The 72089-nt window shown below is 32.9% G+C and overlaps 2 protein-coding genes across 2 annotated transcripts; both read left to right on the top strand.

Annotated features, from left to right (window-relative positions):
* Positions 1-22562: 22562 nt before the first annotated feature.
* Positions 22563-25263, top strand: LOC133171889 (uncharacterized). The gene is made up of 6 exons (XM_061306679.1): positions 22563-22959; positions 23616-23666; positions 23993-24067; positions 24219-24260; positions 24443-24511; positions 24637-25263. Exons 1-6 carry the CDS (start codon positions 22563-22565, stop codon positions 24852-24854), a joined length of 852 nt encoding a protein of 283 aa, XP_061162663.1. The 3' UTR covers positions 24855-25263.
* Positions 25264-43235: 17972 nt separating this feature from the next.
* Positions 43236-58105, top strand: LOC133204700 (uncharacterized). The gene is made up of 7 exons (XM_061340443.1): positions 43236-43403; positions 51866-52108; positions 52585-52683; positions 52937-53078; positions 54436-54511; positions 55499-55646; positions 56901-58105. The coding sequence occupies exons 1-7, from the start codon at positions 43236-43238 to the stop codon at positions 57702-57704; spliced, it is 1680 nt and encodes a 559-aa protein (XP_061196427.1). The 3' UTR covers positions 57705-58105.
* The last annotated feature ends 13984 nt before the right edge of the window (positions 58106-72089 follow it).

Below are 72089 nucleotides of genomic sequence, written 5' to 3'. Positions count from 1 at the left end.
GTATTCTCTTTTATGACAATTTGTGGATGATATATTGATTATGGTGATAAATTTGGTTATACACATATTGCGTTAATCTATAGGTAAGTTTATTTCTCTCGTCCTGTTGATGGCGTCAACCATTTTCAGGATTTGTATCTCTCTTAATCTAAGTTGATACATGTGCCACGGAATGAGAAACATGATCTGAAAACTTTAAACTTTTCTGTATGGGACGGATTAAGTTTATAGGAACTGGAAGAGACACATAGAATTTGGTAGTACAGTCTTCCCTAATAGCTACAGGTAGAAAACAGATGTTCTTCCTAGTCCATTATTAAAAATGCCTGTAGAAATCAAAATTTAACTCATCAATGATATATATATATTGATTTGTTTCCGATTCTGAATTATATTTGCTGAAAGTAAGTGATGATATATGTAAATCTTCATACATGTTTTTTCTTCTTCATTTTTTAAAGAATAATAGAGCGTAAATGGAGTCGACTTTTGCAATTTAGTAATATATTTATGTTCTCATTTCTGAATAGTATTGAAACTTGCTTGCCTTATTTTTTTTAGTCCATATGTAGTTTTGAATTTTACTTGAAAAAGAAATATGCACGTAACTTACACTGTCATGTCTTTCAAAATAAATGCAAATAAGTATGTAAGCATGTATTCAATAAGTTAACATACCCTTTTGTAAACTTGCATGTCAACTTAGAATAAGATATTGTTAGAGCACACGTCTTAGGACCTGCCTAAGTACTACTTATGTGTCTTCTGTCGTAAAACGATTTCAATACAGTGAAAAATTTATTTATTATTGAAAAAATTATCAATGAAACAACTGAAGAACAACCAACTCTCGTTCTCTCTCTCTCAAACTGGGCGCACATCTGTGCTTTTGGTGATCAACGCTTATTCATAAACACATTTAATAGATTTCTAGTCACCGTTCTCTAACTCAATGACCATTTTCCCGTCTTTATTATCCTTTTTTCTTAAGTGAACGTAGAAATATACTATTATTGCTTACCTATAGTAAGAGTCGCCCGCGTGGCGCAGTAGTAGAGTGTCTGCTCTAGAGTCGCGGAGTAAGGAGTTATCCTTAAGTCGCAGGTTCGATTCCCACTGTGGGACGGGGAGACCGGTCCTTCGGATGAGATCGTATAAACCGAGGTCCCGTGTCGCAGTAGATCCCTTACTGCTAAATGGCCCGCAGTGCCGAGTATAGGTCAAAATTTGCAGCTATCCACCGGCAAGTGGTGGCGTCTCCATATGAGTGAAAAATTCTTGGGAGGGACGTTAACATAAAAAAACAAACAAACAAAACCTATAGTAAGTAGAGTTTTTAACCTATATTAAGTTTCAGTCATCTAGCATTTTGCGGTTATATTGAAAGTGTTATTTGGATCAATTTTCAATAAATCTGCTTTTCATCTGTTTTTCAAACTAGCTAAATGTTACTCAGTATATGCCACTATTACTTGTAAACTTATCCTCTTCGTGTCCCCCTCTCGGGAGGATGCACTAGGCCGTTTATATACCGCTATTACATATAGATATTTATTTTGTGTAATGTATAATATGAATGGATCACTGCTGTTTTGCCAATATTAAAAAATTGATCATTCTAAAGATGTGTAATTGCACTTAAGAAATAATTTAGTCACCTTTACCAGCCGCCTAAGTTTTGGTTAGAATGTATTTCTACTTACGGTCTTAAGTCTAAGAATGAACTAATAAGTCCTTCTTAGGCATTGTATTAGACTTAAGTACTCTTTATGTTATGACCCCCCTAATAGGTAAAGCCGTTTACAAAAATGAAAATGGAAACACCTGTACCCCTGCAGATGGTGAGTTTGCGGTAAAATGCTTCTTTTACTGGTTGTCATGCTGCTCTGGGTTCTAATAGAGAAGGTTAGCAATCATATGTACAATTTTCCATTATTATGTTACACTTTTTTCTATGGAATAAATAAAACATTTATATCTTAATCAATATCAAGATGAACAGATTATCAAAGATCAAGGACTTGCTATCTTTTGAATTATTACTTTAGCAAGTATTTTGTTATATTTGCGGTTTGTTGATATCTTATTTTGCGTATTGCAAAGACCATAAAAGGAAAAGAAAGAGTTTCCTACAAAATCATACACGGCAAGTTTTCGTTTAATGACGGAATTCAAGAATTGTAGTGACTCTTTGCCTTAATTTTTACCAACTTCTTGTTCAACAGTGAACCTTTGTAATTTTTAAAATCCAGCAGCAGGGATGAATTTGACAAAACCCTGATTTCTTAGGAAACCTAGTTTAAGAATATTTTTATAATCAATATTTATAATTGTATGGGGATTCGAATCCCACAGTGTGACGTGGAGACCGATCCTTGACACCGTGAAAACCGAGGTTCTGTATAGCAGTTAATACAGAACAACAAAGATCCTTTAATGCTCAAAGATCAGTGTTGAGTACGTCTAAAATTGCAGTCCTTTTTCCGGAAAACGGAGGCGTCCAAACATGAGTACATGTACAAGCTTCTCTAAAGAATGTAAAGCAAACAATCATGGCGTAGATGTAAATAAGGATCTGACTTTGAGATTATATGCAGATGCAACCTTTAACATATGCAATTACTTTGAAGTTTAATTTATTTAGCTATATTTTTCATTAATTAAATTTTATTATATGGAAAAACATCAAATTCTTTACAGTTTCCACTTAGCTTCAACACTAGAATTTTTTCCCATCCCTTTTTGAGCCCTTATAATACTTACTAGAGTGTTCCTAGTAATGCATGTGTCGCCTGTTTGTAGCTTCATTAAAGATGTATATAAATCAGAGTGGTCAGTTATTTATTTACTACTCGCATGATAGTTCATGCGCTTGCCTTGAAAGAAAATAAAGCATCCACGGATAATATAAGACTGCGATAGGATCTGACTATCAAAGAAAATATGGTTCCAAACCTTCAATTGACACAATCAAATTAAAATTATTAGAAATAATTATTTGTCATTAAATACAATCCCCAAAAGACATTTCAGTCTGTTTTTACTGCAATTGTCTGTCTTCACGATTCATTGTGGAATGCCGGTTGATGTATTTTCATAGTATCTTAAAATAAGTTTGTATGGTGGAATACCATACAGTTTCAAAATACAGTATCATGAGCTCAAAAGCATGTATAAATGCTAATAATCCTCCAAAAACTCAAAAGACATAAATCAAACTGTCTGGGGTATTATCTGCAAAGTAGGTCAAAGCTAAAGGTCAAATAAATTGTAATGCTGATATTTTTATAATGTTTAAAAACAAACAGTGCCCATGCTAAATATCATAAAATTGCCTCTTAAATGTAAAAAAAAACAAAATGCTGTATATCGGCACTATGAACAATTTTGTAAGGTAGGTCAAAGGTCAAGAGGTCAGTAACCATGGTAGTTTACAAAAGCTATAGTGGCAAGCAATATATATGCAAAATTAAGTAACAAATCCATACCTCTATACGATTCTCGAGATATAGGGTGTGATAGACGGACGGACAGACAGACAGACCCCGGGTAAAGTGATTGTAAGTGATGTTCTGCTCTGCAGGCGACACAAAAAGCTGATTAATGCCTTAAAATGCCTTCCACAGCTATAATTATAAGGAACTGCAGTAAAGCTTACACCAAATTTAAACCAGCATTGATCTTAACTGACATCCTGAAAACAAGAAGGACTCTGAATTTCTTTATTTTTGATGTGTTTTTTTTTTTGGTTCAAATTTTAGGAAAATGTTTATGTATACGCAAATTCTATCTAGTACATTTGACAAACAGATACATTGTGAAGTGTTTGAGGCAGAGGGTCTGTTGACAAATGTTGTCTCAAGTTTTTGCATTAATCTTAAGTTACATGTATTCAAATCTCACAGAGTTATCTACAAAAACTACATACTGCATATTTATTCTATATACTGTCTCGAAGTTTGGTACGAGTTGTCATTATCAGTAGTTTTGTTTGTAATTCATATGGTAAAAAGATCAGTCGTTTCCCATTTGCACAGTTATGTGGTACAAGAGAGACAACGCTAATTTGTTTCTATATTTTTTTCTGAAACTGTCGTCTTCGTGAATTATAAAGAATTCAGGCGACAGAATTTTCAATTAAGGATATTGTGAAATTATAATTATAGTTTTATGAATTGTTTGCAAAAATCTCTGACTAAATTAAGTCTGTAACAAATATCTTAAACAGTTAATTGTGAAAATGATTTGAATGCAAAAAAAAAAAGAAACCTAATGTGCTACAATCCGCTGTAGCTAGGTACTGAGGTGGACAAAGCCAAACCTGTGGTTGACGTCATCTGTCATTTGTGAATTGTCAGAGTTGATCTCAATCCCTGCAGAGTACTGCCAATGGATAGATCAAGCATGCTCGAGTCAACGTGTCAGCATCATTCGTACGTATGCCTACTTTGTCTAATGTTAAACATCACATCTTTCACCTTGCTTTTTCATACCAGTCTGTAAACCAGCTCCCCTAAAAAGTCAAGTTTTCTGATTCCATTTGAACTATTTTAGCAAACGTCGGTGAGTAAATTTCTGACATATTTTCTATTTATCGATAAAAATAGTATGCAATATGACTACTTATTTTTGTTTTCATTCCATACAGAGACTCCAAAGAAGAAAGACATAAACATACTTGAATTATTTTCATTTGGGTTTAAGGCAGCTATTTGTAACTTTTGATTAACATTCCTAAACTTATACAGGACTTGTGTATCAGGCAAAGAAAATAGATGTACGTTTCAATACCTCTAGGATGTTATTTCTATTTTAAAAATACAATAAGGGATACATGCACGAACTCTATGAGTGAATTGAAATTCACGATAAACGAAAAGCTTGATAAATGATCTTTTCAATAAACGCAAAATCAAAGGAAAATTAACTGGTAATTTATTTAATAGAAACATAATGATTATTGGCGTTGTATGTATACTTAAAAAGTTAGCCTCAGGTAATGTCACGAAATAGCAATTTTATTGCAACTGTTTTGTAAATTACATTTTTATTGGCTAATGCAATGATGTTAAGGCAGTTAAACCAGCATTAACGAGAGTAAAAGCTTTTGATTATGACGTCGTAAAAAACGACGAAAAAACACAACGCTTCTTGACGTATTTCATTTACCAAATCTCAACAGAATTAAATCGATCACCCAATCTGTCAACCTCTATCTTGTAACTGTTACTGAACGATACTGGTAACGTCTGAACTAGACTGACAATTCCGAACTCCAAATTTACAACTGAACTAAATGCTAACGTGCTTCCATATTTATATATAACAGATGTTTTCTCAGGACCCAGATGTAAGCAACTAGAAAACTAGGTCAATATTCCAATATTTACATATTATATAGAGCAACATATCAACAAGAAAGTATTTTATTATACAATATTAATTAACACAGAAACATTTGTTATTATACAAGATATGCCATATTTACAATATACTCGTTTATTTCCACATCGTCTTCTCAAAAATCACCGGCCAATTCATCAGACTGATCAAACTTCACATTAATGAAAGATGAAAACATAGATCTAAGCATATTAGATAACCAAGGGTAAAATTTGTCCTTATTGTGATTGTCTATTATGTTATTGATATGAGAATAGCTGAGTTTAAATGCAAATGCTAGTATTAATGTCGAACAAAATCAGGTCTGTATATAGAATTAATGCTTTATAACACATGCGCTTAATGGAATGGTTCATGGGTTTACGTTCTTACCATGTATGCACATCTAAATCCCGTTTTCTAGGGGTTTTTTGTATTTTCGTTTTTTATTTAATAATTTTGTTTTGTTTTTTTTTTTTTCGTTTTTTTATTTTTTAATTTCTTTTTTATTTAGTTTAAGGTCGCCCGCGTGGCGCAGTGGTTAGAGCGTCTGCTCTAGAGTCGCGAAGTAAGGAGTTGATCCTTACGTCGCGGGTTCGAATCCCACTGTGGGACGTGGAGACCGATCCTTCGGATGAGACCGTATAAACCGAGGTCCCGTGTCGCAGAAGATGCTGGCACGAAAAAGATCCCTTACTGCTCAATGGCCGTAACTGCCGAGTATAGGACAAAATTTGCAACTCTCCATCGGCAAGTGGTGGCGTCTCTATATGAGTGAAAATTTGCTAAAGTTTTTTTATTTTGTAATCTCGTTTTTAATTTAGTATTCGTTTGCAGTATTGGGGTTCCGTACTTTGTTTTTTAAGAGTTTTAAAGATATATGTCTCCACTCCAAAGGTGAGACATACTGTTTTTGTCAGTTTTCTTCTTCGTCTTCAACCGTCACGGTAGCTCAATCGGTAGAGCTGGCATCTCGGCCCTTCTGCAAATTTTTAATAAGATCTGGAAGCGAGGTCATTTTCCACCTTCCTGGACCCAAGCTACAGTTATTCCTATCCCTAAACCGGGAAAGGACCACACAGATCCTAACAATTACCGTCCAATTGCTTTATCAAGCTGCTTATGTAAAACCATGGAAAGGATGATTAATGAATGCTTAATATGGTTTCTTGAAACTAATAACATTTTAACTAATATACAATGTGGTTTTAGAAAAAACCGAAGTACTTTTGACCAGTTAGTAAGACTGGAAACTTATATTCGAGATGCCTTTATTAAAAGAGAGCATGTTGTATCTGTATTTTTTGATTTAGGAAAAGCATATGATACTACATGGAGACATGGCATTTTGAAAGATCTTTATAATATGGATCTTAAAGGACACTTACCCAGTTTTATCAAGAATTTTTTGAATGATAGACATTTTAAAGTACGCTTGGGGTCTACATATTCGGAAAGTTCTGATCAGGAAATGGGTGTACCACAAGGTAGTATTTTATCAGTCACTTTATTCAGTATAAAAATTAACAGCTTAGCAGAAGTACTTAAAAATTATATGCATGAAAGTTTATACGTCGATGATTTTGTTCTTTGTTATAAATCCAAAAATATGAACTATATTGAGCGAAAATTACAGTTTTGTCTAAACAAATTTCAAAATTGGGCTGATGAAAATGGATTTAAGTTTTCGAAAAGTAAAACCGCTTGCGTGCATTTTTGCACCAAACGGAAAGCCCATGACGAACCACATTTGCGGCTAGATGGAAATCCTATAAAAGTAGTTAAAGAGATAAAGTTTTTAGGCATTATCTTTGATAGTAAACTCTCTTTTGTATCACATATTAAAATGATCAAAGAGAAATGTACAAAGGCTTTAGATGTTCTCAAAGTTATTTCAAGTACAAGATGGGGGGGGGGGGGCAGATAAAAATACTCTTTTAAAACTTTATCGCTCTTTAGTCAGATCTAAGTTAGACTATGGATGTACTGTGTATGGCTCTGCAAGAACTTCATACTTAAAAGCTCTTGATGCAATCCGTCATCAAGGCTTTCGTATGTGTTTAGGAGCTTTTCGAACTTCTCCTATAGATAGTTTATAAGTCGAAGCAAACGAGCCACCTCTTGACTTGAGAAGAATTAAACTTACCTTACAATATATTCTGAAACTAAAAGCTAATATTGATAATCCTGCGTATGATTGTGTTTTTCGTCCGCAATACGAAGGCTTGTACCATAAAAGTAAAAAATGTATAAAACCCATTGGTCTAAGATCTAGAAAACATATCGGGGATTCTGACCTACCTTTGGACATAATTCAACCCACAAATTTCTCTAAAAAAATACCACCATGGAAATTAATTACACCGAAAGTAGATACAACCTTAACAGAATTTAAGAAATCAGAAACAAATTCTCTTATTTTTTAAACAGAAATTAGCCGAAATGAAGCATTTTAAGAATTCTACAGTTGAGATGTATACAGATGGTTCAAAGGACAAAAATGGCGTAGCAGCGGCTGCAGTGATTAAGAATAATGTTTTTTCTTCTCGGCTTCCAAACGAAGCGACAATTTTTACAGCAGAGGCAAAGGCCACACAACTTGCATTTGAATATATTAAATCTTCTAAATAAATGACATTTACAATATTTTCGGACTCGCTCTCTTGCTTAAAATCTATACAAAATATGAACATTGATCAACCATACATTTTGGATATATTAATTCAGTATTATCATTTTACTGAACAAGGTAAAACAGTTTACTTTTGTTGGATTCCAAGTCATATTGGCATATCCGGAAACACTAAGGCTGATAGTGCTGCAAAAAGGGCACTTCACCATGATATAACTTTATTCAAAACACCTTACACTGATTCGAAATATCTTGTTAAACTTTATGTAAATTCTCTTTGGCAAATTTACTGAGATTTTTATGATGAAAGTAAACTTTATGCTATAGAAAACAAAGTTAACAGATCATTTGACTTCGACCTGAAACGTCAAGACGAAGTGATCATTTCAAGAATACGTAGAGGTCATTCAAAAATAACGCATGCATACTCATTGAATCGAGAGTTTCAGCCAGAATGTATATCCTGTGACTGTCCGCTAACTGTGAATCATATTCTTTTAGAATGTACTGATTTTTCGCCTATTCGAAATAGACTTTTTAAAAATGCACGAACGATGTATGAACTTTTTACAAATGTTAATGCTTGAATAATTTTAGAATACTTACATGAAACTGATTTGTACAGTAAAATTTAGAAGTTAACAATTTTAGCATTTTTGTTGAGAAATACTTGGAGAAATATATATTTTAATTGTTTAGATATTTTAGATTTTTAAGTCCGTCGGATGGGACGTAAAATGGTGCCCCATGTCCAGGATTACAACCCCTTTGGCACGCAAAAAATCGTTTCTCTGGTTTTCGAAAAAGAGTAGGCTCATTGGGGGCCGCCAGAGAAACCCAAACCTTTCAAAAACCGATTAAAGCCGAAATATGGCTGAAAGATTGCCGATTCGGCGTTAAACAATATTTAATCAATCAATCAATCAATCGGCCGCGACTGACCTAAGTCGATAAAAAAAATAGCGCTCGGCATTTTGAAATGAAAGTTGCAGGTCATTCGGATGAGACATTAAAAACAGAGGCCCCGTGTCACGTCAGGCGTTGGCACGATAAAGATCCCTCACTGCTCAATGGCCCTGAGTGCTGAATAAAGGTTTAAATTTGAAGCCCTTCACCGGTATATGAATGAAAAATTCTCGAATGGGACGTAACTTAAGAACCCTTTAACATTAAGACTTCAACATTGGAACATAAGGAGGTGGCATGGAGGAAGGGTGCACGCCATCAACTTTTTGACCTTGACCTATACATAAGGTCAACCTTTTATATCAAAATATGGTCCAGGCCACAACCTGAAAACCATTTAACAATAGGGTTTCATACTTGTAACGTAAAAAGAGGACATTGAGGTAAGATGCATTGAACAAAAAGTTTAACCTTGACCCCTTTCTTCATTCAAGGTCAAATTGAGAAAAACACGAGTAGACGATAACTTTAGAGCCAGTTGACATTATGACTTCAAACATTGAGAGGCGGTATAGAGGGGGTTGCATGCCAACAAAATTCGACGTTGACCCATTTATAAAGTCAAGATCAATCGTTTACAACGAATTATAGTCCAGGCCATAACCTGAGAACCCTTTGACATTAGGATTTCAAACTTGTAAAAAGAAGACGTTGAGGCAAGATGCACAATACCAAAAATTTGACCTTGATCCCTTTTTTCATTCAAGGTCAAATTGAGAAAAACACGAATAAACAATAACTTGAAAACTCTTTGACATCAAACTTTGAATTTGGAGAGGTAAAATAGAGGAGGAGTACATGCCAACAAAATTTCTTACCTTGACCCATTTATAAAGTCAAGGTCAATCTTTTACATCAAATTAGAGTCCAGGTCATAACCTGAGAACCCTTTAACATTAGTATTTCAAATTTGGAACAAGGAAAGAAGTCATTGACACAAAACACATTGCACTAATTTTTTTTTGGACCTTGACCCTTTCTTCATTCGAGGTCAAATTAAGAAAAAAGGCAACCAAACTAACCCATGAAATTTTTATCATACAGACTTTAAACTTGGAGCATAGATATGTGGTAGTGGTGCATGCCACCAATATTTTGACCATGACCCGTTTATAAAGACAAGGTCAGTCTTCTACATGAAAACATAGGTCTTAACTCGAGAAACCTTTGACATAAGGATTTCAAACCTGGAACTAGGAAAGATAACAGTCAGACTAAATTACAGACCCCCGAAACATACTACCACCCCCCAAAAATCGTGTGACTTTCATGCGCTTTTCGTTTCATGCAAGGCGTGCAGCGTTTCGTGTAAACCGTGCAGCTTTTCGTGTAAGCTTCAAAGCGTTTCGTGCAAACCGTGTAGCGAGCGTGCGAGAAGCGTGTGAGAAAGGTGCGACTTCCTTGTAAGAACCGTGTGAGAAAGATGCGATTTTCGTGCAAGAATCGTGTGAGAAAAGTGTAGGATTCATTTGGAATCATTTTATTTTAGATATGGCTATTGATGGATCAAGATATCATACTGTGTTGTTTGTAATTAATATAAATAGGATATATCTTGGCTGTGGTATTTCAAAAAAAAAAAATACGGAAACGAAAAATAAAATTACGTGTAATGTATTATTTGTTTGATTTTCTTTCTTTTTTTTAAATAAAGATGGACAGAAAATGTGCTCAAAGTAATGAATTATATGTAGATCAATTTTAAGATATTTGGTTCAATACATTTTTTTTTAAAGAGAGCAATACTGAACATTTTTTCCTACGAAAATTCATCAGGAATACGGTCTTGTACTTTTCATACATTTATTTGAATCTCTTCACCATTTTACATTAGTATCTAGAGATTATAAAAACATACAGACGGTTAATACAAAATAATAGATAGATATGGCATGCATGAAAAATAAAATACAAAAATTAGTACCTTGCTATAAATGTGAAGTATGGGAAGACTGGGCCGGGGAGCACATTTTATTTATTTTCTTTATAAACGTATAAATTTTCTTATATTACAAGGTTGTGATACAAATAATTTTGAAGCAATGATCCATTTATTAATAGTCTTTTTATGCACAAATTGGTTGATTGATAATTTTCAAATAAATGAATTATAAATTCGTTGGAATCGGCAAACACGAGATTAAATATTTCCGGGGGAGGAGGGGGGGGTCAACTGAAAACACAGAGTTTTTGTTGTTTACAAGTGTTTAATAGATAATTTCTTTTAAAGAAAACTGTTGCTTTGTTTACGGTGTGCGCCCGATGCATCCCTTAAAAATATATTGGAATCGTTTTTTCACTGTCAAAATTCCTCTTACGACTATGATCAAGGTCATTTACAACAGCGATCACGGGCTCCGTGTGCCGGGAATTGAAAACATGGCTAAAATGACACCCGAGAATAACGATCGATTTTTAATTCGCGAAATTTAATGGTTTTATAAGTATTTAATGGGTACAAATAAATACCCGTGGGTTTTATTTCTTATCTTTATCCGATTCTCTGTAAACAGAGAATTGATTTGCCAGTCTATTCGTGGATAAGAAAAATATATGTAGAAATAAATCCTCAATAATTATATATAAGTTGTATTATTAATCACGCATTTCTAAAGCATAATGTTTAGCTTTTAGGATATTTATGCATGTATATTTAACGTATTGTTAAGTGCTGCGACTATTGATTACATTTTTTTTTTTTTTTTTTTTTGTCTAGCCGGGGTTTGAAATGAAGGATTTTACAAAGGTGTACTTCCTTCAACGGGTGGAATCATCTATACAGCAAGAAAGAAAAGTAGTAATGGCTTTGTTGCACATTGTATTCAGGGACTAGGAGCCAATAGGTCGTCATTTACCATAGTTATGCTCAGTAACTATACTTGGAGAGCAAAGATGTGACTTATGCTGAAAGGTAGGCCGACTGAGAACAGTTCTTAGGTCGTGTGAAGGAAGCAACAATTAGTATAACTATGAATAAAAAATACAAATAAAACCATGCCAATATTTTTATGACAATGTGTTTCAATCAATTCAGTCAATTACATGATAAAAACAATCAACCAATTTCTTGATCAATTTTAGCTGTTAAGGGAAACAACTCTAAAATAATAATCGTCGCCGGTATGTCCATGTCTTGTTTCTATATATACATTCTCAGCCAAAATAACTAGAATTCATAGAAAATGAAGATACAATAATGTATATAATTCAAAAACTGTATGAAATAAGTAGGTTTTTGAAAAATATTATGGTGAAAAATTATGTAGGTCCCTTTTATCAACATTTTACATAGGAAATGCATTGAGAATTGCAAAAACACTGTTTTGACTAAATCTAAAAAAGAAGGTTGGATTGGTAGGTTAAACGATCCAGAATATGGCCTGTTTAGTACATTTAAACCTACTCAAATGTTTTTGAAAAAATCAATACGATAACCAGGAACCTTGCCAATGTCCTTAATATATGAAATTTACAGTTATATATTCTATCAGCTTTTCTTTTCTAGATGTGTACCGCCTTGGTAAAATGTTCAGCTTCTAAAAATATAACAAACTCTTGTATCATCTTTTCCAAATTTTTCTTCTACCACTCCTTAGAAGCAAATTGTGCTGTAAGGCACAATATATTTGAAGTAGGGGACAAAAGTAAGGCTATTGTATGTTTATTGTAGAACAACACAGTATACATGTAAAATTTTAAGTTCATGGAAGCAATAAAAACAATATTCCCAGTGTCTAAAAATTGCAATTCATTTATAGTCAGTGCCAATTTAACTTAACCAAATTATAATTAATAATAAATGGATTCACAAAATGTCCCATAAAAACTCAGAATTTTATGAAATGGTGTAATGATGGAATAAGCAGATTAATAGTTTTACAATTCATGTCCCACATTCACTGCTTTTTCACTTGTTTGATAAATTTATGTCCACAAAGTCAAATAAATAGAATGGTGTTTGCAGGGAAAAGTGAAGCTTTTTTCTTGACCACAAGCAAAGTTTCTTTCAACAAGTTCACTTTCTTGAAAAACTGTTTTTGTAAGTTTTCACCATTACATTATACTGTCCATGCCCTCTACTTTTAGGAATCGAAAAAAAAAATCTCTTTTAAAAAGAGATCATTTTCCCAACAGAATTTTCTTTGAATCATCATTCTTGGACATTACTGTATATTTCCCCAGTCCTTTGGATGAGACCATATAAACCGAGTTCCAGTGTCGTAGAAGGTGCTGGCACGAAAAAGATCTCTCACTGCTTAAAGGCCTAAGTGCCGAGTACAGGTCTAAGTTTGCAGCCCTTCACCGGCAAGATTTTGATAATTTACATACATTTCGAGCAACGATATATGAATTTATTACATTTTCAACAGTGAAATTCTGTAATTTATTTATTGGATAAAAGTGATATTCTGACACAGTGTGAAAGGATATCAAAATGGTATTCTCACAGTATGAGATAATATCAGAAGTGTGGCAAAACTCTCCATTTTCTTCCCTTCACGAAGAGAGTTTTAAAAAAAAATCCCTGGCCTGTTATAAGATGTCATAAGATGTGAGAAAGTGAACTATCCTGACAGAGACTAAAAAGTTTTCTCTAAATATGTTGTTAAGGGGAAGAAGGACCTTTAGCTGAAAAAATACTTGTCATTCAATTTTTTTTTAATTTTGTATATTTCGAATTAAGTATGCCCCACATATCTTAAAGCAGTTATATCATTAGCTTTCTTACCTTATTTTAGAGATACTGATTGACAAATATTATGCCCTACAGTATCTAAGTGGAGTTTTAATTCTCCATGTTTCCGGGCTCATTACTCCGTCCATAATTGGAGTTTTAAAGCATATATAAAAATATGTAAGTGAACATGTATCTTTTAAAATATTTCAGAGTATGAATTGGGTTTAAAATTCGAAAAGGCAAGTTTCATCTATCACATTGCATCTGGATAGGGAAAATTACGAACTTTTTAAGACAACTTAAACATCAAAAAACGTAATTTACAAAAAATCCTATCATTCAATATTTTTAAATTTACGTTGAAATGCAAGTCCTTTAAATTATTGATTAACTGTAAAAATTTCGAATGGTGAAGCTGACCTCAATATCGCTCAGGACATCGTTAAAGACGACATAAGCAGGACAAAAACTTGTCATGTTTACATTTCTCGAGTACGGGAAAAACCAACTATGAGGTCACACGTAAGCGAAATAAGATATACCTACACAAGATTTCCGTCATCAGCCATGCAAAAATAATTTTCGTGTTCCCCGTTTCTCAAAATACTTCATCATATACTGATTAAAACCTGTTTTTACATAATAATACCGCCCTTGTATTCACCGAGTATGATCTTGCTGTACTAGCAAATCGTGTATGACGTCACCGACTTTTTGGACGCGCAGTTTAAAGAAACAGAGGAGAGGATCAATCTTTTTTCATAATTTGTTAATGTTTACAAGAATGTTAAACTTTTTATTTTTTTAATATCAGATGGTAATTAAAGAAAAGAAATTGTCAAAAATTTATACAAGAACTGATGCTTTACACGTTTTGCACTTATATAAATGGAGACTATGACGTAGTTTAACAAAGTCATGTGACCATGTGTCCTTCATCCCCTTAAAAAGCAATGTTTTCAACGTTTTTCAATCTCTCAATCGCTTATCTATGACGTCTCAACCGCTTAACTATGACGTCACAGCCTATGACACTGTGTAACAAAAGACTGGGGCAAAGGGAAAATCATAGAAAATGTAATAAACAGAAAATTCAATTATTTGAAGATGGAATTTTTTTCACTCGTGAGACAGGATTTTTTGATACTTTCAATCGTGCTTCGCACTTTTCCCAAGCACATTTCGGGTACACAAGAACACGATGAATTGATTTCTATAACAAAATGTTTATAATTTTAATCGTGTTAAAGGGCTGGCCGCTGCGCCGAAGCAATTTATGTGTAACACTGCAAAAAATTATAAATGACCGTCACGTGATCTACGGAGTCATGTAATATCATAGTAAATATGTTAATATATAGCCGAGAGAACCCTCTATATAAATGGCTGTATAATGACTAAAATACATAGCTGACAAATTAAAATCAAAACAGACCTCGCACTGCAATGTTTTAAACGCATTTTAAAGCTTCGGGAAGCCTTTACAGAGCTGCGAAAATAATTGTAGAAGAATTTGAGTTGTTATGCCGGAAGGCTATTAAAAACTTGGCTTTTCGTTTTCCTTTATTCTTCAGCCGCCTAGAAGTTTAAAACCCCTATTTATTTCCTCAATATCTTTGCAAAGCTTTTTCAAAGTGACTATGCCGTTTAGCCAAATGGGCCACCCACGCACTCCTGTCCAATTCAATTTCTTTTGCTCTGTATTATATAAGTACACGAACATGCTACTGGAAAACAGAAAAGAAGGTTAAAAAGGCCTCCAAATTTTCTTTCAATGCACATGCAGTTCCTACATTGTACTTATATAGCTTTGCATTCAAATTATTTTTAAACCCTTCATTTAAAAAGAGAAATGGGTAAAGTTAAATAATGTTCACATAATCATTTTTTAAAAACCGAATTGAATTACCCGGTTTATTTAGGTTGATTTATATAACTGGTATTAAATGGCGTGCACCGCTGTTTTTAAAACATTCAACCAGTTGCTGTCATGAAAAAGGACTACAATATGTGGACCATGCACGGGCTTGAGTTTTTAACAGAAATCTAATATAATATAAAAATCTTTCTTGTCATGAGAATTTGTTTTGTAAAGTAGATTTCTTTCAGTCCTGAAACATAAAAATTTTCATGATTTAATGTAATGTTTTAAAGTCTAAAATTTGCTAAAGTTATAGTAATAAAAAATAGAAGCACTTCCTAGATACATGTATCATATATATTAGGCATTTTTCAGTCACTTACTGTATTCTAGAACATTTTGATGGAACCTAAGAATTAAAGGGATCACTTAGATGTTTCACAATTACCCCGTATGTTATGTGATCAAAAGCTCAGAATTAAGGCCAGTTTAAGGCATCGCCGGAAACCCACGGTCGGTCTCGCTTCTCTTTGCTTCTCTTAAGAGAAGCGAGACAGACCATGAGTTTTGGACGATGTGTTTAAGGCAGTGTTCATTTCATTAATATGAAAAACATTAAAAACTGGGGGCTATAGTAATCTCAGCGAGATTGGTTGAGACTAAAAAGTATGTACTGACGTCTCCGAGATTACTAATAAGCCTGTCATAGTTGATTTTCTTAGCTCTACTGGTCAGAAACCAGAAGGGCTTATGCGACAGAAAGGTGTCCGTCGTCCGTCCATCTGTCTGTCCGTCTGTAAACAATTTTTTAAAAACGCTTCTCCTCCTACAGGTTTAGTCTGATTTCAATATAACTTGGCACACAAGTAACTACACTAAGATACATAACTCTGTGTATCGGTTTTTGATGGCAATGAACGGTGTTGCCATGGTTACTAAAAATAGAAATTTCCTTGAAATACTTTCAAAACGCTACTCTTCCTACAGTTTTGATCCGATTTCATTATAATTTGGCACACAAGTTAGACAAGACTATGATACATAATTCTGTATATCGATTTTTGATTTTCGATGAATGGTGTTGCCATGGTTACTAAAAATAGAAATTTCTGTGAAACTCTTTTAAAACCCTACTCCTCCTACACTTTTGGTCTGATTTCAGTATAACTTGCACACAAGTAGACTATACTGAGATACAAAATTCTCTGTGTCAGTTTTTGATTTCAATGAACGGTGTTGCCATTGTTACTAAAAATAGAAATTTCCTTGAAATACTTTCAAATCGCTACACCTCCTACAGTTTTGATCTGATTTCAGTATAACTTGGCACACAAGTAGACAACACTATGATACAAAATTGTCTCTATTGTTTTTTAAATTTTGTTGAATGATGTCATGGTTACTAAAATTGAAATTTCTGTAAAATTCTTTTAAACTGCTACTCCTCCTACAGATTTAGTCTGATTGCAATAAATCTCAATAATACAAAAAATCTCAATAAAACAAAAGAGACTACACCAAGGATCATTATTCTATGTATTGCTGTTGCAAAGTTTCAAGTCCAAGTGCTACTTGTAAGTACAAACCAGTAGAGCTACAGTTTCATCAGAGACTTCTGGTATGACGTACAAAATTTCCCCCAGGAATTCTTCCTTTTTGAAGAAATAGTTTTGTAATTTTTAAGTAATAATTATTTCAAGTTATGGAGCCATCATTTCTTTATTTTGTAAAAGGTGCTTGTTTTAGAGGCACTCCCCATTTTGACCTGTAAATATAAATATTTTTACCATACTAGATACACAATTATGACAGAAATAATTATCAATCGAGATACGTACACATATAATAGGAGATCCAGAACATGGATACATGCACAGTATCAAAAAAAGATAAATACAATATCCAGAAATTCTTAGATTTAAAGGTAGAGATTACCAATTTTTCGAGTCGAGTGAATTGACCAAGGAGCAAGTTATCATAGGGATGACTCGTCTGGCACTAGCTGACTTTCCCCAAATAAATTCTGGTTTAATTTTGCTAATTATTTTTTTGCGTGGACCTCAGTGTCCAAGCTATACTTAGCATTAAGATAGAACATGTGCATATGGTTGTTCTAATCCGTAGCTAAATTTTTCTTGAATTTTGTTTCATCATTATCCGCTTCTTTCGTTTTTGTTTGCCGAACTCTATATTCAGAAACGCATCAGCGTCAATTTACAATTGCCAGATTACCACTTAATAATGTAGAATTAAACAATCGTAAGACTTTATTTATCAGACCACCAGTTAAAGAATGTCAGTTTAAACTAGAACTTCACTTCCGGCTTACAAATTAAATTGAAATGACAAAAAGGAGCTTAAGCACAGTGCAGACAATTGTTTCGAAATGTGGAGCCTATCGTCAATCTTTCCTTCGTGGGCCAATGAAGGGTTTCATTTTCACAGCTTCTTCTTCAAGAATTCTTTGGAAAACAGTTGTGATACGAAATTTCCTATTGCAACCAATTGAGAAAAGTTTAAATCATCACGGTAAGTGAGTTTTGAGATAACAATTGACAATACCAAAAACAATTAAACACATTGGGTAATAGGAACAAACACATATAGCAAAAACCATCGAAATGTATATTAAGTGTTAAGAAGTCATCCATTTTGATGTAATCAAATTTAAAAATAATTAAGATGTCAAATATTCTAAATTCTGTAAAGTTTTTGAGAATCTACATTTAATTTACACCCATTTTGAATATGTTGTGGCACAATACGTCTGACGCTTCTCCTTTGCAGCAGTGAGAAGTAAAGATAGAGGGTTTGTAGACCATTTATTGGACCATGCAATGGAGTCTAGTTTGTAAGATTTTTTAAAATCCAATGTTAGGTATGGTTAATCAAATTCACTTGCATTGGTGGATATGACAATATGTTTTTGAATAACACCGATGCCCATTATGACACGTCATGGCCAACGATGATTTTTTAAAATGTGTACCAAACTATAAGGTTAGAGTCAAAGGTCAAAAATATTGGTATCCAAGGAAAGGATTTGCCACAAGGAATTCACATGTGAAATATGATAGCACCAAACATTCCAAAGTTATGGCCAAGGTTAAAGTTTTTCATAAGTAGGCCATATTCCAAGATCAAGGTTCAGAGGTCAAATTTGTTAGTACTCAAAGTAAGGTCTTTTCTCAAGAAATATAGATGTGAAATATGAGATCTCTAGCACCGATCTTTCAAAAATTATAGGCAAGGTAAAAGTTTTTTTTCCCGAACAAATAGAGAAACGGACCAAAAACTATGAATCTTCAGTTACAAGTACCGTTCATGGTCCTGTAGCTCAGTCGGTAGAGCGCTCGCTCTGTGATTGGGAGGTCTTGAGTTCAAATCTCGGCCGCGACTGACCTAAGTCGATAAAAAATGGGTAGCAACTGTTCCTTCGCCATGCACTCGGCACTTTGAAGTAAAAGTTGCGGGTCCTTCCAATGAAACTTTAAAAACCGAGGCCCCATGTCAAGACAGGCGTGGGCACAATAAAGATCCCTCACTGCTCAATGGCCCTGAGTGCCTAGTAAAGGTCAAATTTTGAAGCCCTTCACCGGTATATGGTGACGTCTCTATATAAGTGAAAAATTCTCGAAAGGGACGTAAAACAACATACAATCAATCAATTACAAATACGGGGGCGTCATAAAAGTATTTGAAACGGAAATATGGTTTTGAATGTCATCATATGGAGAAATGGTGTGCAATTTATTCATGAGATTGCTTCCACGTGATTTATTTCTCATTAATATTCAGATACTGCATATACCCGAAATTCCATTTCTTGAATTTTTTATGTTAAAACCTGCAAGCCTGTTTCGTTTTTTTTCTTCAAGCCTCCGTCATAATTATACGAGTAGAATTTTGTGTGATTAACAGTTGACCACTCAGGATACCGTTTTTTCTATTATTAAGTAGGTCACACTGATGCAAGAAATTCCCTTTTTCAATTAAAAACTCCTTATGAAATGGTAAATCATATGTAATTTATAAAATAGGCTCTCTCCTGCATTTCTTAATCGGCGGAAGAACTCTGTCAACTTGCAATTTACATTTCATCTTCAAAAATGATAAAAACACCAATTCTGTACTCTTTCCTTCATTAAAACAATATACTCTCGCTTCGAATTTTCAAATCGAAAAGGCGGTCGAAACTTTCATTATAGGATCAACAATCTTGTTATTTCCGGTAGAAGATATTAAGAAGAATCAAACCATCGGCGGAAGAACTTTATCCGAAATAGTTAGGATATAAAAATTTGCGATATTTTGTACTTTCTCTATATAAACCTTTATGAAATCGGCCGCCATTATAGTTCCAATATGGACGATATGCAAATGGGCAGAATGAACACCATTTCTCCATATGTCATTTGAAAGAGAACTTTAATTACCAATGTAATATTAAATACAAGTTCTAATTTGAAATCCAGTGCGTTACCTTCTCTAAATGTAACAGAAATACTTTCCATGTTATTTTTGTCCTAATTGATTAAGCAATTGCCACTACAGATGATAAAAACTACTGTTATCTCACATTTTTCCGAAAAGGACAAAATAAACATCAGGACTAGGTTGCTCAAAACCTTGGTTAGCGCTAACCGCTGGCAAAATCTCTTATCCAGCGGTTAACTTTTAACCATTGGTTAAATTCTGTTGCTTAAAATTTATCCGCTGGTTAACTTTGCTATCCACTGATTAAATATTGGCAAAAGTTAGCCATTCCACAGAGGTGGGTTAAGTCTCTTATTCAGTGGATAATCATGGCTACCTAGTTATTGTTTTTTTGTAAATTTTGGAGGATAACAAAAGAAACAAAGGCTAATATGCATTGTAATCATGAATTTAATGTTGAGCAGTACTAACAAAGACACAGTCATTTTAAAGTCAGTAGAAATGGCTTTGCAGCAATTATGGAAGAGGGGATAACAACACTATCAAAGATATGATAGGATTTCATGTCTACGCCGTCAGCAAGAATATCTTGAATGGGTTCTTTCAAGGTTAAAATTGTTGGTGTTGCAAAGGATTTCATCAAGTGGCAATCTCCTGTAGAAAAAAAAAATGATGATTGATTGATTGATTGTATATTGTTTTACGTCCCATTTGAGAATTTTTCACTCATATAGAGACGTCACCATATACCGGTGAAGGGCTTCAAATTTTGACCTTTACTCGGCACTCAGGGCCATTGAGCAGTGAGGGATCTTTATTGTGCCAACGCCTGCCGTGACACGGGGTCTCGGTTTTTACGGTCTCATCCGAAGGACCCGCAACTTTCACTTCAAAGTGCCGAGCGCATGGCGAAGGAACAGTTGCTACCCATTTTTTATCGACTTAGGTCAGTCGCGGCCGAGATTCGAACTCACGACCTCCCGATCACGGAGCAAGCGCTCTACCGACTGGGCTACCGTGATCGGTTAAAAAAAATGATGATAAATATATGTACATGTATGTAAAAATGAATAAAATTGTTTGTCATATGTAAATAGGCTTAATAACGGATATAAGTAAATTGATATATATTAGTTTGGTAAACAAACATAAATTATTATTTATAAAATACGTTAAATTAGGAACCCCCCCCCCTTCTCTTTAAATGTTTTGCTTTTTTTGTTTTATCATTTTTACAATATTAGATATCATTCGCTTGACAATGATTTTTCATTGGCCCCATTTTGTTAAGCGATGCTTCCTGCCTTCTGCATTAAATATTTCCTTTGATTTTACATTCATTATGACTAGGTCCCTGTATCATTATAAATAAATAAAAGATAATTATAGAAAATGAATGAATTGCATATTTGATATCTTTAGATACCTACATATAGTCCTTTATTTTCTCTAAATATTGATGCTTATTGAAAGGTGTGGTATTTATGTAATACACGTTGATAATGCATTCATACACTGTAGTTACACAGGAGCGAAATGCCTTAGTGACGAACTCGCTCTATCTATGTATTCGACCATGAGTTTCTCAGATAGTAGTGACTACCAACCAGGTGTTAGAAAGAAAGATATAAATGTGATGAAAGTTTTTTTTCTTTGTAAGTGTTTGACTTAAAACATTGAAAGGGGTTCCTTCTGGTAAGGCATTTAAAGCGAGAATGCAACCAGTACGTATTTCCTCGGATGCATAGCAGACGACGTTTACATGGTGATAACAGGTAAAAGTGTTCAATCAATTATTATTTAAGTATGAGACGATGTAAATTGATGTACTTACCTTGTAAGTATAGCCAAGTATTGGATAGGAATAATTCCGAAGAGATATATGGCGAGTCACTATGCATTTTCTTTGACACTAGATTTAATGAGGACATGGTGCTCATCATCATCAGTCTTTACACAGCCTACTATCCACCTTGGCCGTGGTGCTTATTTTCCTATTAATACCACTCTGTGTTCTTCTTGATCCTCCACTTCTATTAACAGCATAGTTTAATTTTAGCCAAACCTATGCTTTCATGACTTTTTGTGACTTAAACCGTTTGTTTAGTGTTGATTACTGTTTCATCTATGGGTGTTTCTCCACTTTTTCAATACAGTAGTAACATCAATAACTTCTCACTTTTTAACATCAATAACTTCTCACTTTTACCTCATGTAGTATTTACCTTGGTAGCCATTTTTTTTGGTTGACAAGTAGACAATTGTAATGCATTTTGGGATATTAACCACTGGTTAAATCATTTAACCTATGGTTAACTAACCAGGGGCTAATTTTATTTTGCGCAGCAGATATTTGACCAGTGGTTAGTTGGCCAGTGGATATAGAATTTAACCATCAGGATTGGGTTGCTCAAAACTCTGGTTAAATTTAACCACTGGTTAAGCTAACCATTGGTCAAATTTATTTTCCATTGGCTACTTAACCACTGGTCAAATTTCTGTTGCTCAAAGGGCAATTAGTTCATAGGCTAACTATCCATTGGTTAGCATGACTTAACCAGTGGATAGTATCCCATAATGCAATATACTTTGTCCATCTGTCAACAATGGCTGCCAAAAAGAGAAGTGAAAATTTCTCTACTGATGATGTTTTGTTCATTATAAGTAAGGTTGAAGAGAATATAGATGTTATTCAGTCGAAACAAACTAATCAAATAACAAATGCCAAGAAGGCAGGTGTGTGGAAAAGCATCACAGATGCTGTTAATGCCCGGGGTGGTGTAAATAGGACCGTTGAACAGGTCAAAGAGAAATACCGTAAGGCCTGTTCAAAAGCAAAGGGGGATAACGTAACCCAGAAGATTCATCGGAGAAAGACTGGTGGAGGGCCACCTCATCCCCCTCTTGATGCCATTTCTCAAAAGATATTGGATCTTCACGAGGACTCCCCTAATTTCACAGGCTTTCAAGGTGGGATTGAGGTTGGCGGATTTAATGTAACAGGTAAGTAATTTTGACAAACCTTTATTTATTATTTTTCTGTGTCTTCATAAATCTCGGCACAACTCGGTCCTTCGTCTGCATGAACTGGCGAGGAAATTCGCATTTTACTATAATCTGGAACGACGGCGTTTACTTCCGTGAGAAATATTAGATGAATTCATTGAAAGTCGTACGGGATCAAGTTTTACGTTTTTTGCTAACGCCGCACACTGTCTATGCATTGTAACATATTCTATAAGAAGCTTTTATTCTTTCTGCATCCACCAAAACAAATACAAAGGTCATGGTCAAATTAACTATTTCGCTCCTATGATGATTCGGTCCGTACCACTTTGACATTACACCGTGCAAATGTCGGTGATTTTCCATGCCGATGTACGCACAATTATTTCTGGCAAATAAATTAAAGTAAAGTACAAATCAAGGACAGACTAGAACCACTTTTATTTAATTTTAGTCAGAATTTTATTGTCATACAATGTTTTCTACAAGTCAAATTAAATTTCATTTAATTTGAATTATAAGCTTTTACTATATCTTTCACAGACTTAAAATATATACATCCAACAAAAAAAATTTAATTACCCTGTAGGCAGTTTGTTTGAAGACAAATTGTAGACATTTTTTATAATATTTATATGTATGTACAATTTCAGAGAAATCAGTTCCTAAACCTGAAGATAGTGACTGTGTTAATGAAGGTCTTGGTAAGCAAATCATATATATTCTGAACATATATCTAATAATGTAATACACAACCAGTTAAATAAATTAAAAACTATTATTAATAGTTTTGGGTAGTTTAAAAATTATTTTATTGAATAAATTTAATTTGACTTTTGAGAAACATTAATACACTATACTTATCACTTTCTTTCACTTAAAAAAAACTGTAAAAAAAAATCCAGCTTTGAGACTGAAACTCAAACTGAAAAATTTCAATCTCCAGTTATAACTCTATCAAATGTATGTAAACTACTTTTTACAATAATTGTACATATAAATATTTAATATTTATTTGTTTTAATTTCAGAATCACAGATCTCATGCAATACAAGTTCATGCAACACCTATAATGGATGTGGGCTTGAGACCTTAGCATCTAATGGTATTGACACTTTTGTAAATATATATCTGATTTTATAGAAACATTGAATATAAACATCCAAAGGAATTTAAATCAAAGAAATTTAAAATCTGCTGGAGATATGGGAAATTTTATTGCAATGTAGATTAAAATGATTGTTACTTATACACAGGTGAGAGCCAACAAATCATTGAACTTCCTGAAAATTCTTCAGGTATGGATTTGATTAATAAAGTTTTATTGCTCATTGATAAATATGAAAACAGAATATGCTTGAAATGAATTTATATTGTTTGAATTTAAACAAAAAATATATACATTTATTATATGTTTATGTTTACATTATTGGTGTCAGCAATTAACAATATAAATTATCTTGTGGTTTAATTTATACAGGATCACCTGTTGCATTCAATGTAACAATATCCAATTCAGGGACAACTGTTAGAAAGTCTGATTGTTCAGGTACACTTTCATAAATGTTATCATTCACATTTAATTGACCATATCATATGGATGAATTATGAAAATTAAATTTATATTTCAATTATGCATGCTTTACAGTGACATATTTTCATTGAATAATTCAGCTGAAGAGAAAAGAAAGAGGAAACCTATTGAAACAGGCAGTTCAGAATTACAATTAAAGGTGTCAGATCTTCAAAGACGTGTTCTGCTTGAGGATTTAGAGAGAATTAAGGAACAGAGGGAATTGATTAAGCTCCAGAAGACAAAAGTGGATCTTGAAATCAAGAAGCTTAAAATGGACATTGCTAATCATGAACCTAGCAATATAAATGAACCCTAAATTTTTAGCACACATGAGCCAAAGTCAGTGCTTTTTCTAATCATACTTTGTTGTTGTCATCGTTGTCATTCTAAACTTTCCAATTTTTTACCCTATATTAAAAAAAATTCAGAATTATTAGAATTATAAAAAACAAATGAGGACCCTTGGGTTGGATGGGGTCACAGTGGGGAATCAAATATTTATGTAGGAATAAGAAAGGGGGGGTTTTAAAATCTTCTCATACGAATAGTGAACCATTAATGATTTTTATGTAAGCCCTCCTATGAAGAAGGGAGGGTATATTGTTTTTCTGCTGTCTGTCGGTTGGTCTGTCGGTCCACTTAGTTTCCGTTCCAAGTTTGTTTAAATCATTTTCTCCTGGGGTAGGATGAGACTACAATAGGGGATCAGTGTTAAATACAGAAGTATATAGGGGGGGGGGGGGTCTGCTGATAAACTAAGAATAAGGTCAGAGTGTCTTTGGTGAGCTTTGTGGTCCATAGGCATCTTGTTCTTGATTTATATTTTTAAAAATGAAATTTCTCTGTGTTGTATTTCTTAGTTTGAAAAACTGTTGACATTTCTAAATATTCAGTTTTTAGCTGCATTAATAAAATTTCATCAAATTTTGAGAACACTCAGTTGAAATAATGCTCTGTGATAAATCTCCTGACATTATCATTGATGGGACCCTGCACTGCTCCGTCATTTCCCCCATTGTCTCCTGGGCCATTAATATCATCTTCCATTGGCTCATGTCTCTGAAGAGCTATATTGTGCAGTACAGCACAAGCCACCGCTATCTTTGCAACCCGCCCTGGTTCACACTAACACAAAAAAACATATTTGTAAAAATATGTTTAAGTAAATGCAAACTGTAACTAAATGTCAATGAATATTAAAATTTAATAGAATGGTCCTATAAATACTGAAGTATGTATTAGTGTACTCGGTACTTTCAGGCACTTAGAATGAGGAGGCAGGGGAGGGGATACTAGTACCATACCGTACCACTACACTTAAACTAGCTAGTCAAAACTTTTAGAACATGAGAGTAGGATACCCCTATGTCTTAACACCCCCCCTCCCAAAAATAAAAACTATTAAAAAATTAAACAGAATATTTTCTTAAAATTACTTTGTACTATCTAATTATTTGGAGATGTGTTATCTTAAGGTATGTATAGAGTAAGTTATTATTATTCAGGTAAGGTAGCATGTAGAATTTATTGAAGAATCAAAATTTTAAAAAAGTGAAAGAAAAAATTGTGAAAACATTAAAATTAAAACTCAATACCTGAAATAATTATCATCTTTTTAGTCAGGAGAATGTGTAAAATGTACTATATTGGAAAGGTTCATAGCAAGATCAGTGATTTTTTTGTTTGTTTGTTTCATTTGTAAGATGCTTACTTTATTTTCTTCATGAAGCACTATAAAACGCCTCTTCCACCAACCAAAACACCTTTCCACGACACCCCTAGTTTTTGCATGAGCATCATTGTACTTTATTTGTGCTCTAAGTGTAGAATTTTAAAAGAATATACACAGCATTACAAATAATGCATTAAACTTGGAATTAAAGTAACTTCGTCTGCTTACTATTATTCATGAAACTTAAAAAATGAATAGAATATAGCCCAATTTAGTGTTCCATTATATCGCTGTTTTTCTAAATTTTTCCAGTGCTCACAGTTTTCTAAATGAAAAGTAATTTAGTTATTCATGAATTTTATTTCATTGACATCAGTAATGGTACATGCATATACCTTGTACTAGGCCGCAGGTATGGCGTAAGTAAGTACCTACTGCAGGCATACCCACTATCTCCCAAAAGAACCCCGTCCACATCAATACCCCGATGGTTTCCTTCTAAATGAATGCCGATGTCCGAACTCCGGAAAATAAAAGAGTCGTGGTTCGAACCTGGCCACTTTGCAGAAACATTCAAAAATTTCCCTATAATAAACCAGCAATGTGACTTTCAAAAATGTGTTTGAAATATCATAATTATATTTGCATGAGACGTGGGAGGGTAAATAGTGATAGGGATTTATGTCTGTTTGTCTGTCCACTTCCGTCCATATCCTGTACATCCGTCCGTCTGTCTGTACCTCCGTTATGCTTTGTGGTTCCCATTTCATATCTGCAAGTCCTCCTCTACCACTGAATGAAATCTAATGAAACTTTCACAGAGTCTTTGTTATAAAGTGCATTTGAGAGGCTTATTGTACATTTTTATTTGACAATTATTTGGGGTCCCCAAGAGCAAAACATGGACTTTCGCCATATATATTTATAGGGGGGGTATCATTCAGTGAGTTTACTGCTCGCGGTACCACTAGTTAGATATATTAACTACATGTATGTTACATGTAACTTATTATATTTGTAGTAGTAAAAGGATTTATTGATTCGCAGTCTATCACTTTACCTTTGAATATTTAACTCGTATGGAAATATTACCATTTTCAAACTTTCACCCTACACATGTACTTCCAGGCATTTGGCCATTATTGAATTGAAGAAGAGGGGGTTTTCTAATGAGGAAAATGTATCGTTGGTAAAATATCACAGCTCTAAGATTACCTGTATGGTCACATATTCCCTGGACATTTATGGAGTGAAACCCCTTTCTATTAACATAGGTATGTTCATATTCTCTCGGGGACTGGATTCGAATATGAGTCCCATCTACAGCCCCGATAACTCCAGGGAATGAGGCAATGGAGTAAAATCCCTGCTTAATGGTCATCTTCTCTGCTGGATCTGTGGGCCATTTGATATATTGTGGAGCAATGTCACACAGTGCGGCTGACACATCCCTAACACTCCTGGACACGCTAGAAACATGGAAACCCATGGTATCCCCAATTGTTGTCATTTTGTCCCCAGTCGCATAATATCTCAGTGCCATTAAAACTTGTTCATGTGCAGTCATTGCATAAGAACGCAGTGTTGGGCGGCACAGATACGGCTCCAGCATATATGTAATTTCTGCTACTGTTTCTCTAGAAAATCTGTACCTAGATGAAAATTCCCCCTCTTCAAAATTGTGATGGAAATGTCTATATACCCTTTCTTTTCTTTGTCGTCTGCCAAAGTTGGAATCGAAGACTAACCTTGCAGCCATAACTAACCACTGGTTAACAGTTAGCACAGCTCCCTTAGGTGTGCTAAAGTTAACCAGTGGTTAGATGAAATTAACCTTTGGACAAGTAACTTTAACCAGTGGACAAATTTTGAGCAATGGAATTTAACCAATGGTTAGAAATTAACCGCTGGATAAGAGATTTAACCAGTGGTTAAACTTAACCAGAGTTTTGAGCAACTCAATCCAGCTGACTTAACCAGTGGTTAAATTTAACCAATGTTTTGAGCAACCCAGTCCAGAGGTATGTTTGCATATGAAGACAGGTACAGAACATCTCTTCACAATATTTTCGGTTTCATATAATTACAATTATGTGAAAAGTGCAAGTCTTTGAGTGACGGTTGTTTTTGAAAGGGCTGATTGTTATTTAATTGTCGTTTTATTGGACTCTACGTATGGATGAACTGAATGGAAGTTTCCGTACTTTATTGTCTAATTATAATATACAGAACAAGCACGAATACATGTACATTCCGGATCAATGGTATTAAAAGGTATCGTGATTCAAATGTTGATGAAGAGATAAAACACATAAACAAACATATTACCAAGTAGAACAATCACAGTATGCTCCATCACATTTGAGCTATTCAGATAAAAAGATTTACATAGGCCCTATAAATTTCACATATAAATCATCAATCTTCATAAATTCAAATGCAGCAAGATATCTGAAATCTTAATTGTACTTGTGTTTGTGTTCCTGTCAGCCAGATTTGATTCACATAAGATGTCTAATGATGAAATCTATTTACGAGCCGAGGGTTGTCCCAGAAAATCAAGAACTTTTTCAGTATCTCATGAAGTACCTGACCAAAATTTGTCTAATTTTGCACAATGTTGGGAAATGATATTTTTGATAGTTTGGCTTAATGCTATGACGTAGTCAGGGGCGTAGCTTGACTTAAAATTCTAGTGAGGCAAAACGATTGCGGCCGGGGGCTCTGGGGGCTGCCTTATGCTTTAAGCAGTTCCAGGGTAGAGCTCTGGTTGGGGGTTGAGGGGGCGAAGCCCCCCCCCCCCCCCCCACACACACACACGGAAAACAAATTTTTGGGTTTAAGAATGTAAAAATCATACTTGTCCTGAACAGAAATTTCGTAATCTTAACGAGTTCATTATTGAAAACTTCAGCAGGCATATGATACTACATATTTCAAAGGTAATTGATAGAGTAAATAAATTACAGTATTTCACTGTTGAAAATGCAATAAAAATGTTTTTTGAAACTTCTAACACATTCGAAGATAAATTCATATTCAATTCAATGCATTTTTTAAAAAATTTGTGACAGAGACATGTATGTGCCTCTGCTGATGATTGAATCCGGGACCTCTGTTTTGCCAGTCCAGTGCTCTACCAATTGAGCTAAATGGTTAACCCACTAGCCCAAGCTAGTAGGAAGCTGTGTATCTGACACTACCACATTGTCCCCCTCCAGATGATGAGATGTCCTCATCTCTTTTTGGAGTGCCGACACCTGTGGGGCGAAGTTCTGGGGGCAATCACTTTCACCTGCCAGAGAACACCCGGGTCCCAACGTGGGCGCCAAATGTAACAGAGACATGTATGTGCCTCTGCTGGGGATTGAACCCATGGCCTCTGGCTTGCCAGTCCAGTGCTCTACCAATTGAGCTAAAGGGTTAACCCACTAGCCCAAGCTAGTAGGAAGCTGTATATTTTTAGACTACCATGCACATTTTGATTGAATTCGGCGTCGTTTGAATCCAGCAAATCTGGCAAGTATATTGTGAACAGAAACTGTCTGTTGTCTGGGTTTTTTTTTTCGTATCATTAGTTTTAAAATCAAATTAAATATTTTCTGCAATGTGTTATTAAATTCTGGGAAGTGGTGGTGCTGAAAATTCTAGTGAGGCAGTTGCCCCGTTGCCACAATGGAAGCTACGCACATGGTAGTAATTTCGTTTGCATACGAAAACGGCATTTAAAGAGTTTCAAGAATAGGTGGTCGGCGCACCGATTTTTTTTTTTTCACTTTTAAAATAATGCATTATCAGCGACGTTTTATTTGTAACCAGATTGTATCAAATTAAGATCGGGTTGGCTACATTTTGTATCAAATGAAGATCGTCCCTTTAAATTTTGTTTTAAAAGAATTTAATAACTATGCAACTGTAACCAAAAATGAACAAAAACGCGAGGAGCATAGCAGTCGGTATAAATATATAGAGGTTTTTATCACTAATTATAAAAGAGGAAAACAATTTCAAAATCATATTGCTGATCATGAGATAATTCATGGATTTGGCTTATGGAAAAAAAATAGTATAAAAATTATTTTATCTATTTAAACACGTCTATAACCGGCGATCTGATCTGAACAATATGCGAACGAAAATAAGGTCACGTTTTTGTTTGTTTGTTTTTTTTTTGTGTGTGTGTCGCATTATACAACATGTATTTGTTTCTTATTTAGTGAGTAGAATTGTTTTATTTAATCAGACGGCTACGCTTACAGAAATTTTAGAGCAAATTATGATTAAAAAAAAAACAAACTCAAACTTCTCTAAATTAAGTATTCATTTATCAGATGTAAAACCAGAGATCTTTCCATAAGGAAACTCAGAACTTGAAAGAAGGTGACAAGTTAGGTAACTTACATGTATATGTCAAACTCTACTACTCATTACAGTATCGGTGCGATTTTAATATCAGTTGATTCACAAGTAGACCAAGTAGACTACACGAAGTCGAATAAAGCTAGGTATCGGTGTTTTCTTTTTTTTATTTCAGTGAACTGTGTTGCCATGATTACTTTCATAAACGATCCTTATACAGTTTTACTCCGACATGAATTTAAAAAAGGTACTTTAGAAGACTATGGTACATAATACAAAAAAAAGAGAGAAAAATATCAACCTAGCCATCGATCCAAGAAAGTAAAACGCGTACATAAACTTCAGAAAAATATCAATCATAATGAACTAGTAGTTTTTGGATCGTCGATTTTTCTATTTTATATATTCGAAATATTGAAAAACACATTTAAATTGTTAGTCATTCTGGATAAAATTTTTATGAAATGGGAATAATGCCAAATTCATGACGTCATAACTCATAGATAATTAAATTTGAAAATTATGTCATTAATTGAAAGATACATGTAATGTATTTATAAGTAAATTGCTGTTAATATCATCATAATAAATCTAAATCTGCATTGTTTCCCAGAAAAAAACTGAAAAGGAAGAAAAACGAAACTTGTTGTCAGTAAATAAATGTAGACTCTTTATGTACAAATATATTGGAAATATTCTATGCACCTATATTTCAGATGCAATTGTACAGATGATGTTTCCCAAAAAAGTGCAACATTACTTAAATTTAAGCATTTATTATGATAATTTCTGACAGCCAATTACGACAAAAATAACATGGAGAACAGTTTTGTTGTATATGAGGCAAGCATTTCTGGCCACTGAATAGATAAAATTATTCATAAAATGGACAGAAAAAAATTTCCCTTAATTAACTGCAAGACATTGTCACGGAAAATTGAAGTCCGAGATATTTAAGTAACAGAAAAAATAGTTTTCTTTCTCAAAAAAGTATTTGTTCCACTAATGCATCTGACAAAAAATTGGAAATAGTTTTTGCTTTTCTCCGTTTGTCTACACGTCCGAAATATGTCTAAAAAGATTAATAAAATGATTCGTTGTTTTTCTGAAAGCGAAATGTCCCGATTAAATAAACCTGACCTTCTGTTTTTAAAAGTAAAAAATTTTGATTATTCCTAGCTAAATACAGTAAAACCTCGTTATCTGGACGGGACCGAGCGTTAACTTTGAGATAACCGAGATTTCGGGATTAGTTATACCCGCACTTTCTAAAGAAAGTTCAGGTATATTGTTGTTACTCATGTCCGTCCGTCCCTTTGTCACACTTTCTTCTTCCTCAAACTCCTCTTCCATCTTACACAGTAGCCTAATCATCTTTTGGGAGATGGTTGGTGGTGTCCTGTAGATGTGCAATAAGGTTTCAAAATTTTCATTCTCACCCTGGGGGTCAAATGTAGGTCGAAAAATGGCGTTTTTTTAATGCAAAAAGCCCCTGGTTCCCTGAACTCCTGTTACATTTTACATACTAGCCTATTTTGAGAGATGGTTGGCGGTGTCCTGTAGATGTGCAATAAGGTTTTGGAATTTTCATTTTCACTCTGGGATTCGAAAAATAACGTTTTTTTTAATGCAAGAAGCCCCTGGTTCCCCGAACTCCTCTTACATTTTACACAGTAGCTTAATCATCTTTTGGGTGATGGTTGGTGGTGTCCTGTAGATGTGCAATAAGCTTTCGGAATTTTCATTTTCACCCTGGGGGTTAAATGGAGGCCGAAAAATGACATTTTTTATGTAAAAAGCCTCTGGTTCCCTGAACATCTCTTACATTTTACACAGAAGCCTAATCATCTCTTGGGAGATGGTTGATAGTGTCCTGTAGATGTGCAATAAGGTTTCATAATTTTCATTTTCACCCTAGGAATCAAATAGGGGTCGAAAAATGACGTTTTTTTTTATTCAAAGCCCCTGGTTCCCAGAAATCCTGTTACATTCTACACAGTAGCCTAATTATCTTTCGGGAGATGGGTGGTGATGTTCTGTAGATGTGCAAAAAGATTTTAGAAAATTTTTATTTTTACCCTGGGTGTCAAATGATGGTCGAATATAATTTCAAGGTTATCTCAAATCATCAGCTATCTCAAACTTTAATATTGGTCCCATCTACTTTGAGATAGCGAGGTTTGACTGTATCTATTTTAGTAACAATTGCAACACTATTCATAAAATCAAATAAGATAAACATAATTAATTATGTATCTTAGTTAAATCTCTCTGTGCAGTCTCATTAAATTGCAAAAAATCGAAGGAGTTATGTTTTGTGAGAACAATTTTGATTCCACACTACATGTACATGTATGTAATGAAGCTTTCACATAAGTTTCCATTGCTCTTGCCAGTGGTTCTTGAAAAGATTTTTATGCCCCCGGATCGAAAGATCCCGGGGGTATATTGTTTTTGTCCTGTCTGTCTGTTTGTTTGTCTGTCTGTCTGTTGTCAACTTTAACCTTGCCCATAACTTTTGATTGGTTGGAGCTATGACTTTCATATTTCACATGTGTATTTCTTGTGACAAGACCTTTCTTTGGGTACCATCATATTTGACCTTTTGACCTTGACCTTGGAGTTTGACCCACTTTTGCAAAATTTTATGAGACTTTAACCTTGGCCATAACTTCTGAACAGTTGGTGCTTGGGGTTTCAAACTTCACATGTGTATTTTTTGTGACAAGACCTTCCTTTGGATACCAACAACTTTGACCTTTTGACCTTGACCTTGGAGTTTGACCTACTTTTGAAAAACTTAAACCTTGGCCATAACTTTTGAACAGTTGGTGCTTAGGGTTTCAAACTTCACATGTGTATTCCTTGTGACAAGACCTTTCTTTGGATATCAATCACTTTGACCCTTTGACCTTGACCTAGGAGTTTGACCTACTTTTGAAAAACTTCAACCTTGGCCATAACTTTTGAATGGTTGATGCTAGGGCTTTCATATTTCACATATGTAATCCTTGTGACAAGACCTTCCTTTGGATACCAACCACTTTGACCTTGACCTAGGAATTTGACCTACTTTTGAAAAACTTTAACCTTGGCCATAACTTTTGAATGGTTGATGCTAGGGCTTTCATACTTCACATAAATAATCCATGTGACAAGACCTTCCTTTGGATACCACCCACTTAGACCCTTTGACCTTGACCTAGGAGTTTGACCTACTTTTGAAAAACTTTAACCTTGGCCATAACTTTTGAATGGTTGATGCTAGAGGGCTTTCATACTTCACATATGTAATCCGTGTGACAAGACCTTCCTTTGGATACCAACCACTTTGACCCTTTGACCTTGACCTAGGAGTTTGACCTACTTTTGAAAAACTTTAACCTTGGCCGAAACTTTTGAATGGTTGATGCTAGGGCTTTCATACTTCACATATGTAATCCTTGTGACAAGATCTTCCTTTGGATACCAACCACTTTGACCTTGACCTTGACGTTTGACTTTTATTGAAAAAACTTTAACCTTGGCCATAACTTTTGAACAGTTGTATCTAGGTCTTTCAAATTTCACAGGTGTATTCCTGGAGACAAGACCTTTCTTTGGGTATCAACATTTTTTATCTTTTGGCCTGGATTTTGACTTGCATTTGAGAAACTTTAACCTTCGCCATAAGCTGCCATACGGGGGCATCAGTGTTTCACAAACACATCTTGTTTTAAAAGATATTTTTTTCTTCTATGTTCCCATGTAAAACTTTTATCCCCTCTTATGGTCCCATTTCATCTTTGGGGGATGCTCAGGATAAGTATATGTTGGAAAACTTTTTTAAGTACCATGAGGTTTGGTACTGAGCAAAGGGAGGGACCACATTGATGCAAGGGAAAGGTTTAACAACATACAACATTTTATAAGAAAAATTAACTCGTAGAGTGATTGTTGTTATTTTAATTATGATAAAGATGATTTTATCCTGCCTAGTCCAATTTTGAACGGGCCCGTGTAGGGTAATTATGCCCTGTGGGTATATTTACCCGTCTACAACAAGTCAGGTGAGGGTCTATGTGAGTAATTTTCAAATATAATTTAGTTCATTTCTGCATACTCAAAATATGAAGACAGTCATATGCATGTATTTTGTAACGGATTTAGGCCTCGAACTCAAACTCAGTTGTAGTTTTTTTGTGTGACTTGAATGGAAGGAAAATGATCAAGAAATTTATTTATAGAGGTTTTCTATGAACTTGACAACCAACCTAGAAAATTAATTTTGATCCAGGTAGGACCAAGGGGAGAAAAAAATAAACCCTTGACAAGGATTGTACATAGAGTTTTCTGACTTTGACCTTTCATCTATAAAAATTAGAAAGAACTTATGCTCTGGATTTTTTTTTTTTTTTTTTTTTTTTTTTTTTTTGCAAAGAGATTTTCTGACCTTGACCTTTAATCTAGGGAATTGGTTCAATGTCACTACATGACCTTTACCCAAGAGTACTCTGTGGATGAATATGAGCCCAAAAGAGCCAAGGGAAAATAAAATATGCTCTAATAAAGGATTTTACACAAGGAGTCTACTTTGACCTTGACCTTTGCTTGAAAAAAATTGGTCAAGTCCTTGAACTTCCTCAACCCATGGGTACCCCATGGGTAAAGTCTGAGCCAGGTAAGGCCAAGGGGAGGGAAGACAAAACTCTGAACAAGGTTTTCTTGTGCAAAGAAACTTTCCGACCTTGAATATTGATTCAAGGTCACTGCATACCCTCTACCCAAGGACACTCTATTCATGAAGTTCCAAACCCACCTGAGGCTTTATTTTTATATCAATCAAGTTTTTTTAAAAAGGGTGGGGCTTAATTCAAGGCAATACCTACAATCTTACAACTTTATTGTTCCTGACAAAAATGCAAGAAAACATAATTTCAGGAACCCTCTCTACAATTCTAATTCCATGGTACTTTTTTGCAGTTAGTCTACAGTAATCTGTCCTTTGATATGAAAACTGCAACTCTACAGTGTATGACAATATTTGATTATTAATTTTAAGTATTTTAAGGGCATTCTAAAAAATAAAAAAGCTGGAAACTTTATTTGAATGTATTTTCCCCATTAAAGAAAGCAAAAGTACAGGTACATGTAATTAATTTTATTTATCAAGAAAATTGTGGCTGTAAAATTTCTCATTAAATATGTCAATAATTTGACAAATAAACATTACAAGAATATTGTCAGGATTGAATTTCATTGCAACCAAAGTTATTGCTTTCAATTTTTTTTTTTTTTTTTTTTTTTTTTTTTTTTTTTTTTTTATATAGGTAGTTGACCATTTTTCCAGCTTTAGGGGGAATGGATGATCTCCATGGGTCATGACCTATATACTAATAAATGTGTCATGACTCAGCTGCAAACAAGATTGTATATATATTATATAATATGTATATATTATATTTCTAATTGTAGGTGACCTATTGCTATCTGTTTTCGTCCGTCGTTGTGCGTTAACTTTTGAAGATTTTCAACTTCTTCTCCAAAACCGCTAAACCAATCTCAACCAATTTTGGCATATAGCATCTATGGGTGAAGGGGAACAAAAATTGTGAATTTCATGGTCCCTGCCCCCTGGGGCCCGAGGGGTGGGGCTAAAACCACCAAAATTGATGCAATCTTTAAAAATCTTCTTTACTCCTGGACACCAAGCAGTCAAACTGTTGGCAGGATTGTAATAAGCATTGGGCCCTCTACCAAAATTGTGAAATTATGGTCCCAGGTTCAGAGGTTCTGGTGCTAGAGGGGGGGGGGGGCATATAGATTATATAGTGAAAATGCATTATTTCTTTGAAAATATTCTCTTCTCCAGGGTATTATTTATACAAACTAAGTGCATGGTTATGATAAGCAATGATGCCTTTTCTAAATTTGTAAATTTCATGCCCCCTCCCCTCCCCGGGGGGGGGGTCTATTGATAATATAGTGAAAAGCATAATTTCTTTGATAAAATATTGAAAATGCATTATTTCTGTTAAATAATCCTGTCTGCCCCTTAGTGTTGAGCAGATAAACAAAGTTCATAGCTATGATGAACAACTGTGTTTCTTAATTTTTTTTAAAAACTTGTGGTCCCAGGTTTTGGAGTTTCGCTGGAAGGGGGGGGGGGTATATTGATTATATAATGAAAATGTGTTAATTCTTTGAAAATCTTCAACTAAGTGCATAGTTATGATGATGAGGGTACCAAAATTTGTGAATTTCATGACCCTGGGACATTGGTTTTAGTGTTAGGATAGGGCTGTGTTGACTCTGTAGTGAAAATGCATTATTTCTTTGAAAATCTTCTCTGCTCCTTGGCAAATCGAAGGCAAACAGAATAAAAGTTTTAATACGCAAGGATATTTTTACCAGATTTTTGAACATCAGGACCATTTGGTCAAGTGTTATGGTCCTGGCCAGCGCTCTATTAATTTGTATTCTACTAATAGATAGATTAACAGACAGAAAGTATCACTTGATAACAAATACTTAAAAAAAAATATTTATCGAGAAAAATTCTTTAAAAAAAAAAATGCATATATTTTCTAAAAATACACCTAATTAATTCCGTACTTTAAGTGACAGACATCATCGCAGAAACAATATATGTTTATCAATGAAGGGCAAGTTGGACTTCGATAGTCTCTGGAAAGTTGTTTTCCCTGTTTATTTTGTCCAAATGTTAAGATTTGAAACCGAAAGTACATTGCAAATGGCGGGTTTTATAGGGGTCTTGTCTTTATACATGTCATGCTTTCAATAACAGCCTTTCAGAGACCATTCACGTCCAACTTGCCCTTCATTGATAAACATGTATTATTTTTACAATGATGGTTTTCACTAAAAGTGCAGAATTAAGCAGGTGCATTTTTTTTTAAAATATGCAAATTTTTTTGAATTTTTTTTTCTCAAAAAATATTTTTTTTAAAGATTTGTTTTCAAGTGATACTTTCTATCTGTTAATCAATGATATATTTATAAACTGTAAAAGTTTTAACTTTATACCTCACATAGTTTTTGGACTACTGTAAAAATAAATTTTTGGACGTCTTGACCTTTGACAAAACCTTAAGTATTCTATATAGACTTTTAAAAAAACTTCAAGTTTTCTTTTCCTAAATTTGATTCATTGGGAACTAAACAACACAACTGTTATCAGGACTCTGCCTATGTTTTTTTTAAATTCAAACTTGATACATGTACAAGTCTACAAATTTCTGTACTTTTTAGCTTCTCATGAGTCGGGCAGGGGAGAGGGGGGGGGGGGTCTGTAAACAATTATCATTTTTCTGTAAAGCAGATAAAGCAATTATAAACAAATGTGCTTGAAGCATTTATAGGTAAAGAAAAACATTGATAAAAATCATGTCTCCAATTTGCTAGAGTTACAGAGGTAGGAGCTCAATAAAAAAAAGTATTGAAAACTTCTAAATTTTTGCTCCTTGATATAAAAAAAATTATGTAATTTTAACATGTTATAGAATGTGGCTATAATCATTTTTCTTTACTATTGAAGATCCTGGATTTCCAATAAAACAAATCTTTATTTTCTGAAGCTTGAACAAAGTTTAAAACAAAGATTTTAAAAATAAAACCAATTTTACCTCTGGGTATCTAGGAGGAGAAGTTTAAGCTTAATTTTAATGGATCACCTACTTAAATTTTGAAAAATGTGTATACTTATGAAATTCTGAACACTAAACAGAAAACAAAAATTAAAGGTTTGAATATGTATTAAGTTTATTACATTTTTTATTATTTACTCCTGAGTAAACTCCATGCTTATATGATGTAATTCATTTGGATATTGCAAGTTTTAAACATCTAAGTTTATAAGTCTGTTTTATGGCAACAGTTTTTTTTTCTTGTTTAAAGATGTTTTTAGCATGTGTCAAACATTTGCTACATCTACACATTTAGAGGTCCTTAAGATAATTAATTATTTAAGTCAATTATAACATGTTTAAACGGAAAACGGACTCACTGTATAACCAAACAGTCTGACGTTTTTGTTATTCCCTCTATCATAACAGCCTTTTCAGATGCTCATTTGCTATGGTTAATCTTTTTTACAGCTTATCTACCTATACAGAAACGAATTGATTTAGACGATGTTCAAAAAAGTTCAAACGGTATCTGAAGATGAGCTATATCGGTACAATTTACGCTCCAGTATTGAATGGGGGGGGGGGGGGGTTAATCATTATGACAACGTTTAACTTTTTCAGAAATTTCCATTGGCGCCTAATACTTGTAATATCTAACCATAAGATGCCAAATAGGCGAATTTTTTTTTATTTATCGACTTAAAAACGACAAATTTTGGAACTATAAGCACTTCGTTTGAATACTAATTTCATTTTAGATCTCTTGCTTTTGGAATGTACATTTTCAGTGCATGCACAATATACCTTTGTTGATTTAATACATGCAGATACATAAATTAGAAAGCACACTTCTCACACAGTAAATTTAGCCTCGAGGGGTCAGGGGATAGACGATAAATATGAGATACAGTTATTCTTCCGTTAATTGAAATTGGTTATGCAGGGAGGAGTACTGTCTAAGAGAGATAAAAACTTATTATCTTATAATGAAAATTATTATTAAATCAGAGTCATTTTTTTAAATCGAAAGTAAAAACAAGAAGCCCGTGGGCCATATCGCTCACCCGAGCAGGCTGGCCTTGAAAAAGCAGAAACCAGTTCCGTATTGAAAAGATTAAATATATAAGTTGTATCAAATACGCTCCCCCCCCCCCCCCCGGAAGAAGGGGGGCATGATTTTTTCACGCTTTAATCGATACACAGTGAGGATACTACCACAATTCTTTGACTAATCATTGCTTTTAAAGATTTTGAAAGATCATGATATGCTCACACTTTAATATACACTACCTGAGGATCCTTCCATATTTCTTTGACAAATCATGGCTAAGAAGATTTTTCAAGATGTTTTCTTTATGTTTGATCTTATTTTATGGCCCCTCCTTCCTCCGGGGAACATGATTTGAAAAAAAATTGAATCCACACTACCTTAGAATGCTTCCATATAAATATGACCAATCAATTCATAGCTTTGCTGTTGTTGAGAAGATTTTAAAAGAATGTTCCTACATTAAACTTTGATCGCCCAATGTGGCCCCACCCTACCCCCGGGAGTCATGATTTGAACAAACTTGAATCTAAATTATGTCAGGAAGTTTTCACTTGAGTTTCATCATGTCTGGCCCATTGGTTCTTGAGAAGATTTTCAAATGACCCCAACCAATTTTTACTTTTTCTTAATTATTTCCCCCTTGGGACTGGATGTGGCCCTTCATTTTAACAAACTTGAATTCCCTTTACCCAAGAACACTCTGTAATAAGTCTGGTTGAAATTGGCCCAGTGATTCTGCAGAAGAAGATGAAATTGTAAAAAGATTACGACGACAGACAACGGACAGATTTTGATCAGAAAAGCTCACTTGAAACTTCGGATCAGGTGAGCTAAAAGCTTGATTGATTACGAAAGTGAAGATTTATCTGAATTAAGAGTCAAAAAATCTTACACCTTTACACTGTATAAAATATACCCAAAAAAAGAAACCTGGGGACAAATAGGTTTGGAAAAAAACCAAAATATCATGTAATTTACGTAAAATGATGTCGGGAAGGTTAATTCTAATCCATAATGAATTTTCAACAGAATTTAAAAACAAACATTAACTAATTTGTTTTTTTAATATATCTATTTTCAATAACATACAACATGTTTCTGAGGCAACACTTCTGCAGAAGCCCTCCGTAGATACCTGCCAGGAGCTCCCTGGATTGGTAATTTATTTCATCATAAATTGTCGAATATACCATAGTACATGTATATTTGAAAAAATTAAACATTTTTAAAATTTCAATTGTGAATAATGTAAATATTATGGACATGTATCTTTATACAATTTTCATTTTCTGAGAACATACTGTACGTGTACATAAATTCATTAAATTGGCGTATTCAAAATTTAACGCAATCACTGTGTATGGAGTTGTTGGCGTAATCATGAATTAGCGCTACACATATCCGTGCCGTGTATTGTATGTATAAATGATTTATTAGCGGTATTCATAAAATAGCGCATTGTTGTCTGAGCCAAAGCCGCTAAAATATGAAGCCTACTTTTTTAAAAACACATACAGTAAATCATATTAAAATTTGAAAAATTATGATATTAAATACAAAGAAAAATATTGGTCAGTGGTAAAATAACACACATGCAGTTTAGATAGGAAAAAGACAATTAGGACACAAGATGTGTTTGTGAAACACTATGCACCCGGCGGCAACAAAGTTCGAAAAAGCTATTTTTAGCATATAGGTCACAGTCAAGGTCATAAGGTCATTGACCTTGGTGTCATTTGAAAGAACTTAATGAGTGGAGTATGCATACCAAATATGAAGTCTCTCTCTCTCTCATGGTTCAAAAGTTATGGTGAAGGTTAAAGTTGACAACAGACAGACAAACAGACAGACAGGACAAAAACAATATGCGCCCACGATCTATCGATCCGGGCGCATAATAATAATAGTGATAATAACTGTAGTTTTTGAAATATTATATTTGGATTTTATAATGATGATTTTATAAATACATAAACCGATCATATTCAACCGGAGGCAAAACCACATCTAAAGAGTCCATCCACATTACCTCCAGGTTGATTTTTTTTACAGGATGCCTGACCCATCCTGCAGTGAATGATCATTTAAAATAAAAATTAAAAGATTTAATAATTTATAATATCAAAGACAATTTTTGAAAGTAAATTCCATCATTAGTATTTTTCATGATTTTCATAACAGTTGCATATGATATAATAAGAGTCTTTTAAAGCATGTACAAGAGAATTTTCACTTTCTTCAATAATATCAATTCGACAAAACATTTTGTATTTATATATTTTATATCCAATAAAAGAAGAAAGTTTATTGTTCAGTCTTATTGTTTGTTTTGAATAAAATAGGATCCGATAACAATATGTTTCCATTGAACAGGAAAACCAACATATTCACTGACTGTGTTCCATATTTTTTACACTTGGATTTAGTTCTGCATGTGGTAATTCATCAAACTTATACTTCTAAGGAGGAAATTAATTCTTCAAAATTATATTCTAGGTTTAAATATTTTCAATATTCCCAATAATCAAATTGAATTTGAACTATCGTACTTATACTGGATTAATTCCTAAACTACATAAATATTCTTACAAAAATTACAATTGAATGATGTTTAATGTTACGGTATTCACTGTTTATAATATTATGATATTTATGACTGTAAATATAAATATAAATATAAAATCTCAGGCCCAATCGTTTTTACTCGTAATGTCCATGTATTAAAAAAAACTCTGTTGGCCATTTAACTTTAACATGTATAAAAGATACTCCTATATTTAACTCGCTGATGTTCCTTTACAAAATTTTCTGAAAGTGGCACAGACTACCTAGTACTATTAGCGTTAAGGTTCTATAAGATTCTAATCAACAAAATAACACCAAATTACAATCGCACCAACAATAAGAAAATTATGAGGTCTTATGAATGTTTTGTGAAGGGTATGTCAATATTCTGTTTAACACGAAAACAATACTTTAATGTAAGCATTTTTATTAGTTTCTAATCTTTTTATTTATCAGTGAAAACCATTTTCAATTGTTTTTCTCTTAGCTATTTTAATATCTATCTTAGATTAACCTGAATCACATGATTGAAGTAAATTGTAAACATGTAGTAGACCAGCAAACTTCGCTATTTATTCAACGGATTTGACAATTGTTCATGCACGGTAAGAGCCGCTGTGTGCAATAATGAGGTAATACAGTGTATAATGTAATATAAGGTATAAGGTAAACAAAGGTTTCTCATAGCAAAAAACTATACTTATTGTCAAGGTGATTTCGGTGTGTTTTATATTTACTGTAATAATTGAGGTGTGTCTGAGTTATGTGATATGAAATAATTTAAATATATAAGTAGAATTACCTCAATGTTCCGCATTTTTTTTTATCTCGAGCATGCAAGAAAGTGACAGATATATCGGCAAGAATAATAAATTACCTTTTTTACACTAAATCAAAATGTAAAACATTACTGTAAGAAAAAGAATTAGTCATCAAAATCACACCGAATGTGTCAAAGTAATTCAAACTTGAACGAAAAAAGAAAATTAATGTGAAAATTTCTTATGAACAATCTTCTCGTGGCGAACTTCCAGACGCTGAAAAACTTAAAAATACCAAGGAAAATGATTCATTTATGATATAATTAACTATTAGACAAAGTGTATAACCTTTTTCGCAAGCTATTTCCGTTATATTTAATCAATAAAAAAAGTAAAAGCCGTGACTTAAACATAAAACTAGAGAGATATTGAAAGGGATACTTATATCGTTATCATGAATATGGAAATAATGGGCGGGAAAAGTGTCAATAATATCGTATTTTAGTCTCCATTTAAACCCTCTTACTTGCCGAACATATATTTCTTCCTTCTGATTCGTTGACTGCATTTATCAAGTAGTGTTTTTCTACTTCAATTTGTGCAGCTAGAAAAAGTCAGTAGCAGAGAACGCCAAGGAAATCCACTGTCTTTGTCCTTAACAATGGCCTCGATGTTTCAACTAAGCAAGACATTTAAGGAAATTCTGGAACACTTAAAACAATGGAACCCGCAATATAAAGAAGAATGTAGAAGTAAAGAGAAGGACGATACCTCTGAAAAGAATAGCACCAGTTCAGAGCAGCATAATTTGACAGGTTTTCCTAAAAATGTAAGTCTTCACCTTACTGAAATATCATGGAATGCTTTCTTCCATTTTATGACAATTTACTGCTTTATTTTCTTTTAAACATAGCAATAAACCAGAAAAGCTTTGATACCGGTCAGGCATCACTAAATTAAGAAGAAAAAATAATCTTGTACTTGTTACATCTATCGTCGCTTCAAAAGATAATCGTTCAGATTTTTCTTTTTCCCATGTACAAAATACAGACTTAAACTGAAAAAATTCTGTAATCTGCATCAAATAAGATGTAGAGTTGGTAAAGAAATGCCAATTAGGAAGAAAATTAGTAAATATTTTACATAATTTTGCATTTAGGTAATTTATCTTTAGCATCCTTAAACATTTTTTATTTCATAGTATGAATTGTGCATTCTTAAGAACATACACACAAGGTTAAACTACCTGATATATGGATCTTATTTAAAAGTTGGTACCTTCTATGGTTCACTGCGCAAACAGATACAAATCGTCTCCTTAAGTCTCCATCACTTGCTTGTGATTTTATCGAAAGAAAAAAAGATTCATACTATATACTTACTAAGAGAATTTTACAAGAATATAATTTAATATCTTCTTTTCCTTTTCAAGCTGCTTTCTCAATATATTCACCCATCAGTATTTTTATAAGAAGAGCGTCTTAATGTAACCGTTCCTTGGGTTGATAAATAACAATAAAGACGGTCTGGGGTGTGGATCCAATGTTGTATTTGGTATATGTATTTCAGGATCAGTATATATATTTATACACTCTACAATAATTACAACAAATAAGCACACACAGACATACACAAAACAATACAAACAAATAAACACATTTTAACACAATTAATTGTAGGCCATTTACATTTACACCTCATTTAATATTTAAAATACTTAGGTCGCACGTCACTCAGATAATTGATAAACGTATAGCTCTGCTTTTATAACTATTATATTTCTATTCCTACTTTGTAGAAATATCTCATAAGTAATATTTACATTAATTACAAGATTTATATTAATCCAATATCATCACATCTTTCACATACCAGTTTATGGAACCAGGTGATTCCTATATCTATCTTGCTTCAGCTCCATATGAATATATGAATGACCTATTTAACAATTATTTAAAATTACAACAAATTCACAAATCCCTTATTTAGGATACATGAATAAATTAAAATGTTACTTGCAATTATAACTCTTGCACATACATATTTTATCAATTTATATATATACATATCTTTCAAACACTCACACTTTATTTAGCAAGTTTAGATTAAAATAAATTATTTAGATTCCTCATTCATAAAGAAATTATTTAGGTCCTTATTTAATAGTTTAATTATTTATTAAATTTACTTACAGGAGTAAGGGTAGTTTCCAGCACTATGGAATTTGTATATCTATATGTATAAAGCTTCACACCCTTCAAAACCAGTTCTCAAAAAGTAATAATGAAATCATGAATCTAATTCCCGCCAAAACCATTCAACCACACTGACCAATAGAAATCAGTGTAACAATTAATAATGGAATAACCCATTCTACAATACCTGGTAGTCTACCTGGAATGCTACATTATTTAAAATAGGGGTGTTTAGGTTTATAACAGACACTGAACAAAGACAACATAGAGTGTTAGTATATCGCATTGCACAGCGCTGAATGAATGAGTGAATGAATAAAATAATAAATGAGAATAATCTACACAATAATTAAAATAAATATCCTAAAAATAAAAAGTACAACTACCACATTAATAATACTGTTCAAACAACACAAGTATTAATTAATCATTTATATCAGTCATTCATTCTTTTTTATTATCTTTTGAAATTATTTCGAAGAATGTGATGTTCGAATATTGTTTTCTTCTGTGATTTATTGGTCATTTTATCAACATTCAAAGAATTCACATTTACTTCAACATTATTAGTACTGGAAATATGAAGAAGCTCTATCTAAACTAGACATAATTTTGTAAACGTTTATCGATTAATAAAAGAAAGAAATTCCCCCAAAATGCCTAAATATGTAAAATGTGAAAATTCAATTTTTTTCTATTGTGTTCATTTTAAACCCACCAGAACATTTTCCTCTCAAGAACAGCAAAGCCATGAATAGTGATATTAATAAAGAAGCATCCTCAGGTAGTGTAGATTCAAGTTTGTTCAAATCATTCATGATTGTTATGGAACGACAACAGGAATTAAAGTTCTACAAAGGGATATGTAGGAAATATCTTTAAAATTCTTTTGAAGAACAATTATAGCAAAGCCCTTATCAGTAAGATTAATACAGAAGCATCCTCAGGTAGTGTATATCAGCTTTGTTCAAGTCATGACTCCGAGGGTAAGGTGGTGCCACAACAGGGGATCAATTGTTTTACAAATGAATATATAGGAAATATCTTTAAAGATCTTCACCTTGAGAACAGAAAAGCGGTGATCAGTTAGTCATGTTTGTACAGAAGCATCCTGAGATAGTGTATTTTCAAGTTCATACAAATCATGACCGCCGGGGATGAGGTGCGGCCACAACAGGGGAGTAAAGCATTTCATAGGGATATATAGGAAATATCTTCAAAAATCTTCTTTTGAAGAACAACAAGACATAATTAACCATATTAATATGGAAGCATCCTAGCGTAGTGTAGATTCAAGCTTGTTCAAATCATCGACCCCAGGGGGTAGGGTGGGACCACATATGTTTTTCAATACAAACTTTTCAATACTGAACTGATTTCTGCTTTAAATATTTTCTCCAGACAAAAGCGCTCCCGTGGGCGATGTGATCCATGGACCTTTTATTATCAGTTTTGATGAACAAGAGTTTTGACACTTTCTGAAATGGTGTTTATGACTTTGTTTAATTGCTTTAAACATAATAGTAATAATTTATTTTATATGTAAAAGTGCAAATGTTTCTTAGGATGATTTGGAATTTTGTTTTGTCATTTACTTCAGTCAGCATTTGCTTCTAGGGTTTTCTTGCCTTACTTTTATAGTGTATTCTTTTAATACTCAGCAAAATACAAAGGCTTAGATCATGAATATATATAGAAATCTGTGGACCTTTTCACACAAAAAAACTTACGACATATTTTATCTTAAGTGAAAACTTATGCTAAAAAAATCGTTTTCACAAAAATTCTTAAGAAAATCGTACGTGCAAAATCTGTCGTAACTTTACGAGAGCCCCAACCCTCTCTTAAGTATTTTAAAACCGATTTTATTGTAAAAATATAACTGCTAAAACCAAAATACACTTTTCATTGAACTTTTTAAAGCAACTTCCAATAATGTTTTATATTTTTTTCACAATCATTGTCGAAAAATTAAATCAAATACACAAAATATTTACGACGTAAGTTTCACTTAACGTAGGTCGCGGGTTTGCTGACGTCGTTAAAACTGAGTATGCAATTTATATGATTTGGTCGACTTTCTTGTGCACATTTGATTATGACGTCAAAGTGAGTAAAACATTTTTTAACTTCAATACAAGAAACAGAAGTTATCACAGAAAAAAAAAATAACGATTTTTTTAATGTTCGAACATCGAAAGCGTTTATTTATCATCACTTTGAGACCAGAACAGTATCACGAAAAGATATGGAACAACTAATCAAGTGTCAACTGCATGATTATTTTTCTTTCCTTTGACGTATTTTAATTACAAGTTTGTTACACTGATAAACCGTCTTTATATAAACAACCGCAATTACAGCTGTTATATCAAAAGTTTAAACTTTATTTTTAAAAAGATTTTAAAAATACATGTATATATATATCACAATTGAAAAACTGCTCAGATATGAAACATAAAGCATAAAAACGACACAGACCTTCTATAAGTAACAGCTTCAGAATTTATCTAATTTGCTTTCCCGGTCGAGCAAGTTGCCCTATAAATTGAAAAGTCGCTAAACAGAACAAAAAAAAATCTGGGTAGTTAATTGTAGCCTGTTGATAAGGCAAGATAGAATTAATTTTTAGATTTTCATTTCCATTTACCTCTCTCTCAAACTGTTTCGTCCGATGCACAGGTGCTTGAGGACACCCCCCCCCCCCCCGATATATAGATCCCCGGACCTTTTCGACTTTTCTATACCAACAATTGGAAAAATTACCTAAAACAAACATTTTACAAAATCTACCCCACTCTCTATATATTTATATACATAGAGTAGGGTAGTAATTTTTATAAAATGTTTGTTTAAGCCAATTTTTCCGAATTGATGATATAGATTATATCACAAATATCTCATTCATATATAATTTATGAGGAAAAAAGTCGAACAGGCCCGAGTTCTATAAAGGGGGGGGGGGGGCTGTCCTCAAGCACCTGTGGTCCGATGGCTTTTTATGGCCTTTTAAAAATTCTTTTCAGAAGTATTTAATTATAAAATCAAGGTAAAAGTTTGGGAGGTATCCCCTATTTGTATGCGAAAAAACCGAGTGAAGAATCTAAAAAAAAAAACGACGAGGAATGCAAGTGTAAATGCACCATAGAAATACAGATATGTATAGAGATTAAGGCAATGATGTTTAACTCGATTTAGATACATCTTTTATCATAGAAAGATTTGAATAAAGTAAAAGTATTGCGACGAAGAAATTAAAGCTCCAAAATTACAACGTCTCGGAGCTAGAGGTACTTGTGTGTTATTTCCCCTGATTAAAAAAGGTCGCTGGCAGACTTATGAGGAATTCGTGCTAAAGAAAAATTGATATTAATTCGGTAGGAATCTGAGAAGGGACGTGCCCCCATAATTTTTTCAATGTATATAAATTACTTTGGAAAATCGAGCTCTAATTTACAGTTATTGTCCCCCTCGATAATATTGCCATTACATGAAAATATTATACATATTAGAAAACAGCTAATCGGTTGTGCCCCCTCAAGAATGTCTGCTTCAGGCCCGTAGAACGCGGGGGGGGGGGGCACTTTTTTCTGAGTATAGTATTTTGCTACAGTAATTTTTCCTTTAGATGCATGCTGGTTGCTCCCACTCCTACCCCACCCCCACACACTTTTTGTTGCTGTTAGGTCGAGCCTGGCAAATCCAGGATTTGGACAGCTTATTAGGGTTTTTTTTTAGGTCCCCCACCTTTTTGAAACCGTTGCTACGGGCCTAAACTTGTTTGTATCCGTTAGCCCCCCCCCCCCCCCCCCCCGAACTAAAATTGCATCCTATGTTCCTGTATTCTTGGTATCTTTAAAAAAAAAGAAAGCTCATCAAAGACTAAATTCTTTAAAATATTATAACACCATGTTTTGCAAATACTTTGACAATATGGATCGATGTCGAGAATTAAAAATCGGACGCTCAAAATATGTCAAAGTTCGGTGAAAATTTGCGATCTTTTCATACAAAACACGAGTAGTTCTTGGTAGCTTTTTTTTAAATTTACCAACAGAATGGAATTTTATTTGGAAAAACGCTGCATGACGATATGTGGTGATACCACAGCGAAATCCTGTTAAAAGGGCAGTTGTATGCGGTGTGTGTACTCGTATAAGCATTACTAATGTGAAAAATCCGTATACGTGTCATTTGAAAGCACTTGATATACGTATCACAGGCATCGGAAGCAAATTACATCTAGAATACAAGTGAGTTGGAGGTCCAAACTTAGTTGATCAGTATTGAATTAAGAAAAAGTCTATTTGTTAGCACTTCAGCTGTTGCTCGTGAAGATTACTTATTTAGGATTTATATCAAGCAAAATGAAACGAAAATTAGTGTTCGAATCGGACATATAACATGTATCATTTCAACTCGACAGAGAATGGATATATATTTGTTGAGACAAGATTATTTACTATACTCATCCCCTACCACATTTGCTCCTGAATAATAGTTGTACCTAACCACTCAACATTTCTCTTCTCTAACGTTTTGGCGATTACCCATTTTCTTGTCAGAAAATTTTGAGCTTTTATTTCTAATTTTATTCTTTAATTAATATTGGCTCCCCTATTCTTGTAAGAAAAAGGTCTGAATCACTCTATGAGTACTGCACCTGCAAGCCCCCCCCCTTCAGCCTTCTCTCTCTCGCTGTTACATAACTCATACATCTGTGCTTATTTTAAAAATAAATTTACATTAAATAGATATAAACATAAATTTCTTTCTTCTCTTTGTTTTTCTGCACTTTATACCGGACCGTATTCACGACGTTAAGTGTGACGTCATGATAGTTTATAGCGTCATTCTTAAAAATGTTACATTTTGCTATATCAAAGCAATTATTCGCATTTAAATTACGAGAAAACTAACTCGAAGACATATTAATTTTTTTACATTGATTTATCTGAAATTATCTCTGTGTGAAACGACCAAAAGGGAAACAATTTTGTCTGCACCATTTAAAAGTTACTGAGATTTTTTTTAAATAAATCTTTCCTGAAAACGAGTCAGAAATGACGTTTTTCCTATAGAATTCAATAGAACAGCGTCGAAAATGTTACGACAACGATGGCATGTTTGGGATTTAATAACGCAAGAACGATGCAGACGAATTTTTTTTAAATTTTCAGAGAATGTACAACAAAAGTAGGAGATTCATATATGTAATTTTCATGGTATGTTTTTGAGCAATTTTAAAAGGTCAGCAACCCCGCGACCTACGTTAAGATGTTCGTATGACCTGCTTTTACGTCAGACGTGATTGTGACGTCAGATTTTAAACTTCCTTGCTTCACAAACGATTGCATTCGATATTTGTAGTCAATAATGTTTGTTATGCTGACAAATGTTGAAAACTAAGTTTTAATTTTATTTTCACCCACTTATTTAGGGATTATAAAGCATATTGAAGTCTTTGCTATGGATGAATTCTGTCGTAAGTAAAATCTTAAGTTCAATCTGCTACGAATGTGTTCGTGAAAAGCACTTAAGATTTGTCGTAAGAGATTCTTAAGTTAAAATCTTATACCAAAACTTAAGATTTTTTGTGAAAAGGGCTACTGAATAAATAAAATGATGAATCATTATACAATTGTAGTAAATTATTTCAAAGAAGAGTTCGTTACCTGCTCAGATAAATAAACAAGATGCCCATGGTAAACATCTCTCAATTGAGTAACTATGGCTCTTCTCCTCCTCCGCAGATTTGTTCCCTATATATTCCTATGCAAAACTTTAATCACCTACAGTGGCCGCACACTACCTCAGAAGCTATAATTTGAACAAAAAACTTGAATCTACATTATCTAAAAATAAAATTGAATCTACATTATCTAAGGGTGCTTCCATAATAAAATAACTGATCATGTCTTTTCAGTTGATGAGAAAAAGATTTTTAAAGATTTTTTCCTAAAATTTTTTTTTATCTCTTATTGTTGCCACATCCTACCTCTAGCTGTGGGCCATGGTTTGAACAATCACAAATTTACACAACCCGAGGAGTCTTGCATGTCAATATGACTAATCATGTCGTTGTTCTTCTTTGACAAGAAGTTTTTAAACATTTTTTCCCTATTTATTCCTATGTAAAACTTTGATTGCCAATTGTGGCCCCATCCTAACCCTGCAGGTCATGATTTGAACAAACTCGAATCTGAGAATGCTTGCATATATATATATATATATATATATATATATATATATATATATATATATATATATATATATATATATATATATGACATATCATACCTTTGTTGTTTTTTACAAGAAAAGTTTTTATTTGAAAAAAAATATATTTCTTTGTGAAACTTTGATCACCTATTGTGGCCGATGATTCTTTGAGAAGAATATTTTCACAGAGTTTACCTAAAAATAAAGCCCCGATAAACTTTATTTTACTATGGTATAGTTATACAGCATCATTAAAGGAACTCACCTCTCATTTGAGAAATCTTTAGGCACCTTACATTTGCTAGATCTTGACCTTAAAGAAAATATATAAGGCATAAGGTTAAAGTCTTGACAAACATTCTGAAAGTATTGTATTAACTGTACTGTGTCCCAGTATGGGCTGGATTTTCCTTAAAAATTATCTAAGCGGAACATAGTTCAAGATAGACTCACATATCAAAAATCAGCTGAATATATGCGAGTGTCTAGAAAAAGTCAGAAAAATCAAGACATTCTGACTGAAAAATAGAGGGACAAATAGACAAGAGAGTAGAGCTGAAAGGAAAAGTGTAGTTATATCCATGGGGGGACTATCAAACTGTTACCTAACGAGTTTGGACAAAATAACAGGTGACGTACAATACTGTGAATTACTTGCCGAATTAGACTCTGTTTTACTCAGGTTGCTTGATAACTTCAATACTGAATTGTGAAAAGTTGATAGGACATTTTTGAAGTTTATCCAGCAAAAGGACACAAGTGGACAAAATACTAAGTCATTAATATTTCTAAATACTCCATTATGAGCAGATATGCACATAAGATTACTTAGAATTACCAATAATTGATCAAGTATATTTGATTAACTTTGTAGCAAACAACAGAAGAGGAAACATCCCTTGGGGCTTTGAAAAATAAGAGCAAGTTAGATCAATTGAATTTCCAGACATTTTTAGAGGAAGCATGTGAGCCCCATATTGACTTATGTGAGCATTTGGAATCCGTGATTACAACAATGATAGAAAACTTGGAGGACACCCCTCAGGAATCAACATCTCAGAAGCTACATCAAACTAATACAAATGTGGACGACGAAGAAGAATATAGTCTTGATCAGGTAAATCAGGTTTTGAAATATGCCCTGCATGAATATTAACAAATTAACACGCTGTGCATGAAAATTGAAATACATGCATTTCTTTTACTGACGTCATGAATTAAAAATAAATCTTATGATTTTGTCAGTTTTTAATATGATGCTGTTGCTATATTGTATTGAATGTTTAGGACATCAGACTTTTATCAATGATTTTAAAATGATTTACAAGCTGTTGGTACGATATATTATGTTCTATGAATAAGTGATTTTTTAAAATTAATTCTGAGATATAAAGCAAAGTTTTATTAACTTTTTTGTCGTTTTCATAATTGTTAAATCTGGAAACATATGTTTTATATAATTTAATATTCACGACAAATAGTTGCGCAGCAGTTTATGTTGCATTAATATTCAAAAGAATCAGAGCGTCGAGTGTTGATGCAGGCTGACTCTGTACATAAGATCTCGTTTACTTTATTACTTGTTATTTTCAGGTGGACCACCTAATCGGTGATGTTATGAATTCAGTCCAGACTGATTCGTCATATGATGAAGATCTCCATTGTATTGAACAAGCCGTGGCATGTACAATAGTAGGTCATACAGTAACCACAATATCTATGTTTTGTAGGGATCTAAAGAAAACTTTAACATTTTTCGATGTACGTTTCAGTATATGAGATCGGAACCTTTTTTCAGTTCACAGACGTATCATAATTTTTTACGGCTATCCTAGAAATCCTTTTATTTCTCATGTACTTCTAAAAGTAAAAAATGAAGAAAAAATTCCTTATAAGTTTAAAGATGTTTCGAATATGGAAATAATTAAATCTTTTTGCATTTCAGAGCAAAGCCAATCAAAAATGTTCTCTTGAAGCTACGGACAAATCGCTTTTGAAAGACAATCTCCATACCATAACATTTCTGTCAAAGAGAGAGGAAAAATTTTGGAGGAAAGAGAGAATTAGAAAAGATAACCATAACATAAGTAAGCTATACATTATATAAACTTGTGCAAACCAGGCAGTCAGTGGAAAGTTATTACCTAAAATTGTATTTTTACCAGCATAAATAGCATTTAAATAATGAAAATATTCAAAGTGCAATGACTATTTTAAATATTCGAAAACAATCAAACAAAACAAAACAAGGTTTCTAGTATGAATATATAATATTAAAAAAATACATCAGCAAGAATATATGATAATGAAAAAAATACATCAGCAATTGACTTTAAATTATATATATATATATATATATATATATATATATATATATATATATATATATATATATATACATATATATATATATATATATATATATATATATATATATATATATATATATATATATATTAGGTATGGCAATCGATTACAGAATTGCTAATCGGTTAACCGCAAGACGTTCCGACCGACTAATCGGTTGATCGTATCATAATACACATTTTTTGACTTTGTTTCCAAGTAGTTCTATTTATATACAGAAGTAGACTAAACAAAAAAAGCCAGAAGTTAGGAATATTTTGTTTATTATCTTTGATCAGGAAACTAAAAATGTACACATATTTCATTTCAATTTCAATAGACAAAAAAATAATAAAGAAAACCATTTTCTTGCCTGAGAAAACAGACGCGGATAATTTTCCAGTGCAGACACAAGTTCGATCATTCAGGATTTTCACCATAATCAAACTATACCTGAACTTTCACTTAACAATGATTTTCTAACAATACAATATAATTATCTGCAAAAGACATACTTATTAGTTCTGAGTTGTTTTACTAAATATCATTGGAGGATTACGGGACAGTTGGGTTAAACGATTTGATTTTTTTTTAAAATCAGTAATAACTCTTCACAAACTGACCCATTACCCCGCGACCTCAATCCAGACAGCAATAATTACCTCCAAATAAGATCAATTATAAGATGTGTAAAAAAAAACAACAAAAAACCCGTAACTGCTCAACTCATGCCGAAGATTCCTTTGTAGAAATGCATTATAAGAAAATAGTGATCAAAAAATATATTTTATTTTTTTCCGAATAACCGATACCATCGTTCCGACCGATTAATCGATTAACCGGTTACAGATTGCTATCCCTAATATATATATATATATATATATATATATATATATATATATATATATATATATATATATATATATATATATATATATATATATATATATATATATATATCAGGTTACTTTCTTCTCTTTCCGAAATAAACATATTTGTGTGAATTTGTTAATTAATTATTTGAAACATAACAATTGCATTTGCTCGTCCCACATAATTTTATATACTTAATGGCCACATTGTAATTCCTCTCACTAGTCGAACGAAGGCGGAGATACAAAATAAATGATAGAATTCAAGAATTAGCTGCACTTTTACCGCCAACAGTTCATCCGTGAGTATTTTCAAACTTGTTCAGTACATTTTAACAAAGTTATGAGGTATATCAGACATTTGTGGCTGAGTTGTTACTATACCCTTTACAACTACAACATCTAACATTTATTAAACGAATTGAGTCGTCCATCTTTCAAATTCATTTTAAAAGAAAACTCTCTTCTCAGAGGCATTTCTCTTTTGCATGAATGAATGTCAAGGAAAAGATATATCTTCATTAAAATAGTTAAGAAAAAAACTTACATACAACTATGTTCATACTTTAAAAATTTTCTGCATGTATTCTTTCTGTAGAACGTGTTGTCCTTCTTTAAAAGAAAATTCTATATTCTGTATAAACGTCCTACTTGAGGTTAATCTGGAAGGAAGAGAGTACTAATAAATGGTTAATTTCTTATTTTAGTGGCAAATGTAAAATACATCCGAAATAAAGATATATATATATATAATTATACTCTAGTATACAGATTAATCTCTCCAAATTCATCTCTTACTGGAGAGGTATACTGTATCAACATCCGTCTACAGATTACAGATTCTCCAAATTCATCTCTTAGGAGATAGGTATACTGTATCAACGTCCGTCAATCTATCTGTCGGTCATTACTAGTCTGTCTGTCTGTAACACATTTGATACGATATCTCTGAAATTTAAAGTAATTCAAATTTTCGAATGAAATTTCATACCATGACTCCCTATGACTTAAGAAAAATCCCTACTGATTTTGAAATCAAAAGGTAAAAAGTCAAAGTTACAATAAATATATGTTAAGAAATTGTTTACTTTAGTTTATGGTTCATATCTGTACAAGTTTGTTTACAATGACATTTCAAATTTTAACTCTCTAGATCACTAGGTCAAAGGTCAAGATCACAGATTCATATATAATATAAAATGATTTTCAGATTTTCTTCAATACTATCTATAACGAAAACACAACCCCAGGAAATTCTTTTCTTTAAATAATTTTTTTTTAATTTTCAGAGCAATGAAATTGCATAAAGGATCAATTCTGAAAGCATCAGTTGATTATATAAGGGAATTGAAAAAAGACACATCTAAGCTTATTTTATTTGAATCCAAACATAGGGCAATGGAGACAAAGTACAACAAAATGATGTTAAAACTCTTTGTAAGTAACTTACTATCAATTCAACATTTTAAAAATATTTCTTACATTTCTAATTTCTAAATTACAATCACATTCTAAAGTTCAGCTCATAAAATTATTCAGATGTGCACTTCTGAATTCTGTTAGAATTCAGGACCGAAACTTGCAAATGATCTGTGCATCATGATTTTACAATTACACACTAGAACTCATTATGTACTTTGGGGTAAAAAAAAAAAACCCCCGTTAAATTTCAATCAATCTTCATTATTTCAAAATCTATGACCTGTCACGGTAGCCTAGCTCGCTTTTTGATCTGGAGGTACTGGGTTCGATTCTCGTTGACTCCGCGTCAAACCTACGACGTAAACATAGGTAGTGACTGTGTCTTCATCAAGTGCCCGTCAATAGAAGTGAATATCAAGGGTCTTTCGGATGATCCCTAACAAAAATACCATAGTAAAATATAATTTTCTATACTGTAGTAAATCAAAATATTTTTCTGTGAATTCAATATAAGATTGTTATATTTTTCTCCAAAATAAACAAGAATTATTTATACTAAATGAAAATATTACTTGTATATTCAAAACTTATTTCAAAAATTTATATTAAGGGAAAGGAATTTAAAAAAAATAAACCCTCTGACTCTCGAAAAAAGTTCTTGAGTAAGTTCCATAGTAAATCAAAGCATCAAAGTATTTACTGTAGTAAACTATAGTTCACTATAGTATATTATATTCAACTATTATAATAGTAAATCTTTGTTAGGGATACCCTAAAAACCGAGCACGGTAAAGAACCCCTGCGGGCCCCACTGCTCATGGGCCCTGATGGCCGAGTTAAGGTCTAGATGTTAAGCCCTTCCCTGCTAAATGCCGAATCTCAAATGAGTGAAAAATTTTCGATAGGCTCGTAAAACAACAATCAATCAATCAAACTCAATGTGGCCGAGAAAAAAAAAAACAGGGTATCCGAGCATACTGAGGATAAAACGCATAAAAAGATATTGGGTCTTCCACCTCACTTGAAAATATTCATATATGGTATTCAGATATCGATGCTCGAGATACCGAGTTCTACTGCAAAGTTTTGACAACTGGAATACTCCACAAAAAATGGGGTCATACAATATATTACAGTTATGATACTTGTGTACATTTAAGAATAATATAGATTATAGGCAAAAACAAAAACTGGTTTTGTATGACAAATTTATATTTTTTTCAGGATGCTTCAATTTTGTATAAAACTTATCTTGCCTATCTATTCCAGCAACTAGAATTGGGGATGAAACTTTTTGAATTAAACGAGGAGAAAGATTTTCAAGAGAACTCAAAGAAAAGATCCAAAAGAAATAATCCCGAATTTGATGCGATGGTGGAAGATATAATGAAAAATGCCTTGCAACAGCCGCACAAGACCCAAGAAAAATTAACACGTTTATCAATTGATCGATTCACGGTATTGGAAAGTCAAAGCGATGGTAAAAAGACAGCGCCTCCTTCTAAAAACATTTCAAAAAATTTTGTCAGAAAAAAATTGTCAGTTAATAGCAATAAAAGCAAAGCCTCCACTGAACCGTCTAGCAGAGTACTGACGTTGGGAATGAAATCCCCAAGAACTCACTCTAACCTAAGGTATGAAGAGAATCTTGTAAATCGAGAGAATTGCAATCCTCAAAACCAGGCTTTTGAATTCACTGAAGACCTGGAACAAAATGAAATGCATTTTATGATTCCCATTCAAACAGAAACATTATCAAATGAACAAGAAGGTTTTTCTAAGCATTATCTTTCATCCACGTCCGAATTAAATTCTGACCAATACAATCTTTTGCTAGATTTATATGGCTCAGATAATATGTCCTTATTTCAAACCGAGACACAGTCATATCCCCCTGTATCTTCTATTTTTTCAACTGATCAGTCAGAGGAAGACTACTCGTCGCCTGTTTTGTCGCCCCTTACCCAGACGACAAACATGCTGGAAGGATTACTTAGAACAAGCGACAGAGCTTCCTTGTCTTCGGAGTCACATTCCCTGGAGAATTCTATTGAGAGTTCAGGGACACATTAAATATTTCACCACAAACTTTTAATTTTAGAAAAACTTCATATTCGATACAACTGAATTTTACTTTTTGTTGTAATCATAGGATTATTCATGGTTTGAAACCGTTCAATAGTTTTTCATTTAGATGTAATATCTAATTTAAATCAATGTAATGATTTTGTCATTATTAGTGACGTCACACGTCATTGTGAACACATCCAATAACAAACCGGATAATATTGTGTAAAAGTGATGTTTTGTGAATATGACATTTTAATTTTAAATGAAAGAAGTTGAAATCAGAAGTCCCATGTTCATTATACCTTAGCAGAAGAAGTTTCTGGGAATTCAATTCATTCATGATATTGAGTAGAAATAATTTCTAATATTCTAAGCTATATTTGAAGACAGTACAGGCGTATCATTTGATCCTTAAAAATATTATCAAAAGTGTTCAGTTTTTGGCACTGCCGAAACTTTATAAGCAATTCAGCTACCAAAGATGCCTGATATACACGAATATCTATGACGCTGTTTGTAACAATTAGTTAAAAATGCCTTCCGATAATGGAAACTATATTATGTATGGTGTACCACACACACACAGAGAAAGAAAGAGATGTTTTGTTTTCTCATTGCTGGCACTTCTATACATTAAGCTGTACATGTACATTGCCAGAATGAAATTCTTAATTAGGGATAATAATGTAAGTTATATTCTGTTGCATGTTTTAAATTGCTTTTATAGCACTGCAAAATCCCATCATTTTTTATGATACACTGAAAAAGTTGATTTTTTTAGATGCTTGGTATAAAAGCTTATTCTGTAAATTAATTGCTCTGTCATGTTTTAGTTTGCTTTCATGGACCTGCAAAATCCCAGCATATGTATTTTTTAGTTTACTGCTTAAAAAAATGTTGTTTTTTTAGATGCTTGAAATAAAAAAGTGAATAAATTTATTTTTAAAACAACACATACTTCTTTTTTAATTGAATTTACTGGCTAAAATTTGTCTCTACTTGATGACCAGATGTAACACTCTACCGAAAATTGACGATCATGCTTTTGTATCGACAAAATGTTTTTAACCGTACTGAAATAACAAAGTTTATTTATGAAAATAAAATAGTTGAAAATAATGAGCAATGATCAATGTCATAATACAATATATATAAACAATTCAAAATCGGGACCAGGAAAAAAGTCCAAAAAAGTGACCCCTGGAACCACCATTGGTTGGATCAGGTTCTTATGTGGAATTAACATCTAGTGTCGACTGGTCACATTCGCCGTAAGACCTCGGTATTTAGCAGGTAAATGAGTCAAAATAGGTAATAAAAACATTTATTTAGCAATTGATATGAAATATGTCAGTCAAAATGTGATCCATTTTTTTCAATTTGCTATATTCTAACTTTAAATGAGATTGTTTGAACCCCTTAACTTATAAATGTAAGTCAGTAGTCTGCCTTGTTATAAAAACGGATTGTACACATAAAATCTTGTTGCATAATATGTCAATCGAGACATAGTCACTAAAGCAGGTAAGGTGTTCAAATGGGTAGTTGACGATGGGAAAGATTAGATCTCATCCAATTTCTTTAAATTTTAAGTCCAGTCATTGGTTTGCAAAAAAAACATCGATATTCAGTAAATTCAAAATATAAAATACCAGTAGATGCATGGGCACACGCCGTAATGTCTTTTATTTTTTAGTTCATTGGGATAAATTAATCTGTGATTTCATTCAATTTCTTAAAAAGTTCAGTCTTCAGTTTGCCAAAAACGTCTATATTCAATATATAAAATAGATGTGACAGACTCTGAAAAGTCTTTCATTTTAGGTTCACTGGGATAAATCGAGTCAATATATCTATGAAATATGGATGAATATTGTAAAAATGTTGAAACGCTGTCGACATATACCTAAATTTTGAATGTCATATCTTCTCATGTAAAAGTAAATCATGAATTCTGCATACGAATACAACAATACGTCGGCTTTGTAACAGATTGTTGGAAGACCTTGTCTCCAAACACAACATACGTCAAGGAGGAACCCTAGCATCATTTTATTATCAACTTTAGAATACCTATTTGTAAAGTCAGAATAGTTTTCACAAAGAAATTTTGTAGGGGACTAATCACAAGATATGAATATCCCCGAGTTCCATTTTTATTGATGAAGCAGTTGTCTTTGACGTCAAAAAGCCTGGGTTTTCAGATATCACGAGGAATGGTTGTATAAAGCGTTAAAAAGTCATGTGTTTTGATGCTGTTGATTTTTGGGGAAAATCAACTTTTCTCAAGTTTCGTTTGATCTTTTTTTTAAACATCCACATTTGATTTACATCATTTCTTGAATATGTTGTAGTACAGTCAGTCTGAAGTTTCTTCTTCACATCAATTTCATGTCATATTCTTGTGAGGAATAAAGAGAGGCTTGGAAGAACATTGACTGGACCTTGCACAGTTTGTTTGGATTCTAGGAAGATCGCAAATTACACGTAGGGCTGTATATATATATATATATATATATATATATATATATATATATATATATATATATATATATATATATATATATATATATATATATATATATTAAAATGTTGAGGTAGAGCTAACCACCTCGATATATTATTTAATATATTAAATTATGCTTTTTAACAACGTACAACGAATTACTTACCTGAGAAAATTTACCCGGTTAAATTCAAGAATATTCTTTCGTAAACACAACAATTGGACCGTTAGGAACTTGTTAAAATTATGTACTAATTTATTAAGGGGAGTAAAATTTAATTAAGTTTGTTTGCTAAAGAGTTGTACCCCAAAATCTATTACAGACATGCTGTGTAAAGAACCTGGTTACCTACACTGTAAAATAAAGTGCAATTTTCATATGTTATTAAAGTACTTTTAGACTGAATCGATGATATTGATAATTTTAAGGAAATATAGTTCTCCGCCTTATTCTTTCCCTTGTCAAAAGATACCCTGTATTAAAATGTTTCAATCATTTATTCCTTAAAAATTTTGATCCTTTAATCCAAACAATAAGTGGAGTTTCTGTAACAGAAGTTACACGAAATGAACATAAATTCGATATAATGTGTATTTGGTATTGATGACTAAAAAATACTTAATGAACTTTTTTAATGAGAATGTTCGGCAATGACCCTGAATTGGTTAGATATCAAATGTCTGTGTGAATAAAAAGAATCTGGGGGAATAAGACGAGCCGTGTGCCCATGCCCATTTTTCGGCTATGCAAGAACATTTATTGGAAAAAATCTCTCAATTGTTCGAATTTACTTAAGCATTTTAATGTTTACCGTAGTTTTCAAAATGATATTTACATTATAAACAAGCTAAACAGTTGACTTTCATTTACTGTCACATATGTCTTACATGGGTAAGGACTCTCTATTTAATAATTAATCTGCATATTGAGTGTTTACTCTTATTGTGGAGATATTATAAAAATGTTACCATCGTATATAATGATAATGGTGATCTAGAAGCGCTTTTATTTAAAATAAATAAAAACGGGAATAAAAGTATTCAAATATCTATTATAATTTTTATCCGGCATTTTAAATAATTTACTGTAAATAAGTTCATTACTACATGTATATATTTTATTTCCAGTGAAAAATATGTTATTCCTATAGACATTTTTTTTAATAAAGTGAAAAAAAAATCAAAAAAATCAGAGCATGACTCGAACACTTTCCTCAATAAACGTCCATTTAAAGAGCTCCTCGCTAACCACTAGACCACGGAGTCACACTAACATGTCTCTTTAAATAGCATACAGTTCTCTATATTTAGGAAGCGTTTTTGAACTTAGAATTTTTTAAGACCACGGTGAAAATTTAAGTAAGTTAACTTAATTTTTTATGTAGAGTGGGTCTTCATACCAAATTTTTGCAAGTGTAAAAAGCAACATCATTCCATTGCCTTTCATTAATCGTTCTCAAAAAATGGTACGATGACCCACTCTATTTAAAAAAGGTAGTTATATCATCCAATTTATGTCAGTTTCTGTGAAAATTGAGCGTGATGCCATTTTGTTGTGTTAATCAGAATCATTTTCGCTGTTACAGTATTCATGTTTTGTCTTTGTATGCAAATGGTAATAAGCATTACATTAATTCAACAAAAAGTGAAATTTTTGTAAAATGAATTTATTGATTTTTTATCGATCGTTATGTAGGCATATGGCTCGGCTTATCCCCCCAGTTTCTTTGCATCAGATACCCATAATTCACCCGCAGGCATGCATGTTCGACCTACTATGAAATTTAATGTTTCTTTATCGAATTACTGAATCCGCAATCTGAATTTTTATATAGACTTCAATTGTGTATATTTGTTACAATTTTTCAAAAGTCTACTTTTGTTATTAAAATGGATAATTGCAGTAAATTGGGATTTTCATATTGCTAGTCATTGACAACGATCTTTAATATTTTTGTAATTTTCAAGTGCAAACGATGGTATTTTAACATTTCTATAATTTCATTAAATGTTACTATCAAAAAATTAAATCGCATAATTTGTCTTTTAATAAGAGATGTTTGTGAAACACATGCCCCCGCTTGGACATACATTATAGGGTGCACAAGCCCTTATTATGATCAGTATACATTATGGGCAGTGTACTTGGAAATGCAATTGACCTTTTCAACTTAAAATCAATAGGGGTCATCTACCGTTACTACATGTATCTGAGATGCATCAACCAGAAATAGTCTTCAACATCACATCTTCGGCCAAAACATGTTTCTCATGATATAGCAGTAATTAATTTGTTCAACCTTTGCAGAGATAATGCATGAAAACTGCAAATAATTGGAATTTTTCTAAGTCCAAGGGGTATACCTCTGTCAAAAATTGGTCGATTGTACCCAAAACAGAAATTGACCTATATATTCTTATGATAAATCTGTATACCAAATTTCATTTCAGTAGCATCTGCGAAGAAAATGAACAGAAGCTGTTGGTGGACGGACAGACAGACAGACCGACCGACAGATAGCAGCAAAGCAATATCCCTCCCTTCTTCGAAGGGGGCATAAAAAGTAAATTCTCAAAAACTCAACAAAAAAAACTTCTCGAAAAATTGAAATTACAATGTTTCCCAAAATCATTAAATCAAATATCAAATCAAATATTTATTGCGCACAAAAAATGTGCACTGTTTCTCGATTTATTTCTCAGTATTTTTTTCAAACTTCCATCTCAAATATTACTTACCGTGTGTTCTTAAGATTTTTTATTGTTATACTTTCATGTTAAATAATAAAATTTGATTAGTTTATAAACATTTGTTGAGAAGTACTGTAAACCTACCACGTGCATAAATCACGCTCTCCGGGTACCATTACATAGCAACGATTCACAATGCATGACGACGGGTAACAGTATAAAAATTGTTAACTGAGCAGAATGTCTGCGCGTATGGTTCACTTTGGCTTTTTCTTTGAAATGCATTCTAAATTTTGCAGTTGGAACCGGGGGGGGGGGGGGTAAGAGGGGTAATTTTTAGTATAGAATACTATAGAAACGATAGCTATTATATGTTTGTGCCCCCCCCCCCCCCATAATAACGCTTGATGACCTTTTTTTTTTAATGCTTGTTAAGGAATTCTGGTACTTGATAGTCCTCTACCCAACTGAAAATGTATGGTTGTGCCCCCTCAAAATGAAATTGCTTCCTTCTGGCCTGCTAAATACATTCAGTATAACACAAAATTACATACATGTTTATTTAGGGTAATACGCCTCGGTCAGCAATGGTTTTCGGGGATTACATTTTCATATGTTGCCCTTAAAACATGTAATATTTTTATACTATTTCCACACCAAACATTCTTTCAACCGTCTTTAATAGCCTTCAAATAATAATTATTACAGTATTACAAAAACTCTGTGAGGCAGATTCGAAGCTAACTTAATATGGATGAAGAAAGAAATGGAAAAACTAAACATTTCGGAATTCGGTTGTCATGGTGGCATAGATATCGATGAAATGACCATACAAGATGACTTAATAATAACAAAGTCTGGTGATACATGGAAGTTGGTTGGATACGCTGATATGGACACCACCAACAATAACATCGACATCATTTCCAACTAGCAACTCATGTTCTGCAGGTCATTTTTCATGGATTTCCTGACTTCAGGTACTTTGAACTTGAAAGATATAAATTTGCTATGAATAAATTCATGAAACAATTCCTATGCCTTGATTGATTGTTTGTTGTTTAACGTCCCTTTCGAAATATTTTCACTCATCTGAAAACGTCACCGTATGCCGGTGAAGGGCTTCAAATTTAGGCCTATACTCGGTACTTAGGGCCATTGAGCAGTGAGGGTTCTTTATCGTGCCAACACCTACCGTGACATGGGACCTCGGTTTTAAAGTCTCATTCGAAAGACCCGTGACTTTCACTTGTAGTGCCGGGCGCTTGGCGAAGAAACAGTCACTACCTATGTTTACGTCTTAGGTTTGACGCGGCGCGGCGAACGAAAATCGAACCCAGGCCTCCCGATCGAGAAGCAAGCGCCCTACCACTAGGCTACCGTGACCGATCCTATGCCTTCAAAGAATTTACCTGTATGAACTGTTATTATGATTATTTCAAATTTAAAGTTTGTAGTTCTGAAATTAAACACTACTAGTATGGTATTTTTCAAATAGCAATTCAAAAATGTTTAATTGTGTATGTGTGTAGACAGTCTACTGTTTATGGTCTGGAATCATATATTTAAGAACAGGAACCTCGAATTTTTTTACATTACCACATGTTAAAATTTTTAATCTTATACAAAATGGAGTTGCTTCCTATTTTTTTTAAGTATTGAATAATCATAGTTTGTCTCTTCTGTGGTATATTTTAGGTAATATCTTTATATTCAATGACTCTCAGCTCCATATCCTATATTTATTCAGATGGTTCTCAAAAGGGGGATTGTCATGGATGCCTACGTATCACATTCGAGGTTGTTTTCCGCCTTTCGGAAAGGCCCGAGAAGTTGCGATTGATTTTAAACTATCGAAAATTTCGCCTTTTTATATTGCCATTTTGGGAGGCAAGATAATTCTGTGCAACGTACTTCGTGGAAATGTCAACTACGAGAGTGGTTGATCGAAGACTAAGGATAATCTTTTAATTTGAGCTTTTGTGCGGTTGAGGTAAGAATTTGGAGAAATAAATTAATCCTGAACCGAGCGTAACTTTTGCGCAATAAAATTATATAATCAAATAGCATACAAGTGATGAAGTAGCCATTATCGTATGACTTTCTCCATGAATAATTCTTCCACAGATGCTATTATTTAAAATATTAACGTGATACAAAATGATGTTTTTTTTAATTTATCACGCAAATTTCTTCGACCTGCAGATTTCCTATTCGTTTCCAATTCTTTCTCAATTTGTTGCGCAGAACGAAGGACGTATTTTCTCCCAGAATGGTGTTATGTTTCATTTTCCTTGACTTAAAGCAAAAAACACAAACTACTGTCAGCTGCTTGACATACAGGAGATCAATGTATGAGTGAAAAACATATTTATGAAAATTTGTATATTACGCTATCATATTACAGTAAAATGGGGGTATGAAAAGAATATAAAACATGTTTCATATGACATAAAAGCGTGATTATTCAGCAAGATTTACCTACGCCTCATTGTCACCTGAAATCATTGTTGTTGTTGTTGTTTTTTTTTCAATTATTAGTAAATATTCAAAGATCTGTGTTAATCTATGTCTAATGTATGTTAATAAACATTCTCGTGCACTGAAATCAATATTCTTCTAGAGAAAGCCATTTTTTAATAAACATCAACAATATTTTCAACTTCAGTCAATTATAAAAAAAAAAAAGTGTATTTGTACGTACCACTTGAATTTTACCAATTCATCCTATTTCAATGCATTTTATAAAGAAAAGAATGAAGTAAATCATTCAAATTAACACATTCCCTTTTTTCACGTCATATCTGAGGAAATTACGAACCATATTATTTTAATTAATTGCAGAGAATGTTTGATGAAAGTTTATTTATTCTGAGTATTTTCATATAAATTCGTCTAATTTTTTTAAAAGCTGATTTTTATGAGCATGTTTACGGGAAAATCATGTAAAATTTCTCCAAATTTCATGAAATTTTAATTTGTGGGTAGGTTACATTATCGACAAGTATTGTAAATCTCATTATAATCTTCCGATCAATTCAATATGGATACCCAACGAAGCGCCGCCTGTACTGTGTCCTTTCTAGCCGGATTTCACTTACATTTCTGAAGAAATGACCCTCTTTTCAGCAATAAATTTTACTTTGAAAAGTTAAACATCGAATTAATCAATTGCAACAAAAAAATTCAATAAAATTATTGATGATACAAAAGGAATAAACTCACAAAATTGGCAATTTGCCAACAAAATTCGAAAGGGATAAAATGCCATCTCTAAAAAAGTAACGCTTTGATTTGTGAAATTATATAAATATATATGTATAAATGGGGCCAAAATAAAAAATACCTTTGTTTCCCCTAACGCGACCGACCCAATTAAAAAGCACCGACTGGAAAGTTTTTTTCATAAGATTATTCCAATTTTTTTTTTTTTTATGTTTATCATCTTTTATAAAATAGAATTCCATCAAAATCCGTTTTTATCAGAACGACTCACTGATTTTGTTCTGTGATTTTCAAGTGTTTGTTGGAAACAAAATGGCGCCCACAACATGTCTCGGTCACCGAGGGTTAGTTCATGCTTTAAAAGAACGACGACGTATCAACCTTATGCCTTTAGCATATAAGAATCCTATACTCTTGAAACACTTTGTTAATAAAATAAAATATACAATAATCTTTTAAGCATGTTAAAACCTGTCTTGAAATTAAGTACGTAGAGAGCATGCTTAGGTCCGTAGGCCCTCCTCATGATCCCCCTCATGAGCAGACAAAGGGCCCACCTTGTAAACAAAACAATCAATTTCGATGCATTTTATTTGAGTTTCGATCTTATAAACAGTTTATCAATATCCCTATGTTTACTATATGTATTATGATGTATATGGGACCATAAGAGTTGTAAAAAAGTCTGCATATTGCATCCTTATGAATAGAATTCAAACGTCTTTTCTGCCTTTTATTCATGGGTTAAACTTCATGACTTTGACATTGTGTATGACATTTTATCATTTTTAGATATGGATTGTCTCAATTAAATATGGTCAACATACTTTTTCCAAATAGATTTGAAATTATGATACAAGCTTCCTGAGACGTCCGTGTATCTTTCTTTAATAAGGCCCTTGAAGATTGGTTGTTTCTTTGATTTGAATTCCTTTGATAATTGTTGGGACACCTACATTTATTTAAACATTTGTCTGGTGAAGGCTCCAAATTTAGACTTGTATGCGGCACTTTAGGCCATGAGCAGTGAGGGATCTTTTTCGTGCCAGTATCTACTGCGACACTGGACCTACATGCAAGTTTTTATGGTCTCATTCGAAGAACGGTCTCAACGTCCCGCATTAGGATTTGAACCTACAACTTAGAATTAGCTCCTTAAATCGAGACTCCAAAACGAAATGCTCTAGAACCAATGCACAATTCGAAGCCCTTGAAAAAGTACATTGTATGTGCTAGCACTGGAAGCTGATAGTAGGTATGAAATAAATACTCGGATGTCCGGTCTTTGTGTGCCCAAGAATCTTTTAAACAGATGTATTCAATTTCAACAAATTTACTCTGGTATGAGATATTTCACAAGTTCGATTGAATATTATAATAGTCGTGAATTAATTTACCTTAAATGTTAGTCTTAACGGCATTTGTATGGTATTCTAGCTGTTTACAAATCGCTTTCTTTTGTACTTAACTTATTCATAAAGGTATCATTCCACTTAATTTTAAGAATGTATTTTCAAAGCTGCTGTCAAAAAAAAATTATTTGCCTACCTACCTACCCAACTTGAGATTTTTGGGTCGGGTTAGGGGAAACAAAGATATTTTTAATGATGGCCTGATGATATCTTTTTTGCATCTAAATGAAATATAGTGCTGGGTATTTTAATAATTAAAGAGATAAATCTAATTAGAAATACAATAGTTTGCAAACATTGAAGAAAATACACTCAAAGAAATATTTTAATATTTATTCACTGTTTTTTGTATTCATGTACTTGTAGTATTTTTAAAAATAAAACATGAGTACGAAGAAGTTCATTTCGAATTCAGTTCTGCATATAACCAACATCTGCATGACACTGATTCGATTTGACCCTTCTATCCTGAATGACTTTTCCTCTTATGTCTCTTCCAGTGTACATGTATACCAATGTCATGTCTGTGTTTTAGGCATAAACAAAGAATTTATCGTATAATCAAGATCTATATAAGATAAGCATTTTTTCTGGTATGTCCTTCTAAAATTTACAATTTGAAGCTATGAAGATTTTATACATGAACGAAATTGAATGAACGAATTAATTTCAGAAGAGGCACTGCATGGAGTTTTGAACATGTCTGAAAAAGTACTACTGTCAACAAATTATGGATAAAAAGATATAAAATATTATTGTTCATATAAGCAGTAGGTAAAGACTTTGTGTCTTTCTATTTCCAGTCACAACAAAACATATTTAACCTCTGTATGACTTTCTTGACAATACTTTTCTATGTAAATGGAGTTTTCCAAATTATAAATTGAAAAAAAAAATTAATACATGTACTTGTTTATCTTTTAAAAAAAATACGTGCAGAGAAAGTAGATAACAGTTTCCTGCTGCCAGAATTGTAAAAACTATGTCATTCGAGTTAAAAATAGTAAAAGTAAAAAAATCTCTGCTGATATAGAAAATAACACACCAAAAAATACAATAATTAATTTTCCTTCAATAAACATATTAATTTTTTTGTCAAAAAATGGTAATTTAAATATTCATTTACTTCTATCTTTTCCATCAACCCCCCCCCCCCCCGTTTATTTCAATGAGAGGTAATTTTTTATGAAACAGTATAAAGACTTTAAATAATTCAATCTATGTAAATGGTTAAAAAATTATTTACCCAGCAAATTCTTCTTTTTTGTTTAAAGTAAATACGTATTCTTTACAGATGCTATATAAGTAAAAAAAAATCTGAAACGTAATCGTACAGCTTAATGACAAGAAATAAACCGAATTTTATTAACTATGACCGACAATACACAAACTGGCACCTTGCCAAATACCAAGTAAAGTGCATAAAGCTCCTTAAACGTTATAAGATTTTGCCCAAGTTTGTCACTGACGTACAAAATGGTGGGTAATTCAAGACATAAATTACAAAGTTCCTGAAAATTCCTTTTACTTATGGCCAATTCATAAAATATGGAAGCGTTACTTACAATAACTCTATCCGATTCAATATTTGATCTCACTTTTGAAGTTTCAAATAAAGACCTTTCAATCAAAGATTAATGTCAATTTTAAAAAAACCTTGCTTCTAGACACCTTTTGCATATTTATGTTCCATTGATTGCCTAGAAACCTTGCTGAGTTGACGAATCTTGTTTTTTGACCAGACAGGCAGAACCAGTAACACAGTGTTGAATTGAAAAAATGTCATTTAATCAAAAATGACGAATATAAAACTTGCACAAATAATGGGGGTCAGAAAAGACTAGAAAACATTGACAGATCACACAATTATATAACACTACATATATAAAAGTTTGTTTTTATCTAATCAATTTGAATGACAATGTGGAAAATAAACCTGTCTCATTGTTCCGTATTTCTTTCAAGTCTGGGTAAATAAATCTCAAGGCAAAGGAATTTTAATTCATACTACCGAATATTAATTTGTTGTTTAAATGTAACACAACCATAATTAAGTTTTCGAATACTGTGTAATTAGCACAAATATGTGTACTGTGAAAAAAAATGTTAATTTTTTTTAAACTCGCTTTCGTCTTAAATATAAATTGCGGTATATGTAGTAACTATTGATGAAATAACTATTTCAAATATACTTTGAATTTATACATCTGAAATCGTACGATATCGTTCATTTGTGATGGATTCAGATTCTCACAACAGAAACGATATAATCACAACTACACTTCTACATGTTAGCTGTGATTTATTTTAATGTAAGAATTGAAACAAAGAGTGAGGGGCCGAAGTGCAACAAAGCTCACCTGCGTCACTTATGCCCTACTGTTCTTCCTCAGAAGACACTTGGAAGATTATATTCCTCTTTATGCCATTAAAGGTATATATGGCGTATCTGAGCTTTAAAAATAATTGAGTGCATATATATTTGATATTTAATAAAATTAAATTTAACAAAGTCTGAACTCGAAAAACCTCACGGTCCTATTATTTAAATTGAAACTTTCCTGTAATTGTGTTAAATATTACAATGATCCGCCATGTCCATGACTGCGAGAAATACAGCATTAAGGCATGATAGAAAAAAAGGTATAGGTGTTCATAATAGTACATGATTTTCCCTTTACTTCTTTTCATATCTGCTTGTTCCTTTCTCGCTCTCTCTTTCTCTCTCTCTCTAAGTCTGTCAAACTGCTTGTGTCCGCTAGTCTACCTCTCTTTTACATTGCCACCATTGTTGTTGGTTGTCAAAAAATAGTGTCACGTGATCAAATTAAGGCGGCGCTATTCCAAAAAATATTTTTTTTTGTGCAGCCGGGAAGAAAATCGGTTATTGTTTTAAATTTCTGATATCTTTTTGATATCTTCTGAAATTTTGATTATTATAACTTTCTTCGATTGATTATATGTTGTTTAACGTCTCATTCGAGAATTTTTCACTCATGTAGAGACATGCATTATGGCCAGATGAGTCATTTGGTACAAAATGTTACATTTTTTACCACCTTTTTCTATAAATTTGCTTTCTCTTGATCCTCTCTCTCCACGTTTTAAAACGTTATATATTTGTGTGCATTTTAACTCAACGAAAATAGCAAACACTGGTAAGAGGTGGAGAGAAGATCTAGAGATAATAAAAATTTAACTTACAAAAATGACATGGTCTAATTGCGCTGCTTGATTGTCGTTTTGATTTCCATGTTTAGAATAATTTAACAATAGCACACCGATATATATTCCATATTACCTATCTAGGACGGAGAGGAACAGATACGTTTTTGGTTCGATCCTTGCACGTAGCATTTATTTTTTGAATGGCCATTTGTCATTTTTATTTTATTTATTAAATTACTAAAATTTTAGATAAATTTAATTTCTGTTTGTGTTGCATCGACACCAAAAGCAATATTTATCACCCACTGATATTTTTCAGAAATCTGCATTTAATTACTCTTTTTTTTAGCAATTTACTAAATAGGTGAAGTGATACTATGAACTATAAAACATTTTTGATAAGATATTTCAATGCAATTTAACATTTTCTTGTGTACTTTCGTAATATCAGCAGTACAGCTAGCTGTGGTCGGCCGACCTAATCTGGCTGGACATTAAAAACTATGCATGGTCCGTATACACGTTTCTTGCAGATTAATTCTAGAGATCAGAACAATATTAAGAATTAAAAATTAATGTTGCCAATCGTATTATGCCCACTGTTATTTATAAAATATACACATAAGTTTTTGCTAAAATAAGATAATGCCTCATAAGGTCTGTCAGGTACCAAATTTTGATAAATATTTAACCGTAGAACAAAAAAGGATATTTGCTAACAAAAATTTCATCTCATTTTCTTTAATATTTAGCTCGACTGAGCTGAAAGCTCAAGTAAGCTTTTCTGATCACATTTTGTCTGGCGTCCGTCTGCTCCCGTTTGTAAACTTTTCGCATTTTTGACCTCTTCTCAAGAACCACTGGGACAATTTCAACCGAACTTGCCACAAAGCATCCTTGGGTGATGGGGATCCAATTTTGTTTAAAAAAAAAAGCCACACCTTCTTTAAAAGGGATATAATTAAGAATTAGAGAAAATTTGGTGTCATCTTTTCAGAAGTCTTCACAAGAACCATTGGGCCAGAAAAGTTGGAACTTTTAAGTAGGCGATGTGGCCTATTGGCCTTTTGTTTTCATTACCTCAAGCGAAAAAAAAAGTCTAAGCATCTCTATAACCAACATAAAATGTGCGCTTGCTCATCCTCGGTTAGATATCAGATTTGGTAATGCTTTGACTAATAAAGCGGAATGCTAGTTGTTGTTCAGTTGTTTATTGTACTTCTGTATAAAACTGCAGATCTGAAATCCACCTATCTAAACAATCGAGTTTGATAACCATGTACGAGTTTAAATAAAGCTATCATAGACCTAAGGCTTAAGTAACATTTTAATTCAGTCCTATATCTGAATTCTGTATGACTTGCATACATTCATTCTTTTCCAGTA

The sequence above is a fragment of the Saccostrea echinata genome, unplaced genomic scaffold, assembly GCF_033153115.1.
Source record: "Saccostrea echinata isolate AGI-Se365-2 ecotype Australia unplaced genomic scaffold, CSIRO_AGI_Sech_v1 ptg000054l, whole genome shotgun sequence".
Classification (NCBI taxonomy): Eukaryota; Metazoa; Mollusca; class Bivalvia; order Ostreida; family Ostreidae; genus Saccostrea; species Saccostrea echinata.
This window is presented reverse-complemented; position numbering and strand designations above follow the sequence as displayed.

Coding starts and splice junctions, on each gene's coding strand:
- LOC133171889 (XM_061306679.1), top strand. CDS start 22,563: ATGGCTGCCAAAAAGAGAAGTGAAAATTTCTCTACTGATGATGTTTTG. Junction 22,960..23,615: donor TGGCGGATTTAATGTAACAG/GTAAGTAATTTT, acceptor GTACAATTTCAG/AGAAATCAGTTCCTAAACCT. Junction 24,512..24,636: donor TAGAAAGTCTGATTGTTCAG/GTACACTTTCAT, acceptor TGAATAATTCAG/CTGAAGAGAAAAGAAAGAGG.
- LOC133204700 (XM_061340443.1), top strand. CDS start 43,236: ATGGCCTCGATGTTTCAACTAAGCAAGACATTTAAGGAAATTCTGGAA. Junction 54,512..55,498: donor TTACCGCCAACAGTTCATCC/GTGAGTATTTTC, acceptor TTTAATTTTCAG/AGCAATGAAATTGCATAAAG. Junction 55,647..56,900: donor AAATGATGTTAAAACTCTTT/GTAAGTAACTTA, acceptor TATCTATTCCAG/CAACTAGAATTGGGGATGAA.